At 45.0% G+C, this 71623-nt stretch overlaps 4 protein-coding genes across 5 annotated transcripts in view; 1 reads left to right on the forward strand and 3 right to left on the reverse strand.

The window, feature by feature from the left end:
- Positions 1 to 1860: 1860 nt before the first annotated feature.
- si:dkey-72l14.3 (Glyco_hydro_56 domain-containing protein) lies at positions 1861 to 7337 on the forward strand. The gene is made up of 5 exons (XM_046343424.1): positions 1861 to 2336; positions 4842 to 5448; positions 5556 to 5948; positions 6056 to 6154; positions 6259 to 7337. Exons 2-5 carry the CDS (start codon positions 4903 to 4905, stop codon positions 6757 to 6759), a joined length of 1539 nt encoding a protein of 512 aa, XP_046199380.1. The 5' UTR covers positions 1861 to 2336; positions 4842 to 4902; the 3' UTR covers positions 6760 to 7337.
- Positions 7338 to 10377: 3040 nt separating this feature from the next.
- borcs6 (BLOC-1 related complex subunit 6) lies at positions 10378 to 18222 on the reverse strand. The gene is made up of 6 exons (XM_046343426.1): positions 18097 to 18222; positions 16740 to 17389; positions 12641 to 13067; positions 12000 to 12169; positions 11516 to 11599; positions 10378 to 11393 (listed from the first exon to the last, which is right to left on the reverse strand). The coding sequence occupies exons 2-6, from the start codon at positions 17376 to 17378 to the stop codon at positions 11268 to 11270; spliced, it is 1446 nt and encodes a 481-aa protein (XP_046199382.1). The 5' UTR covers positions 17379 to 17389; positions 18097 to 18222; the 3' UTR covers positions 10378 to 11267.
- Positions 18223 to 21372: 3150 nt separating this feature from the next.
- sema3h (sema domain, immunoglobulin domain (Ig), short basic domain, secreted, (semaphorin) 3H) lies at positions 21373 to 50797 on the reverse strand. Of its 2 annotated transcripts, none has more exons than XM_046343419.1 (17): positions 50303 to 50797; positions 44839 to 44993; positions 41038 to 41100; positions 40747 to 40866; positions 39728 to 39821; positions 39428 to 39547; positions 39103 to 39248; positions 38701 to 38815; positions 30644 to 30716; positions 25539 to 25683; positions 25053 to 25272; positions 24736 to 24824; positions 24592 to 24633; positions 24110 to 24264; positions 23732 to 23793; positions 22971 to 23113; positions 21373 to 22873 (listed from the first exon to the last, which is right to left on the reverse strand). In XM_046343419.1, exons 1-17 carry the CDS (start codon positions 50436 to 50438, stop codon positions 22421 to 22423), a joined length of 2331 nt encoding a protein of 776 aa, XP_046199375.1. In that variant the 5' UTR covers positions 50439 to 50797; the 3' UTR covers positions 21373 to 22420. The 2 variants fall into 2 exon arrangements, with proteins under 2 accessions (XP_046199375.1, XP_046199374.1); XM_046343418.1 differs by having other exon boundaries at positions 24110 to 24267; positions 50303 to 50794.
- Positions 50798 to 66231: 15434 nt separating this feature from the next.
- The window catches only part of rhoab (ras homolog gene family, member Ab), a 6100-nt gene continuing 708 nt past the window's right edge, over positions 66232 to 71623 (reverse strand). Inside the window, exons 2-5 of the mRNA XM_046343440.1 lie at positions 70123 to 70280; positions 68816 to 68936; positions 68407 to 68537; positions 66232 to 67057 (exon numbers count right to left, since the gene is read on the reverse strand). Coding sequence (XP_046199396.1) covers positions 66884 to 67057; positions 68407 to 68537; positions 68816 to 68936; positions 70123 to 70278 — 582 coding nt within the window. The 5' untranslated portion in view covers positions 70279 to 70280 and the 3' untranslated portion in view covers positions 66232 to 66883. The remainder of the gene's footprint in view (positions 67058 to 68406; positions 68538 to 68815; positions 68937 to 70122; positions 70281 to 71623) is intronic.

The raw sequence follows: 71623 nt of genomic DNA on the forward strand, positions 1-71623 counted from the left end.
ATGCTGATGTTCAAGCCCCAACAGACCAATGGAATTGTGGAACAGATTGAAAGATGGAAAACTAAATACAGAGCTAGCTGCTGACTAGGGAACAATCGATACTGGTGAAGAGCATAGAGCGAGGAGGAAAGATAAGGGGAATGGAAAAAGGCAAAAAGTAAATACACTGCTCAAAACAATAAAGGGACCACTAAAATAACACATCCTTAGATCTGAATGAATGAAATATTCTTATTAAATACTTTTTTCTTTACATAGTTGAATGTGCTGACAACAAAATCCCACAAAAATGATCAATGGAAATCAAATTGATCAACCCATGGAGGTCTGGATTTGGAGTCACACTCAAAATTAAAGTGGAAAACCACACTACAGGCTGATCCAACTTTGACGTCCTTAAAACAAGTCCAAATGAGGCTCAGTAGTGTGTGTGGCCTCCACGTGCCTGTTTGACCTCCCTACAACGCCTGGGCATGCTCTTGATGAGGTGGCGGATAGTCTCCTGAGGGATCTCCTCCCAGACCTGGACTAAAGCATCTGCCAACTCCTGGACAGTCTGTGGTGCAACGTGGCGTTGGTGGATAGAGCGAGACATTATGTCCCAGATGTGCTCAATTGGATTCAGGTCTGGGGAACGGGCAGGCAGGTCCATAGCATCAATGCCTTCCTCTTGCAGGAACTGCTGACACACTCCAGCCACATGAGGTCTAGCATCGTCTTGCATTAGGAGGAACCCAGGGCCAACCGCACCACCACCATATGGTCTCATAAGGGGTCTGAGGATCTCATTTCGGTACCTAATGGCAGTCAGGCTACCTCTGGCGAGCACATGGAGGGCTGTGCGGCTCCCCAAAGAAATGCCACCCCACACCATGACTGACCCACCGCCAAACCGGTTATGCTGGAGGATGTTGCAGGCAGCAGAACGTTCTCCACGGCGTCTCCAGACTCTGTCATGTGCTCAGTGTGAACCTGCTCTCATCTGTGAAGAGCACAGGGCGCCAGTAGCGAATTTGCCAATCTTGGTGTTCTCTGGCAAATGCCAAACATCCTGCACAGTGTTGGGCTGTAGGCTCAAACCCCACGTGTGGACATCGGGCCCTCATACCACCCTCATGGAGTCTGTTTCTGACCGTTTGAGCAGATACATGCACATTTGTGGCCTGCTGGAGGTCATTTTGCAGGGCTCTGGCAGTGCTCCTCCTTGCACAAAGGCGGAGGTAGCGGTCCTGCTGCTGGGTTGTTGCCCTCCTACGGCCTCCTACACGTCTCCTGATGTACTGGCCTGTCTCCTGGTAGCGCCTCCATGCTCTGGACACTACGCTGACAGACACAGCAAACCTTCTTGCCACAGCTCGCATTGATGTTCCATCCTGGATGAGCTGCACTACCTGAGCCACTTGTGTGGGTTGTAGACTCCGTCTCATGCTACCACTAGAGTGAAAGCACCGCCAGTATTCAAAAGTGACCAAAACATCAGCCAGGAAGCATAGGAGCTGAGAAATGGTCTGTGGTCCCCACCTACAGAACCACTCCTTTATTGGGGGTGTCTTGCTAATTGCCTATAATTTCCACCTGTTGTCTATTCCATGTGCACAACAGCATGTGAAATTTATTGTCAATCAGTGTTGCTTCCTAAGAGGACAGTTTGATTTCACAGAAGTGTGATTGACTTGGAGTTACATTGTGTTGTTTAAGTGTTCCCTTTATTTTTTTGAGCAGTGTATATATATCAGTGGAGAAGGAGAGAGAGATGTGAGCTGCTCCGTCCGTGCAAATAGGAAAGCGTTGGGGCAGTCCTCCCATTGGATTATGGGATTATGGTCAGGACGGGCGGTCATTCGAGTGTTGTGGTCGGCACTGACCCTGCTTACAGCCAGATTACCCTGGTGAAGGTGAAGTTGCTTCAACCTGCCTCCTGTCACTTACTCTGGCTCTCCCTCCTTTCCCTGCTCCACACTGGCTCTTTCTCCGGCTGGATGGCTGTCTACCGCGGGTCTCCCCCCCTACAGTTCCCCACACCACCTGTCCACCCATGTCTCCCTGGTCAGACACTAACCTGACTGACTCCCTGGCTTCCTCCTGCTGCCAGAACAGTACATGCCTTGGGGTTGAAGCTTCCTGGGTCGTTAGGACACCGGTCTGTGGGGAAGCCTACCTGGATACCACATACACCAGACGCATCTTCTCCTTGACCACCTTGAAGAACCTGGGAGCGGTTGACGTCCTGTTAGTCCTGACCAGCGCTGCTCCCCCCAGTCCGGCAGAGCTTCGCTAGCTGGTTAGCATCAGGTGAATCCAGGGAGTGTCCGTCTGTCCGGACCAGCAAATCAGAGGTGAGTGACTTTCTGACCTGCAGCCTAAGACCTTTGACCTTCTGTCAGACAGTGGAGCCAGGGAGCCTAAGCCACCTCTGACGCCAGTAGCTCCATCATTACTATGGAGTGGTAATGGAGATGTAGTGGTATGGTGTCTCCAGCTGATGGTGGTGCTCTCTCTGCACTGTGCTATACAGAGCTTAGCAACACTTAAAGAATGCACGTATCATGCACTCTATAGCGTCTTTTAGCCTTTCAGACAAACTCTGGGAAGGATGAGACATTGGCTCGTTCCGTAAACGTGTATTTGTCAATGATCCCCGTCCTCTCCCACGTTGCAGTTCCACAGAAAGAGCAGGATACGTTTTTGCCGCAACAATAAGGCATCCCGAATCAATGTATATTTTGCCAAGTTTAGAGGGGGATTCCTAAGGGTCTATGTTTGGCACTGTAGTACTCCAGTCCTTTTTTTCAAGGCAGGGAGTGACTTGGATTAGGGTGACTTGAATGTGTCAAAATAACAGGTACCTTATTTTTCGACCACATAGCTGGGACAAATATACACACTGAGTGTACAAAACATTAGGATCTTCTGTCTGTGGAGTCCGAACCGTTTGGGCTACAAACTAATATGTCCCCAGCATTGAAAGACGAGATGCTACACCCCCACCAGTGTCACAGGACTCGTCTGAAGGTATCTGGTACTGTTTTTTTTTTAAATTAATAGAAGTATAGAGGTCGTTTTGGGTTAAATATGTGTCCAAAAAACAAAAACATTTCCTTAGATGACTTAGATCTCCTAGTTATAGGAAAGACACTTCAAGACCTTATCCCCCCCAAGGGCTTAGACTTTTAGAGGTTAACCTGTCTCCTCCCCTTCATCTACACTGATTGAAGTGTGTTTAACACGTGACATCAATAAGGGATCCTAGCTTTCTCCTGGTTTCACCTGGTCAGTCTATGTCATGGAAAGAGCAGGCGGTTCCTAATGTCCTGTACACTTAGTGTATATATGAAAGCCCAGCCCAATGGGTTCTTATCCACGATATTGGTTAAGTGATTTTCTAAAACCATGGTAGTTAATCCGATTTACACAGAATCCTACATGTTCACATGCTTTGTGGTGTCCCCTCCCCTTCACGCCTGATCAGTAAAACAAACAGAAGCAGATTACTGCTCACGGATTAGAGCTTCACCCCCAAAAAAGGACACATTTACAATTTTACGGTCCTATGGATTCTCTGTTTTTCACAGGGCTGTGACGATTGGGATCAATAAGGGTAGTGTAGTGTTGGTTTTTCTCGTTGTTTTTGGCATGGCTCCCTCTGCTACGTTACAGAGTAATTGCTGAGAATCCTTGCAGAGCGTCTTAGAGATCCTGATGGCCAACATGGGCGCCACTAATGAATCCAATTAACTCCTGTTAATGACCTTTTTGAGGCATTCTGTTCCTCCCGTCTAGTCTCCTCTAATGGCGATGCCACTGACGCACACACACACACACACACACACACACACACACACACACACACACACACACACACACACACACACACACACACACACACACACACACACACACACACACACACACACACACACACACACACACCTCATTCACCCAGCCAATCGCCTCTTCTTTTGTTGTTTTAGGCCTACTCTTGGAAGGACAATAAGTTTGCAAAAGAATCACACGAGTCAATGAGAATGTCTGGCGGCGACATGGGGCTGACTAGGGATTTGTATTTGTGTTTTTCTTTTTACAGATTAGCTGCTGCCTTGCTCTTCCTGGGGTCCAGCAAAATTAAGGCCGTTTATATCATTTTAAAAGCGTTACGATACATTCACAGATTTCACAACACACTGTGTGCCCTCAGGCCCCTACTCCACCACTACCACATATCTACAGCACTAAATCCATGTGTATAGTGCGTATGCTACCGTGTGTTTGTATGCATGTGTCTGTGCCTATGTTTGTGTTTCTTCACAGTCCCCGCCAGTCAATTTCTATCTATTTATTCAAATCTAAGTTTACTGCTGGCATCAGTTACTTGATGTGGAATAGAGTTCCATGTAGTCATGGCTCTATGTAGTAGTGTGTGCCTCCCAAAGTCTGTTCTGGACTTGGGGACTGTGAAGAGACCTCTGGGGGCATGTCTTGTGGGTATGCGTGGGTGTCCGAGCTGTTCGCCAGTAGTTTAAACAGACAGCTTGGTGATTTCAACATGTCAATACCTCTCACAAATACAAGTAGTGATGAAGTCTACAGTATCTCTGTGTACATCTAAGGGCTAGCCTTGCTGCCGTTGCGCAGCCTGGTAATATGATTTGTTTGTTGACTTGTGATTCATTTTTATTGTTGACATTGTTCTAATGTGATAACAGGTATGCAATGTTCTAATGTGATAACAGGTATGCAATGTTCTAATGTGATAACAGGTATGCAATGTTCTAATGTGATAATAGGTATGTAACGTTAGTGTTGGCATGTAGACAGCTGAGGGTGCCGTGTTGTGTTCCCAGGGCTATGGTTGGTTGTGAGGGCCTGGAGGCGTGGTGATACACAGAGGCAGCAGGCAGCTCCATGGCGTGGACTGAGCTGGAGCTCCGGGCCGGGCTCAGAGCTGGGTCACACAGGGCCCTACTACCACTCCTCCTCCAGGGATTGATGCTCCTTACATCCCCCTGCCTTGGTGGTCCCCCACAGCCGGCACGCACCCCTCTGTCACCAGGGCAGCCTTTTCTAGTACTATGGGGAATCCCCAACAAGGCGTGTCCTGGACGACCTGACCCAGGAGCCTTTGGGATGGAGAGAGAGGGCCGCGTGTCCATGTTTTATGAGGACACTCTGGGGAAGTACCCCTATTACACTAACCAGGACCAGCCGGTGAACGGAGGCCTTCCCCAACACACCAGACTGGATGGACACCTCCAGAAGACAGGGGAGGACCTGGCGGCAGCGCTACCATCAATAGGTTACCAGGGCCTGGGAGTACTGCGTTGGGGCCAGTGGTCCCCGCAGTGGGGAAGGAACCGTGAGAAACAGGGCATCTACCTGGAGGGCTCCAGGGCTCTGCTGAGGACCTTCTTCCCTGACTGGACCACGGAGGAGGTGGAGAAGTGGTCTCAGGTAAGATCCTCATCCATAGCAGTTTAGAGTAATAGGAGAAACAGATGTAACAAATGCTATTCAACATCACAGTTGTCTCATAATGATGATGTCATCCCGTTCCCCAGGTGGACTTTGAGGCAGCGTCCCAGTCCATCCTCATGGAGACGCTGTGGGAGGTGAGGAGGCTCCGCCCCAAGGCTCTGTGGGGCGTGACCCCATACCCCAACTGCTACAACTCCGGCCCCGCCCAGTCGCTGTCCAATTACACGGGTCGCTGTCCCGCCGCCGAGATGGCGTTGAATGACGAGCTGCTGTGGCTCTGGAAATGCTGCTCTGCTCTCTACCCCGCCCTCACACTAGAGAAGCTGCAGGGTGGGACCTCAGGGGCCAGATTGTACACGTCCAATCAGATCCGAGAGGCACTGAGAGTGGCAAGCTTGGCCGGGACCGCCTACGACCTTCCTGTGTTCCCATTGGTCAGGAGTGTCTATACATCGACCAATACTTTCCTGTCTGAGGTGAGAGATAGTGTTGGGTGGAAGTAGACGTTACCATGTTTTTGAAAGTGGTTTCTCTTAGTCTGCTGGATCTGTAACCAGTGTATAACTGAGTGATGTTCCATTAGGTGGACCTGGTCAACACCATTGGTGAGAGTGCTGCCATGGGGGCAGCAGGGGTTGTCCTCTGGGAGAAAGATCAAGGTGTCTTCTCTACAAGGACTCAGGTACAGTACACACCTCTTCAATGTACCATAGTCAGTCAGTCAGACAACTGTAACTGGGTCCGTGGTCTGTGAATGACAACCATTTCACCTCTGTCTGCCCCCAGAGAGCCTGCTCAGAGCTGGCCGCGTTTGTGCGTGAGGTCCTGGGCCTTTACGCCGTCAATGTGACCACGGCCGCCCGCCTGTGCGGCGTCTCCCTGTGCCAGGGGCGTGGCCGCTGCGTGCGCCGCAAACCCGAGAGCTCCGCCTACCTGCACTTGCCGCCCTCCAACTTCGTGATGACGCAGGGGAAGGTGGAGGGGGTGCAGGCCACAGGCCAGCTGGACCCTGGCAACCTGGAGGCCTGGAAGAGGGACTTCCAGTGCCAGTGGTATGAGTCCCTGGAGGGGGCAGTCGCCGACGAGGAGCTCCCCAAGGACAGGGCACAGGGAGTCCTTCCCCCCACGCTGAATTCCCCCTTGTCGAGTGAGCTGAACCAAGGGACCAGGCCCACCCTCGCTCTGTCAGACCACAGCGGACCATCACTCAAGGCACCTCTCCTACCTCTACTGCTGGTATTAGCCACAGCTCTACGCCTGAACACAGACTTATGTCTGAAGCTCTGACACACCTGTTGGATTATCGGGTCAGGGCTCAAGACACTGTCGTACCAGTGTATAAGAAATGTTTGTGGAACAGAAACTCTTAAGAGGTGTTTCTATTTCCAACAAAGAAATGTCGTGAACAAGAGACAACTATTCTACTTTGGAGACTGTGGATGTTGTTATTGTCTGTACAACTGAGAACGTGAAGTAGATCAAACAAACAAAATATTCTATTCATAGGATTCGTGGTTAACATTGTCATCGTTTCTCGTCAACAGTTTTTGTGTGTTCAGTTCCTAACATTGCAGTACTGGACGTTTCTTTTTACAACTCGTTTTTGTTTATTGGCACACTTTTTTTCTCCCTTTTTCTTCTTCAAGCTACTCAGCTCTACTGCTTACAGGGCCATGTTGTGACGGACATGTATTATGGTTCACACCTTGGTATCCTCAAACCATGTAAACACATTCTACATGCCACTGCAGTCATATCAATTGAAATGACTTCACCGTTCAACATTACCTTTGTATTCTTACGGGTCATGCTATTGCGTTTACAATAAAATCATACCTCTAGAAAAATGTACTCATATTTTCTATGAAATGTTGTTGATGCAGTCTAGATGTCCTGTATCAATTTAGGTGTCCTGTATCAGTCTAGATGTCCTGTATCAGTCTAGGTGTCCTGTCCTGTATCAATCTAGATGTCCTGTATCAGTCTAGGTGTCCTGTCCTGTATCAGTCTAGATGTCCTGTATCAATTTAGGTGTCCTGTCCTGTATCAATCTAGATGTCCTGTATCAATTTAGGTGTCCTGTCCTGTATCAATCTAGATGTCCTGTATCAGTCTAGGTGTCCTGTATCAGTCTAGGTGTCCTGTCCTGTATCAGTCTAGGTGTCCTGTCCTGTATCAGTCTAGGTGTCCTGTCCTGTATCAGTCTAGGTGTCCTGTCCTGTATCAGTCTAGGTGTCCTGTCCTGTATCAGTCTAGGTGTGTCCTGTCCTGTATCAGTCTAGGTGTCCTGTCCTGTATCAGTCTAGGTGTCCTGTCCTGTATCAGTCTAGGTGTCCTGTCCTGTATCAGTCTAGGTGTCCTGTCCTGTATCAGTCTAGGTGTCCTGTCCTGTATCAGTCTAGGTGTCCTGTATCAGCCTACATGTCCTGTCCTGTATCAGTCTAGGTGTCCTGTCCTGTATCAGTCTAGGTGTCCTGTCCTGTATCAGTCTAGGTGTCCTGTCCTGTATCAGTCTAGGTGTCCTGTCCTGTATCAGTCTAGGTGTCCTGTCCTGTATCAGTCTAGGTGTCCTGTCCTGTATCAGTCTAGGTGTCCTGTCCTGTATCAGCCTAGGTGTCCTGTCCTGTATCAGCCTACGTGTCCTGTCCTGTATCAGTCTAGGTGTCCTGCATCAGCCTACATGTCCAGTCCTGCGTCAGCCTACATGTCCAGTCCTGCGTCAGCCTACATGTCCAGTCCTGCGTCAGCCTACATGTCCAGTCCTGCGTCAGCCTACATGTCCAGTCCTGCGTCAGCCTACATGTCCAGTCCTGCGTCAGCCTACATGTCCAGTCCTGCGTCAGCCTACATGTCCAGTCCTGCGTCAGCCTACATGTCCAGTCCTGCGTCAGCCTACATGTCCAGTCCTGCGTCAGCCTACATGTCCAGTCCTGCGTCAGCCTACATGTCCAGTCCTGCGTCAGCCTACATGTCCAGTCCTGCGTCAGCCTACATGTCCAGTCCTGCGTCAGCCTACATGTCCAGTCCTGCGTCAGCCTACATGTCCAGTCCTGCGTCAGCCTACATGTCCAGTCCTGCGTCAGCCTAGATCTCCAGTCCTGCGTCAGCCTAGATCTCCAGTCCTGCGTCAGCCTAGATCTCCAGTCCTGCGTCAGCCTAGATCTCCAGTCCTGCGTCAGCCTAGATCTCCAGTCCTGCGTCAGCCTAGATCTCCAGTCCTGCGTCAGCCTAGATCTCCAGTCCTGCGTCAGCCTAGATCTCCAGTCCTGCGTCAGCCTAGATCTCCAGTCCTGCGTCAGCCTAGATCTCCAGTCCTGCGTCAGCCTAGATCTCCAGTCCTGCGTCAGCCTAGATGTCCTGTATCTATACACTCATGTCATCAAAACCACATCCAGGAACAAAACAGACAGCTATTCTTTGCAGCTCATGTAAATTTATTGTGTTAATCTTCTGAAAATATACAGGACGAAGGGTAGCTCAATTATTTCTTTGTTACAGAAAGATATGTACAGAGGTGCTTTTGATTGTACAGAGATGAAGAGCAGTTAAGAGAGGAGGCCATCTCTTCCTCCCCAGGCAAACATGTGCCACCCCCAAAGTCTATAGTCCCACAGCCCATCCCTCCATTCCAGTGCCTTCGGAAAGTATTCAGACCCAATTACTTTTGCCACATTTTGTTGTCTTAATCTAAAATGGATTACATAAATACTCAGCAATCTACACACAATATCCCATAATGACAAAACAGAAATACCATATTTACATAAGTATTCAGACCCTTTTCTATGAGACTCAAAATTGAGCTCAGGTGCATCCTGTTTTCATTGATCATCCTTGAGTCCACCTGTGGTTAATTCAATTGATTGGACGTGATTTGGAAAGGCACACACCTGTCTATATAAGGTCCCACAGTTGACAGTGCACGTCAGAGCAAAAACCAAGCCATGAGGTCGAAGGAATTGTCCGTAGAGCTCCGAGACAGGATTGTGTCGAGGCACAGATCTGGGGAAGGGTACCAACACATTTCTGCAGTAAAGATCCCGCAAGAACACAGTGGCCTCCATCATTCTTAAATGGAAGAATTGTGGAACCACCAAGACTCTTCCTAGAGCTGGCCACCCAGCCAAACTGAGCAATCAGGAGAGAAAGGCCTTGGTCAGGGACGTGACCAAGAAACCAATAGCCACTGACAGAGCTCTAGAGTTCCTCCATGGAGATGGGAGAACCTTCCAGAAGGACAATCATCTCTGCAGCACTCCACCAATCAGGCCTTTGTGGTAGTGGCCAGACAGAAGCCTATCCTCAGTAAAAAAAAAACACATGACAGGTCTGATGAAAACAAGATTGAACTCTTTGGGCTGAATGCCAAGCGTCACGTCTGGAGGAAACCTGGCACCATCCCTACGGTGAAGCATGGTGTTATGCTGTGGGGATGTTTTTCAGCGGCAGGGACTAAGAGACTAGTCAGGATCGAGGCAAAGATGAACGGAGCAAAGTACAGAAGTGATCCTAAATGAAAACCTGCTCCAGAGCGCTCAGAACCTCACACTCAGGGTGAAGGTTCACCTTCCAGCAGGACAACGACCCTAAGCACACAGTCAAGACAACGCATGAGTGGCCTCCGGACATTTCTCAATGTCTTTGAGTGGCCCAGGCAGAGCCCGGACTTGAACCCGTTCGAACATCTCTGTAGAGACCTGAAAATAGTGTTGCAGCAACTCTCCCCATCCAACCTGACAGAGCTTGAGAGGATCTGCAGAGAAGAATGGGAGAAACTCACCAAATACAGGTGTGCCAAGCTTGTAGCGTCATACCCAAGAAGACCCAACGCTGTAATCGCTGCCAAAGGTGCTTCAATTTGATTTTTTAAATTAGAAAGAAATTCTAAAAACCTGTTTTTGCTTTGTCATTATGGGGTATTGTGTGTATATTGATGAGGAGAAAATGATCAATTCTAGATTAAGGCTGTAACGTAAAACAAAATGTGGGAAAAGTCAAGGGGTCTGAATACTTTCCGAAGGCACTGTATATCCAGTGTGAGGGTGCTGCCTTCTCGTCTAGGTGGGGCTTCAGCAGATCTGGTGACATCTGGTAGCATTCAAGTCCTTCACGGTACAAGCCAGTAACGGCACGCTACATGTAACGGCTGTCCACAACTTCCCACCATGGCAAACACTATTTAGGCAAAATAGATATGTTCGATATCAAGAACAGGCCTACCTACTTAGTACCTACCTACCAGCCAACCTGTAAAATGACAGAAGGTACCACAGTCTCCTAAAGCGCAACATATTATCTCGGGATCGGAGAGCTCCGCAGGAAATGGCTTTCGGTTGGTAACAGGTACGTAACATGACATCTGGAGGGACTGCCACTTATACGACATATGTACCCCCACACCCTCACCTGTGTCTCGTCTCACTAGGTTAAGCAACCTGCCTATGAAGTGACTAACATCTAAACCATCTCATCTGTTCCTGAAGCTCACTCTCCATACGAGAGAGAGAGTGCCCCCGTGTGGGCAGCAGCAGTTAGTACAATCTTAACCAGGTGGGTCGGACGGCAATAAGAGAAGCATCAAGTGCTCCGTTTCCTTCAAGTTCTGTCAGGGGGAGGGGCTCCTAGCCGAGAGCGTGGGGGAGGGGTTTGAAGCATGACGTCGACATGGGGAGAGGTGAGGAGCGGATCATCCATGAAGCTAGCATGATTAGTAGGGGAGGGGGGGGGGGTCGTTAGGTTAGAAAAGGGTCTGCAGTGGAAGAGGATCTCTGGGGGAGGAGTTTCCAGGGGAAGGGCTACTTGCAGATGGCCTCAAGGGCATCCAGGGTGCGCTTGATGTCCCGGATCTGGGCGGCCAGAGTGTGGATGGGCTGCATAGAGCGGTCCAGCTCCTCACAGCGCGCCATCAGTGTGTACATTCCCTACGAACACACACACAACAAAAGTCAGGACATTATACTTATGACGAGAAGCATCTGTGACTGTCGATCAGTATTCACTGCTCATCCTTCCCTTCATGTCTGGCCATGATCTGTTCTCTCACCTTTATGCTCATGTCCACAGACTCCCCCAGGCTGTCCACAGAGTCTCTATAGGTCTGGATGTAGCCCACACTCAGCGCTGTCATCTGGACACACACAGATAAAGACATACAGTATATCAGACACTAATTCTGGGCAACATACAATTAGAGCATTACTAAAAGGACAGAAGGGAGATCAGAAGTATTTGAGTGAGTGTGTGTGTGTGTATGAATAAATGAATGACATTTTATTTGCGTGTCACAATTGCCAGCTGGCAACCCATCAATTGCGGGATTAATTGACACACAAACAAACATTACATTGATTCACGGTGATAATTCTTCAGACGTCGGAGGCAGCGCATAAAGAATGGACAATTAATCAATAAATAATAGTAGACAAGGTTATCCAAGCAATAAATAACCCTAGAGCAGTACAAATGTAATACAGAACTAAATACAGAAACGTGTGTGTGTGTGGTGTGAACAAACTGCGCTCACATACGTTCTGGATGGTTCCGTTGAGGCTGCGCATCATTAGCTCCACACTGTGGGCGACTTCCTCTGTGTGTCTCTGCAGGTCCACCAAGACAGCAGGGTCGATGGGAGGGATGTCAACCGGCCGCCGCGACGACGACCCATGACCTCTACTGCTGATGGAACCCGAGCAGTCCGCTGGACACAGACAGAGAAGACATGCACGCACACAGACCGGAGATTACCTTAACCGACAGTCTGCAAAGCAAACCAAATCATCCTCCCTCATCCAAACAGCTTTGTGAGTCCTTCTACCCTTCCTGCGGGTGCTAATCTAATCACTAGAGAGGGGAATGATTCGATTTGGAACTCAGCCTTCAACTGCAACTTCAAAACACTGACGTATCACTGAAATAACACCAGAAAAGGCATTTTGTGGATTAGCATTTCACTGATCACCATGGTCGTATTCTGGCCCACTGTTAGCAAAACGTTTTTCAACAGAAAACGGAAATGTCTTACTAAACAAGTTCAGATGGTCTCCCTGTTTCAGTCCTTTTAAAAAAAAAGCATTTTTTATTCTGTTTGGTACCTAATGAATACAACCCTGGTGACTAATTAGCCAATCCCCCATCCCGGGCCCCTCGGTTCCCCGGTGCTGGTACTCACAGTCGCAGTCACAGTCCAGGCTGGGCTTTGAGCTCATCTTGATCTTCTGCTCCAGGTTGCGGCAGATGAAGTGGGTCAGGTCCCCGTCGTGGCTGACTGTTCCCTCCAGCTCCAGGGCAGAGGAGATGGTGGCCCTGCGGCCCTCTGGCTGGCCCCCCCGACCCCCACCCCGGGCCCCTCCGATGCATGCCTGGCTGATCTCGTCCAGGCTCTTGCTGTCCTGCATGCCCCGGACAATGCGCTCCCGCTCTGGGACGTTCCGCACGCGCACCTGGGCCATGACGTGGGGCGGACAAGAGCTGTTGCCTGACGACTCGCCCCCCTCGGCTGGGACAGAGCTGGGGCTGGGAGCTGCCGCTGACGACCCCCCCCCCTCGGCTGGAACAGAGCTGGGGCTGGGAGCTGCTGCCGAGGGCTCCTCTGTAAGCTGACAGGAAGTGGCAGTCTTACACATATGACAATCCTCAAGATCCTCCGGACATATGAATATGCTACACTGCTCAATGGATTCAAAATACACTTTGCTGATAACTACTTTAAATCGGGGGAAAATGTACTTGCTACGATTGTGATATATTGTCTCATCCAGCTATCATAGGATGAATGCACTAATTGTAACTTGCCCTGGCTGGCTTCTCCGTTTTTCGGCAGGACAGACCAGCTACGTCTGGTAAGACGAGGGGTGGGGGTGTGTGTCTATTTGTCAATAACTGCTGGTGCGCGATGTCTAATATTAAACTAGTTTTGAGTTATTGCTTGCCTGAAGTAGAATACCTCATGATAAGCTGTAGACCACACTATCTATATTATTCGTAGCAGTCTATTTACCACAACAAACCGATGACGGCACTAGGACTGCACTCAACGAGCTGTAAAAGGACATAAGCAAACAAGAAAATGCTCCATTTGGCAAAGCTGACATAACTCCATCCTCCTGATTCCTGCTTACAAGCTAAAACTAAAGCAGGAAGTACCAGTGACTCGTTCAATACAGAAGTGGTCAGTTGACACAGATCCTAAGCTACAGGACCGTTTTGCTAGCACAGACTGGAATATGTTCCCGGGATTCGTCCAATGGCATAGAGTAAACCACCTCAGTCATCAGCTGCATCAATAAGTGCATTGACGACGTCATCCCCACAGTGACAGTATATTCACCAACCAGAAACCATGAATTACAGGCAACATCCACACCGAGCTAAAGGCTAGAGCTTCCGCTTTCAAGGAGCGGGACACTAATCTGGACGCTTATAAGAAATCCTGCTATGCCCTCAGACAATCTATCAAAAAGGCAAAGTGTCAATACAAGACTAAAATTGAATCCTACTACACCGGCGCTGATGCTCGTCGGATGTGGCAGGGCTCGAAGACTATTTTGGACTACAAAAGGGAAACCCACCAGCAAGCTGGATGCCCAGTGACTGCCTAAATCCACCTGGACAAAAGGAACACCTATGTGAGAATGCTGTTCATTGACTACAGCTCAGCATTCAACATCATAGTGCCCACAAAGCTAACACCTCCCTCTGCAACTGGATCCTGGATTTTGACGGGCCAGTAAGGGAAGGCAACAACACATCTGCCGCGCTGATCCTCAACACTGGGGCCCCTCAGAGATGCGTGCTTAGTCCCCTCCTGTACTCCCTGTTCCCCCCACCACCCACGATTGCATGGCCAAGCACGACTCCAACACGTTCATTAAGTTGGCTGACGACAACAGTGGTAGGCCTGATCACAGACAAGGATGAGACAGCCTATAGGGAGGTCAGAGACCTGGCAGTGTGGTGCCAGGACAACAACCTCTCTTTCAATGTGAGCAAGACAAAGGAGCTGATTGTGGACTATAGGAAAAGGACGGCCATACAGGCCCCCATTAACATCAACAAGACTGAAGTGGAGCGGGTCGGGAGTTAAGTTCCTTGGTATCCGGATCACCAACAAACTATTGTGGTCCAAACACAGTTGTGAAGCGGGCACGACAACACCTTTTCCCCCTAAGGTCCCCAGATCCTCAAAAAGTTCTACAGCTGCACTATCGAAAGCATCCTAACCGGATGCATTACTGCCTGGTACGGCAACTGCTCGGCATCCGTCCATAAGGCGCTACAGAGGGTAGTGCGTACGGCCCAGTACATCACTGGGGCCAAGCTTCCTGACATTCAGGACCTATATACTAGGCAGTGTCAGATGAAGGCCCCCCAAAAATTGTCAGACTCCAGCCACCCTAGTCATAGACTGTTCTCTCTGCTACCGCACAGCAAGTGGTACTGGAGAGCCAAATCTCCTTAACAGTTTCTACCCCCAAGCCATAAGACTGATGAACTACTGAACTAATCAAATGGCCACCCTTTTTCTTTTTACACTGCTTCTACTCGCTGTTTTTTATAAACTCAGCAAAAAAAGAAACATCCTCTCATTGTCAACTGTGTTTATTTTCAGCAAACTTAACATGTGTAAATATTTGAATGAACATCACAAGATTCAACAACCAAGACAAACTGAACAAGTTCCACAGACATGTGACTAACAGAAATGGAATAATGTGTCCCTGAACAAAGGAGGTGAGGGGTTAAAATCAAAAGAGGGCCTCTAGCCCTCACCCTCTGATCCAACAGGTCCCAGACGTACTCAATGGGATTGAGATCTGGGCTCTTCGCTGGCCATGGCAGAACACTGACATTCCTGTCTTGCAGGAAATCACGCGCAGAACAAGCAATATGGTTGGTGGCATTGTCATGCTGGAGGGTAATGTCAGGATGAGTCTGCAGGAAGGGTATCACATGAGGGAGGAGGAAGTCTTCCCTGTAACGCACAGTGTTGAGATTGCCTGCAATGACAACAAGCTCAGTCCGATGATGCTGTGACACACCACCTCAGACCATGACGGACCCTCCACCTCCAAATTGATCCCGCTCCAGAGTACAGGCCTCGGTGTAACGCTCATTCCTTCGATGATAAATGCCAATCCGACCATCACCCCTGATGAGACAAACCTGCGACTCGTCAGTAAAGAGCACTTTTTGACAGTTAAGTTTGGTCCAGCGACGGTGGGTTTGTGCCTATAGGCGTTGTTGTTGCCGGTGATGTCTGGTGAGGACCTGCCTTACAACAGGCCTACAAGCCCTCAGTCTAGCCTCTCTCAGCCTATTGCGGACAGTCTGAGCAATGGAGGGAGGGATTGTGCGTTCCTGGTGTAACTCGGGCAGCTGTTGTTGCCATCCTGTTCCTGTCCCGCAGGTGTGATGTTCGGAAGTACCGATCCTGTGCAGGTGTTGTTACACGTGGTCTGCCACTGCGAGGACGATCAACTGTGTGCCCTTTCTCCCTGTAGCGCTGTCTTAGACGTCCATACTGGACATTGCAATTAATTGCCCGGGCCACATTTGCAGTCCTCATGCCTCCTTGCAGCATGCCGAAGGCACGTTCACCCAGATGAGCAGGGACCCTGGGCATCTTTCTTTCTGTGTTTTTCAGAGTCAATAGAAAGGCCTTTAGTGTCCTAAGTTTTCATAACTGTGACCTTAATTGCCTACCGTCTGTAAGCTGTTCGTGTCTTAACGACCGTTCAACAGGTGCATGTTCATTTATCAAGCATTGGAAACTGTGCTTAAACCCTTTACAATGAAGATCTGTGAAGTTATTTGGATTTTTACAAATTATCTTTGTAAGACAGGGTCCTGAAAAAGGGATGTATTTTTTTTTGCTGAGTTTATATGGATAGTCACTCTACAAATCACCTCGACTAACCTGTACCCCCGCACATTGACTCGGTACCGGTAACCCCTGTATAAAGCCTCATTATTGTTACGTACATTTGTGTTACCTTTTGATTAATGCAATTTTTTAAAACTTTAGTTTATTTAGTAAAAATTTTATTCACTATTTCTTGAACTGCATTGTTGGTTCATGGCTTGTAAGTAAGCATTTCACGGTAAAGTTTACCCCTGTTGTATTCGGCGCATGTGACAAATACAAATGAGATGCGTGTCATTTAGCAGCTAAATGACTCAAATGTAATGAAGTACTATTCTTGAGCTGTTGGCTCTGGCACTTTAACATGAACAGTTATGTACAGTAGCAGTCAGTATGGCAAACTCACCTCAGCTGAGACTTCAGCCTGTGTGTTTCCTGCATGCTGCTCCTTGCCATCCTTTTCACACTCCTCTTCCACCTCCACCTCCTTTTCCTCTTCGGTTTCTACAGCACAGAAGCTAGAAGGCTTTGTGTGCTTTGTCTCGGACTGCTTTTTATCTGCACTGTGAGTGTCCCCCTCTGGGGCTGTGTCTTTGGATGGAGTGCCTGTGTGCTGCCAGTCTCCAGACAGAGTCTCGTTTAGGGGCATACTTGTTTGGGAGGGTCCAGTGAGGGACATGTCTTTGGGGGGCTCGTGTGGGTCTGGCTCTGTGTCTGCTGTGCATGTGGCAAGGGGGAGGGAGGGATGGGCTGGGAACATGTCGCTGTGTTGCTGTGTGTCCGAATGGGTTGTGGAGTTGTGAGAAGTGTCTATGGGGTTTTCTTGTCCATCGCATGCGCTCTCCCCATCCACACAGTTCTCAGTCTCATCAAGGGATCCCTGCCCAGGACAGGGCACCCTACCCCCAAACTTCAGGAGCTGTGCAGGGGTATTAGGGGCATGGGTGTACGGGCCATTCACATTACAGGATCCAGGGGAGCCTGGTGTATCCACCCCATTGGCTGCTTCCGGCACATCTGTGCCAATCACAGGGAAGAGGCTCATCCCTCCACCTGCTGCATAAAATACATGTCAGATGGGGTTTGCGTCCTTTTTGCTTTTAAGTGGGGTTGGGAGAAAGACTTCAGAATTTTGTGTGATATGTTTTCTATTCATGTTTTGTACCTGGTTGGATAGCACATCTCTTGCTGGTAATCTAGCCAGTTTACAAGTATATATCGATAGTTCAATTTGGTGGGTCTGTCACCAATACAACTTTGCAGCTCAATCCAACAAACACAAGAAAACAATAATGATCAAAGGTCGAGTGACTGTACAATACGCGATATAAGAATATCTTTAACCACCAACAGCGCCTGTGTTTAAATGACGTAAGTTAGCTAGCTACAGTAGCTGGCTATCAGTGTGACTAGTAACACCTAGCTAGGAGCAGGAAACAGTAAAACGATTAGCAGTTAGTACCATCTGACTAACGATGTATAAATAATAAATAACGGTCCCAACATCTAGCAAGCAAGTTGACATATTGCTGTCATTATCAGACATAAGCTTGCAATCAGTCACATGACGTTAGCTCGCAGTCTAGCTAGCTGTCGATGCTAGCAAGCTGGCCTCTGAATTTGAACTTGTTTTAAGTTCCCTTTTTATTCCGTGTCAAGAGTAACCACCTGGCATTGAGTGATAGGACTTATTTCGATTTCTTACTTTCAGAAAAGTAAAATATTTGCCCGTTTTTAGCATAACCAAATAAATGAACACTTACCACTGTTGTTCTTTCCTGGAGATGTAAGTCAAGCAGGAAGCTGGGTCGAGTCCACTCTGTAAATCCTTCCATACAACCTGTAGTAGAAAACGCAATAGTTCCGCATAATGATGGGTCAAATTATAGGCATAACTCATCACAGTAAATGTCTCACATGATGATAATATGCAGTAGTAAAATGTTTTGTTTCATATCTATAATTCAAACCAATAATAATTGTAATTACTAAAGAATTTCAGAATTAAGTTGTATTTAATTGAATTCAATCAGGCAGAGTAAATCATGCCTGTGTACTTAGGGACAGATTGAACTTTACTGGGGAGGGGTTGTGTGTTTTGCTTTGGGAGGGTTGTGTTTTTTGGGGTGGTGGCACAGAGGACACTAGGCCTTTTTCCCCTCGCTCTTATGCTCGCATTTATATTCGCTCTTATGCTTTTCCAACAGTCTTGAAAGAGTTACCCCATATGCTGAGCACTTCAAAGTCTTCAAAGTAGCCACACTTTGCCTTCATAACAGCTTTGCACACTCTTGGCACTCTCTCAACCAGCTTCACCTGGAATGATTTTCCAACCGTCTTGAAGGAGTTCCCACATATGCTGAGTACTTTTCCTTCACTCTGCGGTCAAACTCATCCCAAACCATCTCAATTTGGTTGAGGTTGGGTGATTTGTGAAGGCCAGGTCATCTGATGGAGCACTCCATCACTCTCCTTCTTGGTCAAATAGCCCTTACACAGCAAGGAGGGGTGTTTAGGGTCATTGTCCTGTTGAAAAACAAATGACAGTCCCACTAAGCACAAACCAGATGGGATGGCGTATTGATGCAGAATGCTGTGGTAGCCATGCTGGTTAAGTGTGCCTTGAATTCTAAATAAATCACAGACAGTGTCACCAGCAAAGCACCCCACACCATCACACCTACTCCTCCATGATTCACGGTAGGAACCACACATGCGGAGATTATCTCACATACTCTGCATCTCACAAAGACACGGTGGTTGGAAGCAAAAATCTCACATTTGGACTCATCAGACCAAAGATTTCCACCGGTCAAATGTCCATTGCTCGTGTTTCTTGGCCCAAGCAAGTCTCTTCTTTTTATTGGTGTCTTTCAGTAGTGGTTTCTTTGCAGCAATTCGACCATGAAGGCCTGATTCATGCAGTCTCCTCTGAACAGTTGATGTTGAGATGTGCACGTTACTTGAACTCTGTGAAGAATTTATTTGGGCTGCAATTTGGCAGTCCTCATGAGAGCAAGTTTCATCACCCCTCATCACTGTCAAACGCTCCCTAAAACACTTCAGCGAGCAGGCCTTTCTAATCGACCTGGCCCGCGTATCCTGGAAGGATATTGACCTCATTCCGTCAGTATAGGATGCCTGGTTATTCTTTAAAAGTGCTTTCCGCACCATCTTAAAGAAGCATGCCCCATTCAAAAAAATTAGAACCAGGAACAGATATAGCCCTTGGTTCACTCCAGACCTGACTGCCCTTGACCAACACAAAAACATCCCGTGGCATACTGTATTAGCGTTGAATAGCCCCCGGGTTATGCAACTTTTCAGGGAAGTTAGGAACCAATATACACAGGCAGTTAGGAAAGCAAAGGCTAGCTTTTTCAAACAGAAAGTTGCATCCTGTAGGACAAACTCCAAAAAGTTCTGGGACACTGTAAAGTCCATGGATAATAAGAGCACCTCCTCCCAGCTGCCCACTGCACTGAGGCTAGGAAACACTGTCACCACTGATAAATCCACTATAATTGAGAATTTCAATAAGCATTTTTCCATGGCTGGCCATGCTTTCTACCTGGCTTTCCCTACACCGGGCAACAGCCCTGCACCCCCAACAGCAACTAGTCCAAGCTTCCCCCATTTCTCCTTCACCCAAATCCAGATAGCTGATGTTCTGAAAGAGTTGCAAAATCTGGACCCTTACAAATCAGCTGGGCTAGACAATCTGGACCCTTTCTTTCTAAAAATTATCTACAGCAATTGTTGCAACCCCAATTACTAGCCTGTTCAACCTCTTTTTCAACCTCAATTCTCGGGAACACTCTTTTCTCTGTGTAAATCAATGATGTCTCTCCCGCAGCAAGAGCGACATCATTACTAATTCTATGAGGGAGAGGGTGTTCAATTTATTTTGAAGTGCAAGGGGAGGGTCATGTGAAAATATTTGCAACTTTGGAGGGGGTGGGGGGTGGGTGGGAGCATTATTTATTTTGAGTTGAACCAGCCCTCAGTAAATGTTGATCTGTGAGCTTTGCTTCAGTGGCTGTACCTGTACCCGAGTTATCCATGTACTTACCTCTCTTCCCCACAGATGGAGACAGAGACCATTGCCCTTCACTTCTGATGCCACAGAGCTTTTTGCCACAGGGCCAAGAGTGTCAGCTGTGCTGTGAGAGCCCCACCCATGCCCTTCTCTGCTACAATCTTGTGATGTTCAAGATGGGAGAAACATAGCAGATACGCATAGACTATCCCTGGGGATATCTGTCTGCACAGCTATCACTTTAAGCTACAAGCGCTAACTCGTAGGGCCCAAGGACTCTGAAGTAATTCTTCTCGCAAAAAGTATTTGTTTTCTATGGTGTCACAATACTTGTGTTCAAATACTGAGCCAACATTGTAAATTGTACGTTAATTTGTTTATTTGTTTAGAGGACACCAGTACCGAGGCAAACACACAACAATATACATACCATATGTTTAAACGCTATCTCACTACCATTTAGATGAAGTCCTAGTTGGACTTGAGGAGACCTGAAGGCCCTGAAGCATGTTATGTTCTGTGCTACTCCGGAGAGAGCAGCTTACAGAAGGCAAACGTTCAGTCAAATCTGAACCGTGGTGATTGAGATCTCACCTTCACATAACCACCTCTCCCTCCATCCCAACGGCACTATGCACTGAGCATGTTTGTATGTGCGGTTTCCTTTTTTTCAGTTCAGACCCGACAGGATATCCTGTTTGTCAGAACCACTTGGCTATTTCAATGTTTCTATTTACTCATTTAATGTTTACGTTTTTTTTATATGTCGAATGAATTCTTTTAAAATGGGAAGATATTGGATGTGGAAATGTGGGTTGTTTGACGATGGATTACATCTTCCAGATCTATCATGTTTCCACACGCTGTGTTAGTGTGGGTGTGCGTATCCATGTGTGCGTCTTATTGATGATGGACAAGCTTCCTATGCCACAAAAAAAGGGAAAGTAAGACAACATACTGGCAAAATGGTGTATCTACACTGTGTGTCTCCTTCACTTGGGAGAGATCAATTGAAAACATTTTATTTCCATTCGCAAAGAAATATTGGCACAGAGACGTAAATATAGGCTACAGAGTGAAATACAAAAGCGCATATAATGAATGAGGGAAAGATCTGAACAAGGTCTTTGAGGAAAGCATAAACATTACATGTTTCATTTCAAAATACTTTCTTTATGGATTCCATCATACTTTATGGTAGGGAATAAAAAACACACACACACACACACACACACTAACGAGGACCTTGCTCAGTATTGGTTCCGTCTTTTATGTGGTAAAAGAAGTCTGGCCACATTTAAAAGGCCTCTCTGCATTTATGCAGCTGCTCCAGAGCTCGAAACGAACGTTTATTTTTCTACAGCATTAAAAGTGCTTTAGCTTTGCTGCATTTAATTTTGGCAGATTTGCTGGTTTGACTCGGAGTTTCCCCTTTTCATTTCTTTGTGCGCTAATGTCAAACACACCCGGCATCAATGAGGCCAGTTGTGAGGAGTCAAGCTTGAGTTGAAAGCCTAATGAACACCACAGAGCTTTTACTAAATACAACTGACCTCATACAACTACTGAAACTAACCGTTTGATTCAAAACAGAAATAAATATGACACACAAAGTTAAATAAGGAAAATTTAGCAATTGTTTTTCTTCTTTTTTTTTACATCAAAGACAAATCACACATTGTTTACCTCGAAGACACTTATGTCTCTCTCACATGCTTGTGTCCTTTTGACTCCCTCTCTGTCTTTCATTAGGACAGATCCTAGCTTCACCTTCAGGGCCTTTTTTCCCTGTCTTATGAGACACCACATTCTTCCAGGTCCTCTTCACGCCTTAATATATTCTCTACCAGTCTCTTGGACATGCTGTACATCCTTCATCCAACACGCTACGCAACCACATTCACACTTCTGAGTCCGGCCCACGCCGAGCCTCCTATGTCCCCATTCTACATGAATATGAGTTTTTGTAAATGTGTATGTGTGTGTTTGTGACAGTGAGACAGTGTTTGAGAGCGTAAAGTCAGGAGAAATTGTACGCAGTGGAGCATCTAAGAGCTTCGCGGAGACCTCTGCTTGGGTTTGCTCCTGCTCTTCCTCCCGCCTCCTCTTCCTCCACCTCCTCCACCTCCATGTTTGTGCCTCTCGCCCCTGGGGCCATCCCCTGTCTTGTGGTCACTGTCCTTGGTCTGTTCCTTGCCGCGGTTGCGTCGTCGCCGGAAGCCCAGCCTCTGACAGTGCTGCTCCAGGCTGCTGGGGTGGATGAGGGCCATGACGTCCTGGTACCAGGGTTGGGAGGCGTCTGGGCTGGAGTTGGGGTTGCGGTTGCTGGTGGACCAGGAGAGGGCACGGGAGGGGCTCCACACACTCAGATGCACAGTGACGGCGGTCCAGTGGAAGCCGTGCTCCTCCAGTTGACAGTGGTACACACCAGAGTGACCCGTCTCGGCCCGACTGATCAGAACACCTCTCTCTGTCACCACCAGCTGCTCTCCCGACTGCAACTGCAACACAGAGAGGAGTGTGAGTGTTTAGGCCTGTGTGTCTATGTGTGCATATGTGTGTGTGCACGCGTGTAATTGTCTGTGTGTCAGTATGTACCTGATTCAGCTCAGGGCTGTTCTCTCCTGCCTGTTTGTACCAGGTCACGGCCGCATGTCTGGATTTGGGCAGGCACTCCAGGTATGTGCTGTTACCCTCTGCAACCATCATCATCCTCTGTTCTGCTTCCACCTGCAGACCGGCTGAATAGAGAGAGAAAAATGTCACAATGTCTGCTCTACACTGAGTATACAAAACATGCTCTTTCCATGACATAGACTGACCAGGTGAAAGCTAGGATCCCTTATTGATGTCACTTGTTATATCCACTTCAGTCAGTGTAGATGAAGGGGAGGAGACAGGTGAAAGAATGATTTTTAAGCCTTGCGACAATTGAGACATGACTTGTTTGCGTGTGCCATTCAGAGGGTGAATGGGATTAGACAAAATAAGTGCCTTTGAACGGGGTATGGAAGTAGGTGCCAGGCGCACCGGTTTGTGTCAAGAACTGCAAAGCTGGTGGGTTTTTCACGCTCAACAGTTTCCCGTGTGTATCAAGAATGGTCCACCACCCAAAGGACATCCAGCCAACTTGACACAACTGTGGGAGGCATTGAAGTCAACATGGGCCAGCATCCCTGTGGAACGCTTTCGACACCTTGCAGCCCATGTCCCAACGAATTAAGGCTATTCTGAGGGCAAAATGAGGGGGGCAACTCAATATTAGGAAGGTGTTCCTAATGTTTGGTGTACTCATTGTACATAGAAACCTAAGCTAGTGTGTGTCTGTGAGAGTGCGGCTCTTGACAGTTCCTCCTCACCTCCTTGTATGACACACTGGGTCAGGGGATCCTCCTCATCACCAACCTGACGAGCGTTCCTCCTTCAGAGGGAGAAAAGAAGAAGACATCATGTTAGATAAGAGTATGTACTAAATGTGAGTATTCATGTTCACATGCCTATGTGGCTATGAGTAGGGCAGGCTTATAGCTACATGTGTCGGATGAGCGAGTGCTGGGTACATGAACGGAAGCTGGCATGTCATAGACTTAAAAATAAAACAACTTTGGTTTTCACTCCATTTAAACTTCATGTTTAGTTTATAACGTCATGTTTACTAATATAACTGTGGGAAGTGCTAGGTAAACAATGTGGGTGTTGGCTCATAAATGGGTTAAGTGTGAGCTGAGCGGGCCCACCTGCGTGCGATGGGCATGAAGGGGCTGCAGGCGTGTCCATCCCAGGTGCAGTAGGGATCTCTGGCCAGGCAGCACTCAGCGCAGGCCTGGCCGTACAACTCACACTGGAACAGAGCCAACTGGGCCACACCCTCTGCAGAACCCACAAACAGCCACTGCTGTGGCCCCACACGCACGCACGCACAAAGAAAACAGAGAAGAAAGACATTCAGATCATTCCAACGTGGCTCAGAGAGCAGCAGCCACAACCATCAGTTGTTTCAGGAATTCATGCCTTCGCTGATTCACACTTTCAACGTTCATATAAGAGTGAGACTGACTGCTACAGAGCATGTTGACTGGTGTGTATGTAGATTCCCTATCTCAGTGTGAGCCAGGCCTCATCCCCGGGCGTTACCATAGCAACTGGTGATGAAGCTCTCCTTTTAGATATAAGGTGGAGAGATGACTGTGTGTGTGTGTGGGGGGGGGGGCATTATTACCTTTTTCTTGGACAGTGTCATGGTCGTCACAGGTGACTTGTGCTGTGGGGGGAGAGGGGAAAATATGTTAGAGTAAAACCGAGGACAGAAGACACAACAGATACGTCCAAAAAAGGATTAAAAGGTAAGGATACAGCATTGTACCTGGAAGACCTGCAGCTGCTCCAGGGTGACCTCCTGGGGAACACCGTGTTCTTTAGGGAGGTGGATAGACTTCAGCACCTGGCCAGAGTCTGCAACACAGAGGACACTCCTGCTTGTAATGTACTCAAACACACACACGTGCACACACACACACACACACACACACACACACACACACACACACACACACACACACACACACACACACACACACACACACACACACACACACACACACACACACACACACACACACACACACACACACACACACATACACACACACACTCACAAAACCTCTTCCCGCACGCACACACCTGTGCCGATGAACAGGACGTCATACTGTCCGTCCACTGCCTCTACTCGTTCCACCAGCAGCCGGCTGAACTTGTAGTGCACTCCCACCCTGACCAACAAGGGGCGCCCTCCCAGCGGAAGCACCGCCTCCTGCAGCAGAGGGTGGGTACGGCTGAAGAAGATGACGTCATCGGGGTACTCCCGGGTAGAGCTGTAGCTACCGTATGTGCTGCTGGGACACTGGAGGGAGAGAGAGAGAGTTGTATTGGCATCAAGCATTCAAAGCCATGGATGGAGTCGGACATAATATGGTTAGAGTTGGGTTTAAGTTCAGGTTGAGAAGAAACTGGTTGGCCCATTGTACTAGAGTTGTTGTACCAGAGAGTTGTTGTTTCCTTTTAATTGGCAGAGAGCCTCGTCCTCAGCACATTTCGTATTACATGATGAATCAGAATATGGTGTATAATGATGGACGGGGAATGACAACTCATTAGAAGGGAACTTACTGTGCCAGGTCTTGGGTAGGGGATCTTTCCTGTGTACTCGGCCCACTTGTACTGTGGTCCCTCCTTGTGGTAGAAGTTTCCTTTGTATGCCCGGACCACGTCCTGCATGCGGTACACACACACCGCTGAGCCATTCAGAATGTCACTGTGGGGAAGAGAAGGTTATTGCCTGTCAATCAACTGTAAAACACAACGACACTCACACAGCCAGTCTATTATGTGTCTGCTATCATCTGTTACTACAGACAGTACTGTCTGTTGTCTGTATGTCACACAGTAAATTATCTAGTGTTAAATCAACACTGAGAGTGTTACGTTTAACACTGGTCCAGTGTCTATTAGGGTCCACACTTTTCAGTGTCAAATTAACACAGTACTTATTGTAAAGCCTTATTTGCATATTTCCCAGTGTGCCTTTCAAGTAAATTGTAGAGTTACCACCCATGACTGTATTTGTTAGTGACAGAGACATGGTTGTTGCATTCATCCATTTTCCATCCTGTGGCCTTCACCATCTGAGATCCTAAGTGAATCTGTTTTATTATTCAATACAATACGTATTTCAAAAGGTCTTATTTTGAGGGCTAGGTTTTACCCTAATACAGTACAGTGGCCTACAACTCCTGGTTTACAGGCCACCTCAGGCCTACAAGTCACATTATGCTGGCTTGCAAAGTGATGTGTAATTCCTATTGGAATCAAGTCAGAGTTGGTATATCCAACAATTAGTATTTTTATTAATCAGCAACGTGCATTCAGAATGCCTGCCAGGGTGTGAAGACTAAGATATGAAACTACCTAAATCATCAAAACTGGAAAAAACATTTCACTAATGGATGCAATAAGTCCAAGTAACAGATTGGACTATCTTATGAAAAATGTATGTTATTTATATTGAATGCCGTAATATGAATTAATCAATCAATGTACATGCAAAAACATAGATATTGAAACAAAACAATTACAAAAAATGAACCAGCTATGGAGCATGCTGCAAAATATGATAATTTTGTGCGTGGTTTTGGTTTAACACTGGTTATTAACACCAACACTGGGCTTCTTTTACACTAATTAGTGTTAATTTAACACTTCCATAGGTGATTTAAAACCTGAATCAACACTAGAAATGTTATACTGAAAAATCAACAGTAGGTAACACCGGCCAATTTGCTGGGCGTCAGTATACTGACGGGGTGTGTGTGTCAAAGCTTGCGTGTCTCAAACCTGATTCCGGATCAGATCAGTCTTCACTGAAGCCAATGATAATCATCAGGATAGGATGCTCCCATTCCACCATCAATCATACTACCATCCGCAGTGAAATATAGTGTCACAGATTCCATGATTGTATATTTCTAAATGCATATTTTACAAGTGAAACCCCACCCGGATACGGTCAACCCCAGAGCCCTCTCCACCACATGGCCCTTAGCCCACATGCTACCAGAGCCTGGTTTACTGGGCTATTCCCAGAACCTCCACACTAATCACCAAACCCAGAGAGAATGTGCCATTGCAGACAATGCACTTTCTCTGACTCTTTGTCTATCTCTCTTTCTCTCACACACACACACACACTTTAGCCAATCAGACAATTTTGTAAATTACGGATCTCTATGTTAAGACACATCATTCACCCAAGTTTCATCAAAATCGGGAAAAAGGGGTGTCTAAGATAGCAACATAGCCTGAAAGGCCACTTGGCAAGGAAGAAACCACTGCTCCAAAACCGCCATAAAAAAGCCAGACTACAGTTTGCAGCTGCACATGGGGACAAAGATCGTACTTTTTGGAGAAATGTCCTCTGGTCTGATGAAACAAAAATAGAATTGTTTGGCCATAATGACCATCGTTATGTTTTAGGAAAAAGGGGAAGGCTTGCAAGCCGAAGAACACCATCCCAACGGTGAAGCACGGGGGTGGAAGCATCATGTTGTGGGGGTGCTTTGCTGCAGAAGGGACTGGTGCACTTCGCAAAATAGATGGCATCATGAGGAGGAAAAGTATGTGGATATATTGAATCAACATCTCAAGACATCAGTCAGGAAGTTAAATCTTGGTTGCAAATGGGTCATCCAAATGGACAATGACCCCAAGCATACTTCCAAAGTTGTGGCAAAATGGCGTAAGGACAACAAAGTCAAGGTATTGGAGTGGCCATCACAAAGCCCTGACTTCAATCCTATAGAACATTTGTGGGCAGAACTGAAGAGGCGTGTGCAAGCAAGGAGGCCTACAAACCTGACTCAGTTACACCAGCTCTGTCAGGAGGAATGGAACAAAATTCACCCAACTTATTGTGGAAAGCTACCCGAAACTTTTGACCCAAGTTAAACAATTGAAAGCCAATGCTACCAAATACTAATTGAGTGTATGTAATCTTCTGACCCACTGAGAACGTGATGAAAGAAATAAAAGCTGAAATAAATCATTCTCTCTACTATTATTCTGACATTTCACATTCTTAAAATAAAGTGGTGATCCTAACTGACCTAAGTAAGACAGGGTTTTTTACTCTGATTAAATGTTAGGAATTGTGAAAAACTGAGTTTAAATGTATTTGGCTAAGGTGTATGTAAACTTCCGACTTCAACTGTAAGTATTCACACCCCTGAGTCAATACATGTTAGAATCAGCTTCAAACTGTCAAGTTGGTTGTTGATCATTGGCAACCATTTTCAAGTCTTGCCATATATTTTCAAGACGATTTAAGTCAAAACTCTAACTATGCCACTGAGAAACATTCTATGTTGTCTTGGTAAGCAACTCCAGTGTATATTTGGCCTTGTGTTTTAGGTTATTGTCCTGCTGAAAGGTGAATTTGTCTCCCAGTGTCTTAAAAAACACCCTGAACCAGATTTTCTTTCCAAAATATTGCCTGTGCTTAGCTCTATTCCATTTCTTTTTATCCCTAAAAACTCCCTTGTCCTTGCCGATGACAAGCATACCCATAACATTATGCAGACACCACAATTCTTGAAAATATGAAGTGTTACTCAGTGATGTGTTGTGTTGGATTTGCCCCAAACATAAGAGTTTGCATTTAAGGCATAAAGTTAATTTCTTTACCATATATTTTGCAGTTTTACTTTAGTGCCTTATAGCAAACAGGTTGCATGTTTTGGAATATTTTTATTCTGTATGGGGGCTTCCTTCTTTTCCCTCTACCATTTAGGTTAGTTTTGTAGTGTAACTGCAATGCTGCTGATCCATCCTCAGTTTTCTCCTATCACAGCCATTAACCCCTGTAACTGTTTTAAAGTCACCATTGGCCTGGCTTCCTTGAGTGATTTCCTTCCTCTCAACTAAGGAAGGACTCCTGTATCTTTGTAGTGACTGGGTGTATTGATACATCATCCAAAGTGGAATTAATAACTTTACAATGCTTAAAGGGATATTCAATTGGAGTAGAACACTTGAAGACAGCTTGTCTGTCGAAGCGTTGGTCATTAGGTTATTAAATGATTGCACCTGTGCTCCTAGAGTGTGCGGCTCTCCTTTTCTTTTTCAAACACTATTATTTCGCACAGAGTCCATGCAACTTATTATGTGACCCGTTAAGCACATTTTTACTCCTGAACTTATTTAGGCTTGCCATAACAAAGGGGTTGAATATTTATAATAATAATATAATAATATATGCCATTTAGCAGACGCTTTTATCCAAAGCGACTTACAGTCATGTGTGCATATATTGACTCAAGACATTTCAGCTTCTCATTTTTTATGAATTTGTACAAATTTCGAACACCATAATTTCACTTTGACATTATGGTGTATTGTCTGTAAACCATTGACACAAAATCTCATTTTAAATTAAGGCTGGAAAAAAGTTAAGCGATGTGAATACTTTCTGAAGGCACTGTAGTATCATAACCCAGTAATTAATATTTTCATAACCCAGTAATTTGTATTTTCTTAAGTCTAACAACCTTGCCATATGCAGGCATGCCAGATAAGATAGTTAGAGACGCTAGTTCTAACTTGATTGATAGCCTGAAATGGCTTGGTAGCTAGCTAAACGTCAATTTCATAACATTTCTGGGTGGCTAGTATTACATGGAAACAACAAAACATTTGAGTTTTATTTCTTCATCAAGAGCAAATCAATAGGCTACATAGATTGATCAAATTCATTTACAATCCTACGTTCAGGTGAGTCCTGCCCATCACCGGCAGCGAAAACCGAATTATGTAACGTGTCACTCTCTCTCCTCCTCCACTGTACTGTCTACACGCACTAGAGTATCTAACGTCCCGATTAGCATATCTTTGCTTCGCTGTTCACCTTGGAAGGAACCAGGGTACTCTTCGCCTGGTCGGGTCAGTGTGCCCCCTCTGCAAAATACGGCTGTCAGATCTTGATATATAAATAGTGATGATTAAACGTGGGCTTAAAAATGAAGTTTAGTCATTCATTTAACATCTGAATTTATAAACAAGACACGTGGCCTTGTGCCCCCTATGGGCATGACGGCCTCTGCAGACACACATGCACGCCTGCACGCACACTTTCTCCCTCTCTCCTTTCTTTTCTTTTAATTTTTTTTTTAACCTTTATTTTATTAGGCAAGTCAGTTAAGAACAAATTCTTATTTTCAATGACAGCCTAGGAACAGTGGGTTAGCTGCCTGTTCAGGGGCAGAACGACAGATTTGTACTTTGTCAGCTCGGGGATTCGAACTTGCAACCTTTCAGTTACTAGTCCAACACTCTAACCACTAGGCTACCCTGCCGCCCCACAGCATGTATTACACAAGCCATTAGTCACTTGCCAGGCAGCCAAACCGAACACAAACTACTGTCACAATAAAACATTGTGCAACTCAACAGAAATATGCCGCCCCATACAAAAGTAACGATTTGTGCGTCATTGTCACGGTCTCATAACTGTTTTACATCAGTGAATCCCTCAGTGGCAGCTCTGGGATGCACAAACAATGTTAAATATCTGGTAACACTTTACCTTGGGCACCCCTCATGTATGCATTCCTAAATGCCTTATAACAGCTCCATAAGAATGACATTACATCAGCCCTGGGAAACAAATGACTACTCCAATGACCGTGGGGTTGTTGTGAACTGTGTGCCTGAAGCTGGCTTACCTAGATGTGGTGAAGAGGCCGTAGATCAGAGGATTCTTCTTGTCCTTTCCATCATGGAGGATAAAGATGTCCTCTGGAAGGAGAAGAGATGGGACACATGACTTAGGTACTAGACTTTTGTCAAACTGATTATAGGGTTGATTTGCGGTATAAAAAAATAAAAAAAAGTGACATAACAGAGTTTGAGTTTGTGGTAGGGTTGTGTGAGTTTTCTCTCTCTATCCGTGTGTGCGTGCGCATGCGCCTGTGTGTGTGTGTGTGTGTGTGTGTGTGTGTGTGTGTGTGCGCGCAGTGGTGTACTTATGAGCAAATATTTACTACATAAGTCGTTTTTTGGGGTATCTGTACTTTACTTATTTTTTTGACAACTTTTTCATTTCATTCCACTACATTCCTAAAGGAAAATATTTACTTTATACTTCCATACATTTTCCCTGACCTCCAAAAAGTCAATAGAAAAAGGAGATTGTTCTGTCTGGTTTGATTGTTATAAGGTATTTCATGCATAGCATTTCCTTAAGTATGACAATTGAATACTTTCTCCACCACTGTACCCAATACTGAGATGCTTGTTCCAGTTTAGATGGTTTAGGTACTTTTGTTTGTTAAATCTTTCATCAAGTAGTCATTCTGAGTGGCGGTTGTGGGTGATAAAATAGTCCAATTGTTGGATACATTCCTGGATTCCGATTGGACTTACTAATCACTATGCAAACCAGTGTGTCGTGACTTGCATGTCTGATGTGGTCCATGTGCCCGGATTCAGACCACAATGTCGAGGACAACTAGGCCATAACTGAAGGCCTTAGGAAATGTATAATATGTGGTCATAAAGGATTTACTTTTAATTGAAACACATTCACTTAGATAGTCACTTGGTGAATGCTTTGGAACAGAAGTTACTGAATGCAACATGCCTGTTTCCGCCACTAACAAACACAGCCAGGGGTGGTATCGCTCACATTCACTCTAAAGGCATGCTTGAAATATGCAACTACGGCTCGACACCCGACAGTGTTAAAACCCCACCACCAGTGTTTAGGGTCTAAGCCGGGTGTTTTTACTAAACTAACATATCAAATTATTCTATGACAGTCATACCAATGATCATTTAACTATTTGATTTTGGAATTTAAGGACCCCTTCAGGTATCAAAACAATATATTAAAACATTTATTTGAGTAAACATTGAATTTGGTCTTACTGCTTTTAGCGCATAGAAATGCAATGAATAACAGATCAAAACACAGAAAAACCAATGGTCAAAAATGAAATCAAAAGGAAGTTGGACTTAAAATGGCTGTCCTATATCTGAGAGATAAGAAAGACCCAGGAAATGATTTGATTTTTGATCCATATTTAACAAAACCTTTTGAGCACTCAACTACTTCCCTATAAGGTGGTCATTCATTCATTAAACTGGTACCGGGCAAACTGGTACCGGGCTTCCTTCAGACCAGTCTTGTGAGGCTTGTGGGAGTCTTAGAGCGAAACCAAAATGTATTTGTTCGCGAGAGTCTCACCTTTCCATAGAGGGGTCATATAAGTGTGATAACTGTTGCGATGCTACAGATGTGCTCGTGAGAAGACCAATTTTCGGGATGTCTCATCGTGGTCTGACTAACGCCGACCGCTGTAGCTCGGCCACCTTCCACCGTAGATGCGGAAGGCTGCCGTTGGCGGATGTGGTGGATTGAGATGCAACCCATGCAGAAAAAAAACGGATCTCTCTAGTTTAAACAGATGGATTTTGATGGGGATTTGTGTATTATGCTAATTCAATTTACGCGGGGGAGCGGACATCGACTTTGGGGTTGATGTGTTCAAAAACATGTTCACACTGTGACGTGTTTTTATTGAAATTCTAAATGCAGAAAAGTGTTTAGTTATGGGCTCCCGAGTGGCGCAGCGGTTTAAGGCACTTCATCTCGGTGCAAGAGGTGTCAATACAGTCCCTGGTTTGAATCCAGGCTGTATCACATCTGGCCGTGATTGGGAGACCCATAGGGCAGCACACAATTGAAGCACACGTCGTTGTAAATAGGAATTTGTTCTTGACTGACTTGCCTAGTTAAATGAAATAAAAATGACATGTGTTCAGATCCTAAAAACGTGGTTTTACAATGTAAGCGCCAAAGTTCCGGAGCATGTCTTTGAGGTATCTTAACTTTTACTCAAATATGATGATTACTTATGATTACTTCTTCCATCACTGAGTGTGTGTGTGTGTGTGTGTGTGTGTGTGTGTGTGTGTGTGTGTGTGTGTGTGTGTGCGTGCGTGCGTGCGTGCGTGCGTGCGTGCGTGCGGGCCAGCATTCATGCGCGTGAGAGTGAATATGTGTGTGTGTTCAAGTATGTTCCCATGTGCGCGTGTGTGTGTGTTCCTAATGCCGTTTGGTGTGATGGTACGGCTGAGTGGACCAGTCTAATGAATCCCAGGCAGTAATATCCCATCTCAGTGTGAGAGCTGGAGACAAGTTGATCCTCCATGACCAATCCTCATGTAGCAGCCCTCCCCTGTCACGCAGCCAGGCCACTCTGCCTGTCTGTCCCCTAAGGCCCCCACACTGTCCTCTATCCCTTCCCCACGACACAGATCAACTACTGACCAAATACATGACGCGTGTACATGTATTACTGCCTGGGATTCATTAGACTGGTCAAACTCAGCCGTACCATCACACCAAACGGCATTAGGAACACACACACACGCGCACATGGGAACATACTTGAACACACACACATATTCACTCTCACGCGCATGAATGCTGGCCCGCACGCACGCACACACACTCAGTGATGGAAGAAGTAAAACAAACAAGACATGGATATGTACACGCACACTTTACACGCGGTACACAAACACATGCATAGACACGCACGCAAGGAACGCACGCGCTCATTAATGGACAAACGCAAAGCACGTACACACACACACAGTATGTATGGTGGGCTTGTATTTGAGGTGTGGTACACAGTAAAGAGTATTATTACTCTCTCACATTCCTCTTGTTCCTGCTGCTTCATGTGGCCTCGATGGGATCAGACTGGTGGAAATCTAATCTCATCTCTCTCTCTCACAAACGCACGCACACACGCACGCACGCACACACGCACGCACACACGCACACACACACAAGAGAATGCCAAGAGTGTGGAAAGCTGTCACCAAGGCAAAGGATGGCTACTTTGAAAAATCTCAAATATAAAATACATTTTTGGTTACTACATGATTCCATATGTGTTATTTCATAGTTTTGATGTCTTCACTATTATTCTACAATGTAGAAAATAGTAAAATAAAGAAAAACCCTTGAATGAATAGGTGTGTCCAAACTCGACTGGCACTGTACATCACTGCACACACACAACGTTGCACACATACACACACACTGCAGCACGCACACAAATGCTGCAGCATAGCCCAGGGCACAACACACAGCAGAGGACTCTGGGTACACCATGCTGCAGAGGCACTGCTCTCTCTCTCTCTCTCTCTCTCTCTCTCTCTCTCTCTCTCTCTCTCTCTCTCTCTCAAACCCAGCCTAGAATGCATTAACTTTCTCCTACATTCTACTTCTCCCTTTGTTCGTTATCCAACACATCTTCACCCTAATTTCTTTCTCTTTCTCTCTCTCTCTGTCTGAACGATCATCTTCCGTTTATCTCTCAAATCCACCTTTTGAAGTCTCTCTTCCAATACATTTCTTTGTCTTTCACTTTGTCCTCCCAACCCTCTCGTTCTTTCTCTCTCTCTTTGTCTGTGTCTCATTTTCTCTCCCGAGGGCTCTACTTGTGTCAGTTCCTCTAAACAAAGAGATCTGTTCCCCCGGGTTGGGAGATATCCTTGTCTTGCCCACACCCCTCCAGCTCTAGCCCCTATCTTTCCCAGCCTTATCCCAGAAAATACCCTTCTCCTCAACTCTCCACCCCTCCTATTCCCTCATCCGAGCTAGGCCATCTAGGGACTAGGATGTGGGCGCACACACACAGCGACACACACACATATACACACACACCAACATCCTCTAAATCATTCAAATCTATAAACCCTAAACTCCTCAAGACTTTGTTGTCCTCTGCTTCGGGACCTGAGTGGTCTAACCTAAACTTTGTGGTCAAACAGTTAGTGTCTCCCGGTCCAAACTGATGGTATGACTGTCCTGAATAACAACACAGTAACACGCCAGAGAATTCCATCTCTCCTGGCTTTATACGTCTGTTTATGGGATTCTGGCCATAAACAGACGCCCTTCAAATGTTTCCAACTGATGAACACATTCAAAAGACATTTTAGATATCTATATGTAGGCCTATTAAAACATCATTTTTTATATTTTTTATATACTCCGATACTCTGAGAGCTTCCCTAACACGCAGTGGTGGGAGAAGTATCCAATTATCATGCTTGAGTAAAAGTAAAGAGAAGTCAACAGAAAATGACTCAAGTAAAAGTGAAAGTCACGCAGTAAAATACTACTTGAGTATTTCTTTTGAAATATACTTAAGTATCAAAAGTAAATGTAAATACTCAAATATACTTCAGTATCAAAAGTCAAAGTAAACGTATAAATCATTTCACATTCCTTATCTTAAGCAAACCAGACGGCACATTATTTTTTTTTTTTACGGATAGCTAGGGGCACACTCCCAACACTCAGCATTTGTGTTTAGTGAGTCCACCAGATAGTAGGGATGTAGGGAGGTATGACCAGAGATGTTCTCTTGATAAGTGGGTGAACTGGACCATTTTCCTGTCCTGCGAAGCATTCAAAATGTAACGAGTACTTTTGGGTGTCTCGAAACTTTATGGAGTTAAAAGTACATTATTTTCTTTAGGATTGTTGTGGAGTAAAAGTTGTCAAAAATATAAATAGTAATGTACAGATACCCCCAAAAAGTACTTAAGTGGAACTATATTTACTTAAGTACCTTACACCACTGCTAACCATGTCTCTCATAGGCTTTCAATCAAAGACTACAGTTGGTAACACTTTATTCTGACTATAGGAGGATTAGAAACGAATGTATTCAATAAGTACTGATGGTTGAGTGCTCCAGACTGTAAACAATCCCTTTCACCTGTACAAACACTGATGACCTGCCAGGATAGTGGCTCTTGTTAAAGTTGACACCCAAATATTCTTGTAGAAGTTCCGGCATCGATAACAGCCTGGCTCCTTCAACATGAGGGGCCCCGGACCCGAACAAGGCGCTCATGCGATTCGTAGTGTTTCTGGCCGACGGAGCGTGCCGTAAACACAACACCGGCGGCATTCTTGGGCTGATGGGATCTTTTCAGTTGCAACGTGTCCCGGGGCAGGTTGTTGTGTGGGGTTGTTTATGTTCATCTTCTTACTCACTGTCCTGGGTGAGACTGGTTGGACAGGGAGTTGTCTGTGTGTGATGTGTGTATGTTTGTGTGTGTGTGTATGTTTGTGTTTGTGTGTGTATGTGTTATGATGTGTGTGGTTCACTTTGCCTCAGTATAACCCCAGAGAGAGGGGGGGAGGGGTGTTGTTTATTTTACTGGCTGGTTGTGTTTACAGAAACAGATGTGATAAGGGAACGGTCCTGTCTCTCGGTCTCGCTTCTAGCGAGGCCAACTACTGATCACATCACTGACTGATACTCTATGGCCCATAAAACTAGCGATGACAGAGTGCATGCACAAGCATAGACACACATGTACACAGACACACACAGACTTGAAAAACCGGAGACCACAGAAAGGGTAGATGCTAGACCCTTAAATGCTCTCTAATAGAGACTTCATGGTAGTTGCCAGGGCGACTAGTGCTGAAGTACTACAAAGGCAGCGCAGGGTAAAAAGGACAGGGCTGCTGGTCACCGTGGTAACAGAGTGGAATACCACAAGCCAGGGTGGAGTGGAGTTATGCTGGCTGCATGATCAAAACACTAAGCTTTCTGTAGGCCAAACATAGACTCTTCACTTCTATATACAGTGCCCTCAGAATGCATTGATACCGCATTACGTTGTGTTACAGCCTGAATTCAAAAACGGATTAAATCCATTTTTTTCTTACCCATCTACATACAATACCCCATAATGATAAAGTGAAAAGATGTTTTTATCCATTTTAGCACATTTATTGAAAATGAAATACAGAAATACAAAAGTATTCACACCCCTGGGTCAATACTTTGTAGAACCACCTTTTGAGGCGATTGCAGCTGTGAGTCTTTTTGGGGAAGTATCCTAAGAACTTTGCACACCTGGATTGTACAATGTTTTCCCATTATTCTTTTTAAAATGATTCAAGCTCTGTCAAGTTGATTGTTGATCATTGCTAGACAGCCATTTTCAATTTTTGCTATAGATTTCCATGCCGATTTAAGTCAAAACGGTAACAAGGCAACTTGGAGCATTCAATGTCATCTCTGTAAGCAACTCCAGTATAGATTTGGCCTTGTTTAGGTTATTGTCCTGCTGAAAGGTGAATTTGTCTTCTAGTGTCTGTTGGAAAGCAGACTGAACCAGATTTTACTCTCCGATTGTGCCTGTGCTTATAACTTATATTCCGATGACAAGCATACCCATAACATGATGCAGCCACCACCATGATTGAAATTATGAAGAGTGGTACTGAGTGATGTTTTGGATTTGACCCAAACCAAATACTTATTTATTCAGGACAAAAAAGTGAAAAATGTCCTTCCCAGATTTTTTGCAGTATTACGTAATATCCTTTTACTGCATTAGGCTAAATCAGGGTCACACAGAGTGTTTATTGGTAGTCTTAAACAAATCTATTTTGGTTATGGGTTTAAAAATAGAAGACACCTTCACCATGTCAGATATCGAGTTGTAATGTATTAAGTTAGAATTTGAATCCCAATATTTACACTTTATATACATCACATAACAAAACCGTTTGACATAGAAGCACTGGATTTTCAGCAGCTTGTTTATTAATTATGAAATTATGAAAAATATTAATAGCATTCAACCCATGAGGCAACTAGGTCATTTGACTGCAGGAAAGGGTTATGTGCCTTGTTGCAAACAGGTAGCATGTTTTGTTATATTTATATTCTGCACATGCTTCCTTCTTTTCACTCTGTCATTTAGGTTAGTATTGTGAAGTAACTACAATGTTGTTGATCCATCCTCAGTTTTCTCATATCACAACCATTAAAGTCAGTAACTGGTTTAAAATCACCATTGGCCTCATGGTGAAATCCCTGAGCGGTTTCCTTCCTCTTCGGCAACTGAGTTAGGAAGGTGTCGAAGGACGCCTGTCTCTTTGTGCAGGCTGAGTGTATTGATACACCATCCAAAGCCCAATGAATAACTTCACCATGCTCAAAGGAATATATTATAATATATGTATATTATAATATATAGGAATATATCAAAGGAATATATTCAGCGTCTGCTTTTTATTTGTACACATCCACCTATCAGTGGTGTCCTTCTTTGCGAGGCATTGTAAAACCTGGTCTTTGTGGTTGTATCTGTGCTTGAAATTCACTACTCGATTGAGGGACCTTACAGATAATTGTGTGTGTGGGGTACAAAGATGGGGTAGAGCTCACAAAATCATTTTAACCACTATTATTGAACACGGAATGAGTCCATGCGACTTATTATGCGACTTGTTAAGCACATTTTCACTCCTGAACTTATTTAGGCTTGCCACAACAAAGCGTTTGAATACTTATTGACTGAAGACATTTCAGCTTACCATTTTCAATTCATTAAAAAAAATATATATATATATACGAACAAAATTCCACTTTGATATTATGGGGTATTATGTGTAGATCAGTGACACAACATGTGAATTGAATAAATGTTTTAACCCGGCTGTAACGCACCAAAATGTGGACAAAGTAAAGTGGTGTGAATACAATCTGAAGGCACCGTAGTTGCTTTAAAGCCAATACAGTCTATACAATATCCACTCCCTCCTCCACTGCTGTCTTTCTGTTTCACTTGGTGAATTGGTGGTCATGGTCGGTGAGCTTATGGTCATATGTGTGTGTGGTCACTGGTCAGTAAGAGCGAGGTCAAGTTGATAGTTCATACTCACGTAGTTGGTCAAAGTGAGTCTGTATCCCGTCGGATCCAGGGATAGAGCACACGATACGTGCCTTCTGGAAGGTGCTCCACTTGTTCACCAGACTCCGCTGGCCCCCGATGTCATTCTGTACACACCCAGATTAGAATAGATGTCACTATCGACCGAGACAGCAACCGTGATAGTAAGATGGTAAACAAACACACATATACAGGCACATCGATAAACACACACACACACACACACACACACACACACACACACACACACACACACACACACACACACACACACACACACACACACACACACACACACACACACACACACACACACACACACACACACACACACACACACACACACACACACGTACATCGGTACCAGTACACACAGGCACGTAGAGATCCTTACCTTGCAGACACGCGCCACTCTGGAGTACAGCACCTTCCCAGCAGCCCCCTCTGCCTCCTGAGCGCGCTCAGTGAAGAACACGTACACCTTATCATCCTCTGGGTTATCAGTCTCCGCCATCCAGGCCACCTTAACAAACTGGGCATCTGACAGAGAGCGAGAGAGAAGAGAGATTTTACCATTTAGACGGAGAGAAGTACAGAGAGAGAGGGTGTGAAAGATATGTTCACAAATTAGAGCGAATGAGGGGAAATGTTTCGATGTGAAAGAGAGAACAAAGATAAATGATTGAGTTTTTATTGTTTCATTTATTACACGTCCTTACTCTGCAGCCAGGAGGAATCGTACTGCTCGGTGCGGATCACATGACGACTGCCCAGGCTGCGGAAGAAGGCCGAGTCTCGACTCATGAAGTCAGATGAGATCCCAGCATACAGCTCCCCATCTGGACACGGGATACAGAAAAACACATCATCCAACACACTGTATAGGCGTACCCATGGAAAAACCACCAACACGTCATTATCCACGTACACCTATAAAGACATCAAACAGGTCTTCGTACTGATGTGAACTCACTCACACACAAGACATTTGCTCACAGACGTACTGTGTGTGATCTTACCAATAATGGCGGAGGCAGTTCTCTGGTGGGGATCATATGGACACTTTCCCTTCCCGCATTCAGTCTGTCCAAATGATAGAGTTTGTCGCTCCGACTGCCAAAGAAACAGAATTGAATAGACACAATTTAAACACTCTACACACATACACACACATGCACTCACTCACGCATGGACGCACGCACGGGCCACATGAGCAGGGGAAGACTGACCATCTGGCATTATAGGCAAATGCCAGATGGTCTTGTCAATGTTTAGCCAGTGGCCATGTCTGTCTTGTTTTTTTGTTTTTTTTTTAAACGTAAAATTATCATTATCTGGCTAATAATGGGGGCGTCAAGAAAACAATGAAATGGTCCGGTGTGTTTGAAATGCCAGGGGACGATCTTTGGTCCCAGTCCGCCCCTGCACATAACTCATGCACAGTACAACTCTAAAACTCTCCCAGACTTGTCTATTAAGGAGGCCGTAATCTCTGTAAATATTTGGCTGAAAAATTTGTCAAATGCAATGTGAGGGAGGCAGTGCCGCTGGCCTCTCAAAGCATCGCTGCCCCTCGTGTCCTTGCTCAGGAGTCTAAGCCCCTTTCATGGGTTTCGCACCTTCTCCCAGAAACACAGACACCAGCACACATGGGGACCTGAAGACAGTGTGTGAGAAAGTGAAAGAAGAAAGAGAGAGAGGGAGAGCACGGGAGTTTAGCTAAGAATCGTTGAGACGTGGGGCAAACACACGGAGGCATAGGACAGGCAGGCATCAGGGTATAGGGGCACACAGTACAGTACACATAGTAGGTGTAGCAACAGATAGCGCAGCTATAGGGGCTGACAGCTAGGCCTTTAGTCAGACTGAACACACAGGTATAGGATGTATTGCTATAGGACAGATGTAGAAGGACAGAGAGAGAAAGCTTGAGATAGGCATCCATTTTCCTCAATATATTCCTGGGGGAACCCCGGGTGTGCGCATGTTGGTTGAGGAAGGAGTGAGTGAGTGTATATGTGTGTGTGTGTGGCTTTACCTTGAGGAAGACGGTGGTAGGGATGAAGGCACAGCGAGGGTTGAAGGCTCCCGTTCCACACACATACAGGTGGGTCTGGTTGTAGGGCTGCAGCACTCGCAGGAAATTAGCGCACTCCAACTGTAGAGGGGGATTGGAGTTAGGAGTGTGTGTGTGTGTGTGTGTGTGTGTGTGTGTGTGTGTGTGTGTGTGTGTGTGTGTGTGTGTGTGTGTGTGTGTGTGTGTGTGTGTGTGTGTGTGTGTGTGTGTGTGTGTGTGTGTGTGTGTGTGTGTATACCGGTAACCCCTCACCTCCCGGTCCTTTCCAGCCATCAAACACTCTTGGACCCGGTCTGGACTTGCTGGCCAGTGGAGCTGAAAAAATAATGATGATCTGGTATCACCATGATGATCTGGTATCATGCCACCATGATGATCTGGTATCTTGCCACCATGATGATCTGGTATCATGCCACCATGATGATCTGGTATCACCATGATGATCTGGTATCACCATGATGATCTGGTATCACCATGATGATCTGGTATCATGCCACCATGATGATCTGGTATCTTGCCACCATGATGATCTGGTATCATGCCACCATGATGATCTGGTATCTTGCCACCATGATGAGGTGATATCATGCCACCATAGATGACTAACCTCCACAGCATGTCCACTGAGTTAGTCATTTAGGGGCCGTAGCAGAGATCACGTGATAAAAGATAAAGATGTTTTTTCTTTCTTTCTTCATTTCAGCTTTCCATTTTTTAAAGCTCTGGTTACCGATAAGCATACACCCACTGAGAAACGGACTGTTAGAACGGCTAATTCCCCGTGGATTGATGAGGGATTGAGAAATTGTATGGTTGAGAGGGGCGAGGCAAAAGGAATGGCAAATCAATCTGGCTGTCCAGTCGATTGGCAAACGTACTGTAAAAAGAGAAATCATGAGACTAAACAAAAAAGAAGAAGAAGAAGAAATTGTACTACGAAAACAAAAGGTACATTTTTATAAACGATGATTGTACAAAATGTGGAGTATCTTCAATGAAATGTTGGCCAAAAGGGAAACGTAGCTTCATCCTTCATTGAATCAGATGGCTCATTCATCACAAAACCCTTTGATATTGCCAACAACTTTTGATGACTTTTTAAATGGCAAGATTAGCAAACTTATGCATGACATGCCAACAACAAACTCTGAGCCTTCATACTCATGCTTCACTGACCAAATAATGAGAGACAAGCATTGTAATTTGGAGTTCTGTAAGGTGAGTGTGGAAGAGGTGAAAAAAGTATTGCTGTCTATCTATAATGACAAACCCCCTGGTTCTGACAACTTCAATGGAAAATGACAGAGGATGCTAGTGGAATATATTGCCACTTATATTCGCCAGCTCTTCATTGTAAAGCCTTTCAGGTACATCAATATCATGAACGGCAATCTATCCTGGCTCAAAGTAGAGGGGAGATTGACTACTGGTCTTCGTGAGAGGTATTGACATATTAAAAGTACCAAACTGTCTGTACAATCAGTTAACACACAGCTCAGACACCCATACACACATGCTACCAGGGGTCCAGAACAGAGGCTAGGGAATGCACAGTACTATACAGCTCCATGACTACAGGGAACTCTCTCCCACCTCAGGTAACTCAAACTAGCAATACAGGTATTTTATTTATTTTTATTAAACCTTTATTTAACTTGGCAAGTCAGTTAACTCTTACCCTTTTTTTCAATTTTCGCCTAAAATGACATACCCAAATCTAACTGCCTGTAGCTCAGGCCCTGAAGCAAGGATATGCATTTTCTTGGTACCATCTGAAAGGAAACATCTTGAAATTTGTGGAAATGAGAAAGGAATGTAGGAGAATATAAAAATTTAGATCTGGTAAAAGATAATACAAAGAAAAAAATGACGTTTTTTTGTGTATTTTTTTGTACCATCATCTTTGAAATGCAAGAGAAAGGCCATCATGTATTATTCCAGCCCAGGTGCAATTTAGAGGTTGGCCACTAGATGGCAGAAGTGTATGTGCACAGTTTTAGACTGAGCCAATGAACCATTGCATTTATGTTCAAAATGTTGTATCAAGGCTGCCCAAATGTGCCTAATTAGTTTATTAATAAGTTTTCATGTTCAAAACTGTGCACTCTCCTCAAACAAAGGCATGGTATTCTTTCACTGTAATAGCTACTGTAAATTGGACAGTGCAGTTAGATTAACAAGAATTTAAGCTTTCTGCCAATATCAGATATGTCTATGTCCTGGGAAATGTTCTTGTTACTTACAACCTCGTGCTAATCGTATTAGCCTACATTAGCTCAACCGTCCCGCAGGGGGGACCCACCAATCCTGAAGAAGATTTAAGAACCAATTCTTATTTACAATGGTGGCCTAGGAACAGTGGGTTAACTGTCTTGTTCAGGGGCAGAACGACAAATGTTTACCATGTCAGCTCGGGGGATTCGATCTAGCAACCTTTCGGTTACTGGCCCATCGCTCTAACCACTAGGCTACCTGCCACCCCCATACATGTGTATGATGCACAAAGTTTGTATATGACGATATGCTTTACTTCCGTCTGTACCCCAGGAATTGTAGCTGCTGCCTTGGCAACACCTAACGGGGATGCTAATCGAATACTAAATGCTATCACTGAATACCAGAGGGGGGAGTAGACTGGGCGACCACCAGCATTCACACTGGGAATATATAAATCCACCATCTGTGACGAATACTATGTCTTGGAGTGGAGTTTTGTATAACTAGTTCTATGCCCTCTCACATGGACAAAAATGTGGAAATGCATAGACCCTACACTAATCCCTGTGCAACATGCAACTCAATTAGCAAGGGACTGAAAAGGAACCAGCTTCTTTTTTAAGTAAAGAAAGAGAGGGAGGATATGGAAAAGGAGATGAATTAGGATGATGCTGGTAGTGGGTATGGGTAAATAGAGAGTTGGAGATTGGTCACATTTGCACACAGAGACACACGCACGCACGCACGCACGCACGCACGCACGCACGCACGCACGCACGCACGCACGCACGCACGCACGCACGCACGCACGCACGCACGCACGCACGCACGCACGCACACACACACACACACACACACACACACACACACACACACACACACACACACACACACACACACACACACACACACACACACACACACACACACACACACACACGCACGCACGCACGCACAGCTCTTCCGTCCTTGTGTGTGATGTGGGCTGGCGGTGAGGGACTCATGCAATAGGAATGCCTCAGGGGTTGGTTGATCAGAGGATGGTGTTATTAGTGGGAGCATGGCGCTCCAGTCAATCTCCTGCCAGGCAGAAGTGGGAACAGGGGTGACCTTAGAATGAAACCCTCACTTATACAATACGGGGCTATTCCCGTCTGGGAAAGAGAGTCTGAGAGAGAGAGTCCCTGTGTAAATGTGTGTCTACGTGTATTGGAATGAAAGTTTGTGCGGGAGGAAATGGAAAGGGAGAGGTACGAGAGGCTGTGATTGGTAGTGGGCATGGGTACATACAGGAGAGAGGTGGAGAAGTGTGATGATCGCTGTGTATTTCAGAGAGGGATTGAGAGACACAGGGGGCTTGATGGAAAGAGGAAGGGATGCTAGACAGCTGGAGGTGGCTTACTCCTCCGTATTCTGGTTACCATCAATTTGAGTGTCGTTATCCCTCTAAGTTACTTTCTCCATGCACACTGGACAACCAACAGTGACTGACAGTCATCCAGCCACTAACATCTATTCTCTCACAAGATTCTCTGGGATACGGTGAAAACCAGCTAGGAGTTAACGTTTTTCCTCACTGAGGAGTGTAGCTGGATCAATACATGTGTAAGTGTGTGTAAGTAATTGTGTTGGATCTATTACCCTTTTTTCACACAATCATGCAGACCAGAACCAGACTGTGGTTTGGATAATTGCTTTTCAAATCGTCTTTTTTTCCCAACAAAGTTCTAACAATTACGGTGGTTGTGTCACTGGACAGCTCAGTACAGCTTGGTTTGGTTTGGCTCGGTTCGGCTCAGTAGTGTGAGAAGCCTATAGAGAGCCAGGCAGTCTGACCTTGCTGGGGTTCTGTGTGATGTCGTCCAGGCTGGTGGACAGCAGGTTGTCCTTCATGGCCACGTAGAGCCGACGGCCATCTTCATCTGGCAGCAGAGAGTGCATGTCCCCCGCCGCCAGGGGCAGGGATAGGAGACGGCCATTCTGGACCAGCTCTGAGAGAGAGAGACAAAGAGATAAAGACAGAGAGAGAGAGAGAGAGAGAGAGAGAGAGAGAGAGAGAGAGAGAGAGAGAGAGAGAGAGAGAGAGAGAGAGAGAGAGATGCAGAGAGATGAATACAACAACAGCACGGTACTGAGGCTGTCCTAATATGAACACCGTACAGCAGAGAGATGAGGCCGCAGTCACAGTATGATACAGACACCAATAACACAGCAACAAATACGTCTAGAACCCAATGACAAATGAAACGTGAGGGTATGAGCAAACGATTTGTATAGACAGCTCAATGAAATACAGATCGGATGACCGAGAGATCAAAAACACAGTCACACACCAGCTATAATAACGCATATGGTCCTCCAAAGACCAGCTAATGAGTGGTACTAGGCTGCATCCATTCATCTTATGAGTTGTAGTATTCTGTGGCTCGGACTCCACTCCACAAACCCACATAATATGACTCAGCACAAACCCTTTCCCACAGCGTCTAACACACATCCATCTATTCACTTCTCCAGCGTGCTTACCGGCGATCGACATAAGTCAGAAGTCCGTCAGACAAACAAACGAACACATCTCCAGACAGATTAAACGATAGTGGCTGATACAACCGTGAGACTATGAAAGCTATGATAGAGGCTGTACGTCGGTTAGACCCGCTAGCCGGAGAGCTAAGAGTAGCGATTGGCAGAGGATGACCATCACCACTGTCAGTCTACTCTCCCTGTGAAACCACACTTCTCCCACACAAACTACACTAACGTACAGAGATCACATAGGAAGGAATTTGGAGGATGGAATTGGTTTACATTCCTCTAACTGCACATATGATCTTTTCCCTTTCACACTTAGAAAGAAATGGTTCCATTAAGGGTTCTTCAGCTGTCCCCATAGGAGAACCCTTTTTGGTTCCAGGTAGAACCCTTTTGGGTTTCATGTAGAACCCTGTGTTGAAAGGGTTCTACATGGAACCCAAAAGGGTTCTACCTGGAACTAAAACTATTCTACCTGGAAGCAAAAAGGGTTCTTTAAAGGGTTCTGGGGACAACCGAAGAATCCTTTTAGGTTCTAGACAGCAAAGCTTGCCTCTAAAGCTGAGCTTGCATGTGTTTGATAGAAGATAGAAGCAGGTGGGTTTGGAGAAGATTGAGGAGTAGTGACAGAGTGTGTCTGGTGGAAAATCTGGAACAGTGAGAGGAGACTGATGCCACTGTGATGAGACTGACAGACTGAGACATGAGACATGGCACGCGTGGAAGGAACTACACTGCGATGAGAAAGAGGATGAATCGATGCGGAGAAGGTCATGAGAGGGAAAAAAGTATGGGAGCAGACTGAGGGAAACTACAAAAATAAACTGCCATTTGGAGTTAATTGAATCACTTTCATTTGCTGACGAAAGAGGTAGCAAATATTTATTTTAAGAAACCGGGAGGACTGTAAGATCAAACTGGCATACACATTCTATTGGTTGTTGGCAAACTTGTTGAGTGACACGTTTCAAATATCACAATCAAAGTCCACGCTAAGAGTGTACCCATCTCATCTCTCTCACACCCAAATATATTATTTGTACTGTATATACTGTACATTTCTACACACACACTGGACTGTAGAGCCAATGGCCAGAACACCTGTCAGGATTACGTCATTCTGAGTCAATGATGATGGTCTCTTATTCAGGGTGACAGAAAACACATTCCTGCCTCTCCTGCCTCTCCCAAGCTAAAATACCCTTTTAGACACGAACATGTAGTCTCCACGCACACACACACACATACATACACAAACACGCACGCACGCACGCACGCACGCACGCACGCACGCACGCACGCACGCACGCACACACACACACACACACACACACACACACACACACACACACACACACACACACACACACACACACACACACACACACACACACACACACACATTCCTGCCACTCTCCCAACACACCAGCTGCACCCACCAACCCCAACGGGCCCATCCTTCCTCTGGGGTAGTTGCCTTGACAACAGTGACCATGTCGACCCAGTGGGGGTTCCAGGCCTGTTCTCACCAGCAGCCCCTCAGAGGGATTAGTACTGTCAGTGTTTCACCTGTCAGACTGGCTTCCACAGCTAACACCAAAAACACAACACGTCTGCTGTAGAAAGTCCATTAGCTCCATGCAGTAACGTGCTAACGGCTCAACTGTAAATGTAGACCAATGTGTAGGAACAAACTTAGTGAGAAGTAGATTTGTAAAGGTACATTGTTCAGTTCAGAAGGCTTAGATTGGAATCCTGGAAATCTTGTTGAAATCCAAGATCACAAACAGAAGGGTCTTTGTTTCTAAATGTGTCTTAACTCATCAGAACAGCCATGTATTTTCAGTCCGGGTAGACTCAACGTGTTTGTGAAAACTGCAGAGTGCCTCCGTCCTCAGACAAGCTGAAGGTGACAGCGAGGTCCTTAAGGTCCTGACCCTTGACCTCCAGCCAGTTGAGGCTTCACCCCGTCACTCTTAATCAAAGAAAAACCTTGACATATCTCCACCGCCCACTCGCCCCACCCTCTCCTCCCTGTGTCCTCATGCCCCGACCTTAACACTTCCTATGGTGTCTTTTGAGGGCGAGTCTCTGTCTGCCCACCACCCTCTCTTCTTCCAGTCCTGTGTGGATGTGGACGCCGTGAATTAGGATGGCATCAGGAGGAGAGGTATATTTTTAGCCACCAAACAAACCCGAGCCAGCGAACATTAGATTACCTCAGTCATGGGAGCAAACTGATGTGCGTCTATGTGATATGGGTGAATGTGTGGCGTGTGATTCAGCTATGAACATTCCTGCATCAGGAGACACAGACACACACACACACAAACACGACAAGGGCACACACAGACTAAAATGAACATAGACGCAGGCAGGAATGTGCACGCATGCACGCGCACACACACACACGCACGCACGCACGCACGCACGCACGCACGCACGCACACACACACACACACACACACACACACACACACACACACACACACACACACACACACACACACACACACACACACACACACACACACACACCATGGTGGGAGTCCATTTTAAAACAGATGGTTATTTTCCTCAAACTGGTGCTAAGCATCCTGTCTATCATGATTCAATAGAGTAGTTAATCTCCCTCATTACCATTTTGTTATTATCAAGAGGATTGCTAGTGTGTGTGTGTGTGTGTGTGTGTGTGTGTGTGTGTGTGTGTGTGTGTGTGTGTGTGTGTGTGTGTGTGTGTGTGTGTGTGTGTGTGTGTGTGTGTGTGTGTGTGTGTGTGTGTGTGTGTGTGTGTGTGTGCGCATGCATGTGTCTGTCTTTGTGTCTGAGTCAGTCTACCTGTTTCTCTACACGGGCCCCATAGCTGAGTTGTCTGGCTCACGGTTCCCAGTGGGAAGACTTTGTGCGGTGTGCCACTAGAGAAATTAGGAAACTGGGGCCCGTTTCCTGTGGAAATGGGGTTATCACTTCACCAATTACAGTGCAATTAGAGAGGCAGGACTGGAGATGCCTGGGAAACAGACAAACACACACTCCCTGACATCTGGATTCTTTCACCACTCAACCAGGCACACGTGGATACCCTGCCCTTTGACCTTTCTGAATAAATACGTATTCATCATAATCAGATGTTTGGCAAAGGTAGCTCTCTGTCTGAGCATTACAGCACAGCTTTAGTTCAAGGCTGCAAAACCACCGTCTACCGTTGTCAAGGGTGTTGCCAGGAAGAAGGGGTACCAATTCTCGGGGCACCACCCTCACCCTCGGGTGAAAGGGGAAAGTGTCATCATCTTGAGACGATGGACTATTTTTCCAATTTATGTCACAAATGTCTTGCGTTTATCATTCAACACGATCATGACCTTCCCAACATGGCCGCCTCCCCAATCACTGTACAGGGTAATGATGCATCCTCACGGGTCACGAGAGGAGCGGGTGAACTGTTAAAGGCAGCCGGGGCAAGGTGAGCGTCATCAGACGGCAACTCTATAACCCGGCTTATATGGGGTTCCCAATCATTCTACATGGCTTAACAGCTGGCGTTGCTTCATTAGGCTTTGATATGTGCCGCTATACATTTCACATCATTCGCAGCAGTAAAATGTCCTTTTTGTGTGTGGGAGGCAAGAACCCAATCCCCAGCTGTCATTTATCATTTGGGAAATAAGGGCTGGAGTCGACAAGCGACTGGAATAATTGAGCCGTTAGGATTTGGGGGGTAGCAGGCAGTTTAGTCCAGTGCTGGCTGGCCCGACGCAGAGTTTGATTGAATAACTGGTATCATTTAGTCATTAAGGCAAGCTGGGTTGGAGAGAGAGAGAGAGAGAGAGAGAGAGGGACCAGGCGGCCAAGCTGATTGGGTAATCAGTCATGGTGGGGTTAAGACCAGCTCCCTCACACGTGGACCTCCAGGATCTGATCTGGAATCAGGATCTAGTGGTGAATCTGACCCGTGAAGAGCAGAGGTTAAAGGGCAATAAAGGCATTCAGACGTATAGCGAGGTCCAAAAGAGTTTCCAGTCCTTTTTTATGATTCTGGACTTTCTTTCTTCCGTACCTCTGATATTAAACTCCGCGTTGTGACGCTCATGTTCAAAAGCAGCCAGATGTTACACTGAAATGTCCCGCAAAGCAGAAGTGATGCAGGAAATGAAACGTCTGTCTGTGTTCAGACACCTTCGCTCTGACCGAACGAACTAAATCCAACTAGCTTCTCCCTGTGCACAAGTTCCCTTTATACTTTCTAGGACACGTACGTTTCAGCCTTGAATCGAATTGTTATATGTAACTCACATACGACTGATTAGACTATCACTCCCAACTGGGGATTTGGGATTGCTGCATTCTCAGACATGAGCAGATGGAGCAGCTCAAATATATCTCAATACTTACATTAGCACAGACTAAAGATCTTAACATACCTCTCTATTAGAAGACAGATAAATACACTGTCATAATCATTCCTTACATTTAAAAAAAAAAGCCTGCCCCTTCGATGACACACATCATCTTCGCACAATAATTGCACTCCGTCAATCATACGCAAACATCATCACACAAACATCCCATTCTCTCCTGCACTGTAGCTGATCCCTCACTGTGTAAGAAAGTGTCCTGGAACGAGGAAAGCAGTGAGAGGGACAGACGTTGAACTAGATAATACAATTAATAGATAACACAATGTGTGGGCAGACAGGAGAAATGCGAGCCACACTAACAAGAGACAGCAGGGCGTGTGGGGGAGAGAGAGAGAGGGGTTCTGTCTTACCTGAGTGAGTGAACTGCAGGCGCGGCAGGGAGGCTCTCCATGCCCCTGTCAGACTGCGCCCCAGGTGGGCTAGAAGGAACAAGGTCGCGAACCTCCACATGGTCTCACACACGCGCACACTCAAAGTCCCGAGCATATAGCACACACACTTCACGAGTAAGGCACCAGCAGGACACACACTCACTTGTGTCTGTGTGTGGGCTCTGAAAAGCAAAAAGATTTAGTCCAACGAAACACACTACTCCCACTTGGCTTCAGCTCGACAGCTACAAAGATGTGTCTCCTCTCTTCTCTTCATGTGACTTGTCTCCTGTATCTCTCGCTCTCACTCTGTCTCTTCTCACTCTCGTCTCTTGGGTTTCTCCCCTCGTTGAGTGTTGATTTCTCTCTCACTGTACTCTAATCTCGCTCTCTTTCTCTCTCGCTCCCTCTCCCTCTTTCAGTCCTCCTCTGTATAGGCAAGGAGGAGGAGGGGGAAGAGATCCCAAATCATTGCACCAGCCACACACACACACTCCTTCTCTTTTTTTCACTGCTCCAGGACAACCTACTTTAATAACTGGTAATAAGACAACTGCTGTGCGGGGCCTTTCATCTTATTTCCCGTCTCTCTCCCTCTCTCGCTCTCTCTCTCTCTGTCTTTTTCTCTCCATCTCACTCTCTCTCTCTCTCTCCCTCTCTCTGTCTCTCTCTCTCTCTCTCTCTCTCCATCTTTCTCTCTCTCCCCCACCAAATACACACACAACTCTATTGCTCTTCATCTCCCCATACTAAAATGCTCAGCTTTTGAATAATTTATAGACTACAGTCGAACCCTTTCACAGTCTCTATAATGCTGACCTAATGTATCGCCTGCTAACAATAACATGAACGATTTAAAACACTGTGACAGTCATGTCAGACAATATATTAGGTATTTAGTGCCTTTGGAAAGTACCCCTTGACTTTTTCCACATTATGTTACGTTACAGCCCTCTCAATCTACACACAATACCCCATAATGACAAAGCAATTTATGAAAGTGAATCACATTTACATAAGTATTCAGACTCTTTACTCAGTACTTTGTTGAAGCACCTTTGGCAGAGATTACAGCCTCGAGTCTTATTGGGTATGAAGCTACAAACTTGGCACACCTGTATTTGGGGAGTTTCTCCATTCTTCTCTGCAGATCCTCTCAAGTTCTGTCAGGTTGGATGGGGAGCGTTGCTGCACAGCTATCTTCAGGTCTCTCCAGAAATGTTCGATCGGGTTCAAGTCTGGGTTCTGGCTGGGCCACTCAAGGAAATTCAGAGACTTGTCCCAAAGCCACTCCTGAGTTGTCTTGGCTGTGTGCTTAGGGTAGTTGTCCTGTTGGAAGGTGAACCTTTGCCCCAGTCTGAGGTCCTGAGTGCTCTGGAGCAAGTTTTCATCAAGGATCTCTCTGTACTTTGCTCAGTTCATCTTTGCCTCGATCCTGACTAATCTCCCAGTCCCTGCCGCTGAAAAACATACCCACATCATGATGCTGCCACCACCATGCTTCACCGTAGGGATGGTATTGAACAGGTGATGAGCGGTGCCCGGTTTCCTCCAGATGTGACACTTGGCATTCAGGCCAAATAGTTCAATCTTGGTTTCATCAGACCAGAGAATGTTGTTTCTCATGGTCTGAGAGTATTTAGGTGCCTTTTAGCAAATTTCAAGCGGGCTGTCATGTGCCTTTTATTGGGAGTGGCTTCCGTCTGGTCACTCTACCATGAAGGCCTGATTGGTGGAGTGCTGCAGAGATGGTTGTCCTCCCATCTCAACAGAGGAACTCTGGAGCTCTGTCAGAGTGACCATCTGATTTTTGGTCACCTTCCTGACCAAGACCCTTCTCCCCCGATTGCTCAGTTTGTCTGGGCGGCCAGCTCTAGGAAGAGTCTTGGTGGTTCCAAACTTCTTCCATTTACGATTGATGGAGCCCACTGTGTTCTTGGGGACCTACAATGCTGCAGAAATGTTTTGGCACCCTTCCCCAGATCTGTGCCTCGACACAATCCTGTCTCGGAGCTCTACGGACAATTCCTTCCACCTCATGACATGATCTTTGCTCTAACATGCACTGTCAACTGTGGGACCTTATATCGACAGGTGTGCACCTTTCCAAATCAAGTCCAATCAATTGAATTTACCACAGGTGGAAACCAATCAAGTTGTAGAAACATCTCAATACACACCCGAGCCAACCCGGGTGTGTATTGACAGTAAATCAACTTTGGATTTTATTATTGTATCAGATCAAGAGAACGTCTGTCAGTCAGGAGTCTTAAATATTGGTTTATGTGATCATATGGTAACCTACTGTACCCGAAAGAAATCCAAAATGCTATTAGAGCCAGGTAATAAATACATGGTAGGTACGGTCTATGAAACAATACTCAAAAGGACATTTTGTAGAAGTACTTGAAATTTTGGATTGGCCTCATGTACTAAACTGTGATGATATTTTGGATTGGCCTCATGTACTAAACTGTGATGATATTTTGGATTGGCCTCATGTACTAAACTGTGATGATATTTTGGATTGGCCTCATGTACTAAACTGTGATGATATTTTGGATTGGCCTCATGTACTAAACTGTGATGATATTTTGGATTGGCCTCATGTACTAAACTGTGATGATATTTTGGATTGGCCTCATGTACTAAACTGTGATGATATTTTGGATTGGCCTCATGTACTAAACTGTGATGATATTTTGGATTGGCCTCATGTACTAAACTGTGATGATATTTTGGATTGGCCTCATGTACTAAACTGTGATGATATTTTGGATTGGACCTCATGTACTAAACTGTGATGATATTTTGGATTGGCCTCATGTACTAAACTGTGATGATATTTTGGATTGGCCTCATGTACTAAACTGTGATGATATTTTGGATTGGCCTCATGTACTAAACTGTGATGATATTTTGGATTGGCCTCATGTACTAAACTGTGATGATATTTTGGATTGGCCTCATGTACTAAACTGTGATGATATTTTGGATTGGCCTCATGTACTAAACTTGGATTGGATTCTCATGTACTAAACTGTGATGATATTTTGGATTGGCCTCATGTACTAAACTGTGATGATATTTTGGATTGGCCTCATGTACTAAACTGTGATGATATTTTGGATTGGCCTCATGTACTAAACTGTGATGATATTTTGGATTGGCCTCATGTACTAAACTGTGATGATATTTTGGATTGGCCTCATGTACTAAACTGTGATGATATTTTGGATTGGCCTCATGTACTAAACTGTGATGATATTTTGGATTGGCCTCATGTACTAAACTGTGATGATATTTTGGATTGGCCTCATGTACTAAACTGTGATGATATTTTGGATTGGCCTCATGTACTAAACTGTGATGATGTTGATCAAGATATGTTTCTGTCTGCACTCGACTCTCTGGCTCCGATGAAACAAAGTTGTATCAAACAGCGGTCAGGGAAATGGATCACTTCCGAGATCTTAGACCTCGTAAGGGAAAGGGAATAGCTGGTCAGACTGGAAGCGCTGGGATAGAAATAGCCAACCTCGACAATGAATTGTCTACGCAACGAGGATGTAAAACTTTTAGAAGATCAAAAGCTCTGCGGAACCGGACCAACCAAAAACACGTCTTGACAGAAGTAAGAGCTGGGGGAGAGGGGCAGCAACTTGACCTGGCCAGATTCAGAAGGACAAATCTACAGCAAGATTATGACGGTTATATTAACTGTAGAAACCAGGCCAGATACAAAATGGATAAGGTCAAATCCAAACACTATATAGGTGCCGTTAATGACAGCTTACATCGGCCTTGTGAACTGTGGAAAATGTTAAAGGACATTGGCTCAAAAACTCCCCCATAAGGTAAAATCCTGTAGTATTGGCCTGGATATTGAGTATGTTTTATGTTATGAACAGGCAATGGTTGCAAATTATTTAACTTTTTTTTTTTACCACTATAGCCTCATCTTTGGTTAATAAGAAGTAACCCACATGCTCTGGACACTATGGCCAGTCTTTCATTAACAACGTTTACCACAGCAAAGGTCTCACAAATGATTTGTTTGAGCTGTGCATGGTACCAGAGGACAACGTTTCCCGTCTACAATGCTTAAGGAGCACAAACAAAGAAACTGGGCTGGATAACCTTCCTGCGAGATTCATAAAGGACATCCCAATAAATGACAAACATGAAGAACCCCCGGGAGAGAATCTCAACCAATGTAACTCATGCGTGAGTCCCTCCAGAAAACGAGGAGCAGCGACGGGACCTGGCGCAGCAAGAGGCGAAAACTCAATGGGGACATGGACCGACCGAGGATGGAGAAGCTTGTGTGTCACTGCTGAAATGATAACGCGTATTGTAAACCTTTCTCTTAGTAGTGGTGCATTTCCCAAGGATCTCAAAACAGCCCGGATGGTTCCACTCAACAGTACGAGCAGTAAAACAAACGTAGGAAACTACAGGCCTGTGTCGATCCTCAGCACCTTATCCAAAGTTGTCGTGAGATTCCTTTAAAAAAAAAAATCAACTTGAGGCATACTTTCTCGAGCAAACACTTCTTCATGAACTACAATCTGGCTTTAGAACAGCTCATTCCACTGATACTTCCTTATCCACCATTTTGACCACATTAAGCAGGAAAGTGAGGAGGGGAACTGTACAGGTATGGTCATGTTAGACTTGCAGAAAGCTGTTGCCACTGTGGACCATGGTATTCTCCTGATGAAACGGAAATGGGTGGGTCTAAATGATATAGCAGTGAATTGGTTTAGGTCTCCTCTGACCAACAGAACACAAGTACAGTTGAAGTGGGAAGTTTACATACACAGAAAGCTGTTGCCAGTGGACCATGGCTGATGAAACGGAAATGGGTGGTCTAAATGATATAGCAGTGAATTGGTTTAGGTCTCCTCTGACCAACAGAACACAAGTACAGTTGAAGTGGGAAGTTTACATACACTTAGGTTGGAGTGATTAAAACTTGTTTTTCAACCACTTCACAAATCTCTTGTTAACAAACTACAGTTTTGGCAAGTCGGTTAGGACATCTACGTTGTGCATGACACAAGTCATTTTTCCAACAACTGTTTACAGACCGATTATTTCACCTATAACTCACTGTATCACAATTCCAGTGGGTCAGAAGTTTACATACACTAAGTTGACTGTGCCTTTAAACAGCTTGGAAAATGCCAGAAGATTATGACATGGCTTCTGATAGGCTAACTGACTTAATTTGAGTCAAATGGAGGTGTACCTGTGGATGTATTTCAAGGCCTACCTTCAACCTCAGTGCCTCTTTGCTTGACATCATGGGAATATCAACAGAAAGACCTCAGAAATATAATGGTAGACCTCCACAAGTCTGGGTCATCCTTGGGAGCAATTTCCAAACACCTGAAGGTACCACGTTCATCTGTACAAACAATAGTACGCAAGTATAAACACCATGGGACTATGCAGCCGTCATACCGCTCAGGAAGGAGACACGTTCTGTCTCCTAGAGATGAACGTGCTTTGGTGCGAAAAGTCAAATCAATCCCAGAACAACAGCAAAGGACCTTGTGATGATGTAGGAGGAAACAGGTACAAAATGATCAATATCCACAGTAAAACAAGTTCTATATCGACATAACCTGAAAGGCCGCTCAGCAAGGAAGAAGCCACTGTTCCAAAACCGCCATGAAAAAGCCAGACTATGGGGAGAAAGATCGTACTTTTTGGAACAATGTTCTCTGGTCTGATGAAACAAAAATAGAACTGTTTGGCCCTAATAACCATCGTTATGTTTGGAGGGAAAAGGGGGGAGGCTTGCAAGCCGAAGAACACCATCCCAACCGTGAAGCACGGGCGTGGCAGCATCATGTTGTGGGGGTGCTTTGCTGCAGGCAGGTCTGGTGAACTTCACAAAACAGGTGGCATCATGAGGGAGGAAAAGTATGTGGATATATTGAAGCAACATCTCAAGACATCAGTCAGGAAGTTAAAGCTTGGTCGCAAATGGGTCCTCCAAATGGACAATGACACCAAGCATACTTACAAAGTTGTGGCAAAATGGCTTAAGGACAACAAAGTCAAGGTATTGGAGTGACCATCACAAAGCCCTGACCTCAATCCCATAGAAAATTTGTGAACAGAACTGAAGAGGCGTGTGCAAGCAAGGAGGCCTACAAACCTGAATCAGTTACACCAGCTCTGTCAGGAGGAATAGAACAAAATCCATCCAACTTATTATCAGAAGCTTGTGGATGGCTACCCGAAACATTTGACCCAGTTTAAACAATTTAAAGGCAATGCTACCAAATACTAATTGAGTGTATGTAAACTACTGACCCACTGGGAATGTGATGAAAGAAATAAAAGCTGAAATAAATCATTCTCTCTACTATTATTCTGACATTTCACATTCTTAAAATAAAGTGGTGATCCTAAATGACCTAAGACAGGAATTTTTACTTGGATTAAATGTCAGGAATTGTGAAAAACTGAGTTTAAATGTATTTGGCTAAGGTGTATGTAAACTTCCGACATCAACTGTATGTAATGTTGGTGATGTTCTGTCAGAGGCCAAAGAAATATCCTGTGGAGTCCCGCAGGGATCCATTTTAGGGCCTCTCTTATTTATTATATACGTTAATGATATGCCAGATACAGTAAAGTGCAAACTCTTGCTTTATGCTGATGATTCATCCATACTGGTATCAGGGAAGGATACAGTTTACATATAGACCCTGAGTAAGGAATTGCATTTTGTTAGAGATTGGTTGTCTGACAACAAATTGTCACTACAGTTGGGAAAATCTGAATCGATTTTGTTTGGAACAAAACGTAGACTGCTTAAGGCTGACAAGATAATGGTAATCTGTGCAGGCAAGGAGATTGATTCTAAAACAAGTGTATCTTACCTTTGTGTGTCCCTAGATCAATCCCTTTATGGAGACCTGATTGCTGCTAAAATTCTTTCTAAAATGGCAAATACATTTTAATGTTTGAATCGTAACACTAGATATTTTAACATTAATGTTAAGAAACTGCTTGTCTCAACCTTGATTCAGTGTCATTTTGATTATGCCTGCTCTGCTTGGTATAGTTGGCTATCAAAAAAGCTGAAAAAAGAGGATGCCGGTCCTGCAAAATAATGTTATCAGGTATATGCTGAATATCATAGGGGTACAGGAGTTCCAGGAGATGGGCTTGCTGCCTTTGGAGTCCAGAGTGGACCAACTTAAACTTAATAATACGTTTAACATCTTAAATAATCATGCCCCAGGTTACATGAAAAACCACATTGACATGGTCTATAACCAACACAGTCACAATACCAGACCTGGTGTTATGTCTTGTAAAATCTCAAGAGTAAACAGTACTGCGAGGAACATGTTTTTCCCATACGGGTATTTGTCTGTGGAATAGCCTTCCCTTGGAGATCAAGCAAAGAAAAAAGTAAAAATAGCTTTAAAAAAGCAGGCACAGGTTTTCATTTGGACAAAGTTGTCTGAGTAAGAGAAACCCCTCCACTGCCCCTTGTACACCCTATTGCTTGGTTTTTTATTGTGATGTGAAATGGACAGAGTGTTTTAATGTGAAATGAATATGGATGATTTTTAAGGTTAGGGAGAAGTGCAGCGAATAGTGCCACTTTTCAGGATGACAATATAAATGAATGTATTTATGGTTGTTTGTCATTTTGTCTGGCCTTTTAAATCATTATGTGTGTCATTGCTTTTACCATCGAGGACCACTTTGGAAACAAGCGTTTTAATTAATACTTTCAAGTGATGTCCTCTGGGTCCACATTATACATTTGTTGCATATGTCTGTTACCCAAAATGAATTCAATTCAATTCAATGGAAACAGGATACAATTTCGAGTCTCACAGCAAAAGATCTGAATACTTATGAAAATGGGGTAATTCTGATTTTTATTCGTAATAAATTTGCTAAACTTTCTAAAAACCTGTTTTCACTTTGTCATTATGGGGTGTTGAGTGTAGATTGATGAGGTTTTTATTTGTTTTATTTCATCCATTCTAGAATAAGGCTGTACCGTAAAAAATGATGTGGGAAAAGTGAAGGGGCCCGAATGCTTTCCGAATGCACTGTAGGTCTACCACAGCCAATAGCTAATCTAAATAACTGTTGGTGTCTTGAAGACACAAGGACAAATACTCACTTATATGTGTATTAAAGTAGTCCAACGTGTATAATTAATGGACATGTTTGTAGGGGTTGATGCATTTCTTTTGTTAGGGCAAATCAAGTTAGCATTTTCTAAGTGGAAATGATAAACTTCAGGTTTAAATGTTGTTTTTTTTTTAAATACACTACAAGTTTGCCTTTCCTGCTGTAAAGGGAAATTCTCAGAAGCAAAAGAATGATCAAATTATGATCCTACAGCTGCATAGCGGTACAGTGAGCTACAAAAGTATTGGGACAGTGACACATTTTCTTGTTGTTTTGGCTCCGTACTCCAGCACGTTGGATTTGAAATAATACATGACTATGAGGTCAAAGTGCAAATTGTCAGCATTAATTTGAGGGTTGTTCATACTGGGTGAACCGTTTAGAAACTACAACACCTTTTGTACATAGTCCCCCCATTTTAGAGGACCAAAAGTATTAAAGTAGTCCAAAGTGTAGTATTTGGTCCCATATTCCTAGCACACAACTATTGCATCAAGTGTGTGACTCTTTTAAACTTGTTGGATGCATTTGCTGTTTTGGTTGTGTTTCAGATTATTTAGTAAAAATCTATTGTGTTATTTTGGACACAAATAAGAATAGAATGTTTCTACTACATTAATGTGGATGCTACCATGATTACGGATACTTCTGGATGAATCGTGAAAAATTATGAGTGAAAAAGTTACAGACGCACAAATATCGTATCCACTTGTTATTGTAACGGTGAGAGGGTTACATGTTTTGGGGGTATGGTATTTATGCGTCTGTAACTGTGCTGCCCTCTCATGACTACTATGGGTACAGCCTTGAGAATGAACACAGCCTCCATTTTCCCTTGAACTGTTTTTGATTTATTACAAAGAAAATGTTTCAAAGTTAAATCAAGAAAACTGAAATGGCATGATTTTTTGGGGTTAAGTTGGCTTCGTCATCTAGCAAGGGTGGTTGACCTGCTAGCATATCTATTTAAGATATTAGTAGTATTGTTCATATGAATTCCTTTATTAATGAGTTTTTTTGCCCTGCTTAAATACTATTCGGTCATGATTTTCAATGATGTAACAGTAGGGCATGATGTGGAATGGATAGAACAATCTAAATACTATGTTCAAGGTTTGCTGATGATGTCACAAAACATAATGCCATAGTTGTCATGGGGAAAGAACCTAAAGAATTAGAATGCAAGGGCTTTGATAGTGGGGAACAGACAGAGACAGACAGTTGAGTGGCGGATTTTGGTGAGTAGACAAAGTTATATTTATCAAAATGATCTGTGTGACCATAGACTGTAGAAGGTTCGTAATTGCAACTTTCTGACTCCAAAGTATAAATGCAATTGTAAAATGTAAAAAGACACTGGGTACGCCATGGGTAAAAAAAAGAAGAGGTTAAAATGGGTGTTTTTCTGAATAGGCCCATGGTTCTAGTAAATAATGGAAATTGGTAGAAGCGATCAGTGTGGGTGTGGCCATGAGGGTCAAGTTTTAGGATTAGAGGTGGCGGTAACCATGGAAATGGAATGAATAGAAAGGTCACCCCCATTCAAGTCAATGGCCATTTCTCCTCTCTCCTCCATCCTCTCTTGCCTCCTTTTGAAAAAGGTCAAAGGCAATCTAGGGAGAGGCGACGGGGAGAGGGAACGTGGATGGAAATGCCCTTGTATGAAATGAGACTGTCCTCCACTCGCACATCATCAGGCAAATTAGGTTTACTGGGGTGGATCCCAAAATAAATGTGTAAAGTGATGAAAACAAATAGAGTTAGTTGTGCAAGACATTTCATAGTATTCTTTTACGTAGCAAGAAGCACATTGTTTTTAAACATGTGCATGCATTTCTCCTCTGACAAAACAAAAGCTGAATCAAAGAGGGTGTGGCAGATTTCAAAACTCTTCCGCGAAGGACTCAGGTAGGATAGCCTACACATGACTATCTCGATGAATGGTGGCTATCAAGAAGGGAAGGACACTCTCGACTATCTCGATGAATGGTGGCTATCAAGAAGGGAAGGACACTCTCGACTATCTCGATGAATGGTGGCTATCAAGAAGGGAAGGACACTCTCGACTATCTCGATGAATGGTGGCTATCAAGAAGGGAAGGACACTCTCGACTATCTCGATGAATGGTGGCTATCAAGAAGGGAAGGACACTCTCCCGTTCGCCTATTAACAGGATTGACATTTCCTCTGAGATTTAAAACACTATTTTCTATGAACAGAAAGTGGATTTCTATGTTTTACAGAATTAAGAATGGCGGATAAAGTGAACGATCTTCACCCCGTGGGTCAAAATGAATTGAAGAACGGACCAGTAAGAACAAAGACCATCACTGCAAAGCTGAGGTGCAAGTGTAACAGCTTGCTGCACAAAGAATTGGAGAGGTGTGAGTAGAGCGCGAGCGAGGTAGAGCGCTTGAGAGACGAACTCTGTCAAATGGAGGAGGAACGAGAAGGAAAAGTGGAGAGAGTGCAGGAGGCCAGGAGAAGCCTAACTGAAAGGTGCAAGAGAAGGATCCAGAGAGAGGTGGAGAGAAGAGAGGAGTTAGAGAGAGAGAGAGAGAGAGAGAGAGAGAGAGAGAGAGAGAGAGAGAGATGGCAAAGAAAAGGAGACCCAGAGAAAAATGGCAAGGAAGATGGAGATAGTTCTAAGGGAGAAGTTTGGAGAAAGAGAAACGCTTCAGGGGAGACAGAGAGCAAGAAGGATGCAGAGATGGAGGAATTCAAAAGAAGACCGGAACGTGAAAGGCTACGACTATCAGCTCAGAATGACTACGATGAACAAAGCCTCTCGGAAGAAACAGCAGCCGTTTGAGAGAATGAGAACGGTAGCAGGTGAGGCAGATATTATGATAGGGTTGTCATTAGCAGCAGCTGTAGTACAGTAGTAGTAGATGGTCGTTTTAGCATTGCGATAGTTAATAAAGCGTGTAAAACATATTTACAGAAACAGAGTGGGGTCATGAGAAGCCCTGAATCAGAGTTGCCGGTAGAGGATGGTGAGACAGGCCAGGAGGACATGGAGAAACAGGCAGAGAAGGGAAGCCGTCAGATGCGATACGGCAGGCTTATTTCTTTGAATTGTGATGCTGTTATTATAGCTTGAGAATAGTAGCTGAGTTAACAGCTCAACTGTAGAGTCCAAGAGTGTCCTTGTGTAATTACTCAGTGTTTGCATTCAAAGGACAAAGAAAGGAGAGAGAGAGAGCTGGAGAAGGAAAGGGAGAGAAAGAAAAAGCTGGCTCAAAGAAGGAACGATGGGCAGAAGAGCTGAGGCTTTGGAGAAAGAGGCGGAGGAGGAGGAGGAGGAGAGAGAGGTAAGGAAGAGCAGAGGCATCATGAGGTGGAAAACCAGTGGGATGAGAGACTGAGGGAGACCGTTGTAATGACCGAGGGAGAGACCCACTTGGCCGTGAAACAGCAGGATAGATTGAGGGAGTTCAACAGACTCAGAGAGATGGAGAGTCTTACCAACCTGGACAAAAACAGGTTTGTATGTATTGTCTGTATATGTTTGGATTGTCTGTGTGTATGCTTGATGATGATGTGTAATAAAGTCATCGTCTTATCTGGCAGAAGATGGCAGAGGATAGAACGGTTGGAGAGGAAAGGCGACAGAGGAGGGAGAAAACCTGGGAAGGGATGTATCTGGAGAAGGTGCAGAATGAGAACAAGAAGTGGGAGCTGGCTGTGGCTGTTCCCATGTCCAGATTCATTGTCTGCAAGGGAAGGTCTCAGGCCGACCTCACATCTGACTCTTGGCTCCAGACCCAGAATGACCCAGCTCTAGAGTCCAACCAAAATCCCGAGCCCAGCCAAGCTCCAGAGGCCACGATGGCTGCTGCTGAGGCCCAATGTTAAGTACTGGACATTGAGTTTGATGAGAGAGAAAGTGTAGATGTAGATGTGGTTTACAGGGGACGGATCATTCCCCTTGAAGAGCTCCGAGAGGCTAAGCAGCGGCTCCTCAAGGAGGCAGGGGACACTGAATTCCAGGCCGAGGCCAAACCCTACGAAACTCAATGCACTACATTGACCAGCTGAAGAGGAACTCAAAGTCCTCCTAGTGATAGAGGAGGAAGAGAGAGTCTAGTGGCAGCGAGAGCTCCAGCCTCAGTGGTGAGACTAAGAAGATGGAGGCACGTGCCAATGAGGAGGAGGGGAAGGACCTCAGAGAGGAAAGAAGGAAGTGAATAGCCCAATAAGAGGAAGGGCAAAGAAGGAAGGTGATTCGCTGGGTGAACTAAAAGGTTAAAGACCGCAACCAGAAGAGGATTGAACAAACCTATTACAACGAGGAGCAGAATGGGGTACTAGGGCATGACATCACCCACACAGAGCAGGAGCAAATTAACCGGGCAAAGCTGCTGAAGGCTGAACAGAAGAAGCAGACGCTGGAGGACCGCTGGACAGGGAGGAGAGGGAACAGAAGAGGCAGACGCTGGAGGACCGCTGGACAGGGTGGGAGGAGAGGGAACAGAAGAGGCAGACGCTGGAGGACCGCTGGACAGGGTGGGAGGAGAGGGAACAGAAGAGGCAGATGCTGGAGGACCGCTGGACAGGGTGGGAGAAGGAGAGAGCTTAGAAGAAAGAGGCCAGGAAGCTCGAAAAGAGGGAGAATGAAGGTTCCAATTCTAGAGACAACATCAGCACATTGAAAATGGCCAGGGTCGGCCTCCCGGGTGGTGCAGTTGTTAATGGTGCTGTACTGCAGCGCCAGCTGTGCCATCAGAGACTTTAGGTTCACGCCCAGGCTCTGTCGTAACCGGGCGTGACCGGGAGGTCCGTGGGGCGATGCACAATTGGCCTAGCATCGTCCGGGTTAGGGAGGGCTTGGCCGGTAGGGATGTGGCGGGCCGGGCGCAGTGCGCGCTAACAAAGATTGCAGGTGCACTGTGTTTCCTCCGACACATTGGTGTTGCTGGCTTCCGGGTTGGATGCGCGCTGTGTTAAGAAGCAGTGCGGCTCGGTTGGGTTGTGTATCGGAGGAACGCATGACTTTCAACCGCATGACTTTCAACCTTCGTCTCTCCCAAGCCCGTACGGGAGTTGTAGCGATGAGACAAGATAGTAGCTACTAAAACAATTTGATACCACAAAATTGGGGAGAAAAGGGGGTAAAATAAAAAATAAAATCTATATATAAAAATGGCCAGAAAATGAAAGGACATTGGGGACGAGTAAAATGAGGGGAGGTGGTTTTTTGTTTTTTTGAGATGAAGGTCAAAGTTTTCTGTACATGTATGACTCAACAATTGATATTTTGCCTTAATTGGGCTAACTCAGTTAACTCAGTTGTCCTTTTCTGACCTGTTGTCCTTGTGCTTGGAGGCTCTTATGGAATTCAACTCCAGACCACCTCCCCCACCACATGACCTTTCGTTTATTTCCTCGTTTGTTTCTCCTCTACTATCTTCTTCTTACTACTTAGTAGTAGTAGTACTTCTAACTATGGTTTCTAAGAAGTATTGCTCATTTGTGGCTAATGAAAGTCAATATAGCTAAGTGTATTGTTTCTTTGTCTCTTTGAGAAGCCAATTAACCAGACCTAATTAATATTGTCTCTCCACGTCACATTTTACGGTAGAATAGCATACAATCAATCGCCAAATTGACCTCATGGTAGGGCAGAAGGAATTATGCATTTTAAATGCCAGGCTTTTGGTTGTCGACGATGTATGTCCCTTTTCATAATCATAGGGCATTGACGCCACCATGTGGCTTAGACTACCCAGTGGCCAACCCCATTTGAGCCAAAGTGCAACTACATTAATTTACCGAATGGCGTCGCTGTAAGAATGCAAGTGGAAAATAAGAAAAGCGTTGCAGACCGTCATGTCCCAAAACCACCCCCTATTCATGCACTCGTAGATAAAGAAATGGGTGACTGTGAACTAATTGTCTTGGGACTGGGCAGTGGGCACAGGATTTGCATTATCTTGGCTTCGTGGTTGCACGAGATTGGTGACAATAAGGGATCACTGTATTTTACTCATGTCCCTCACCTGTGGATTTCAAAATCATTTACAACAATAATAAGACATAACATGCTAATCGATCATAAACCATTCAAATGTACCTACTGATGGCAAATGTAATTTTGTCTTGTGCTGAACTTAATTTTGAAGCATTTGACATTTTAGTCGTTTCGCGGACGCTGTTATCCAGAGCGATTTACAGTAGTTATGCTTGTTACCTATCTTGTTACCTATCTTGTTACCTGCGCTGGTGGACAAAGGACAATTCAGTGTCGAACAAGAATGTCGCACATCAAGGCCACGTCGTTATCTTTTTTTCTTTACAGACCTTTGGAATGGGTTATGGGTGAAACGTGTTATCAGACTTGTAGGCAGCATGCGTTATAGGGCTCGGTCTACTACATTCTAGGAATGTGAAATGGAATTTGCAGAGGGATGATAGCGCTAGGTCAACAGAACAACGCTCGAGTCAATTGTGTGTGAGAGATATACTGTCTAGAATGCACACTGATGTGATGGGTTATCTGATCTAGTGTTGCAATTTCTAATCTAGTTTTACTGTTGTTGTAGGGTGTAGCATATGTCAAGGCCAGAAAGAGCAACCTACTAGGTAAAAACAAGCCTAGGACATCCGGATCCTTTTTTTTTCACTGAGTCATTTGTGGGTTGACAGACTGGAGGTGACTTCGATACACTGTGGGTACGGACCATCGTCTTGGCTTTCCAGAAGCAACAAAGTGTCAAAAAATAGTTCAGAACAAAAAACCTGACCATGGGTATGGTGTTTTTCATCTGGGCGAGTCCAAAACATTTTGGCGCCGATGAATCACTGCAAGAAGGCAATCCGTGTCGTTTCGGAAATATATGAAACACTGGGCAGGTCGAGCAGCCACTCACAGCAGATAGGCCTACTCGTCGTTTAACCCGCCTCCAAACTACCCCTCCCCTTCATTGGGCGGCCCAGAGAAGGATGAGCTCATATTGGTTAAAAATAGTTTCACTCGTTGAGGCTAAAAATAGCCCGGTATATAAAGCCCCAGTTTGACTCTACAGTGCGCTACTACCAAGCTGGCCTCGGTCGGTGGAAGCTGAGATGAGAGAACAGACCGAGAATGACTAGGCGGCAACGGAGGCCTTTTCAGCTCGAGCCTCATGGCCACGGCTCCTCTCAAGCCTTGCACAAGAAAGAGCGAAGCTGTGCAATACATCAGCCTTTCTCGAGATGGGTGTTTGGGTGTAACCGGCTGAGGGTGGGGGCTCGGTGACGGGTTTCCTTCCTTTTTAGCAGCCGTGTCAGATTTTGCTGCCTCAAATGGTTATCCGTTGTTTTTTCAGTTGCAGTCTTGACAGCAGACCAATATTGAAGCTCCGCAAACAGAATCACTCGTCTCAAACCTGGCACGAAATATTTTGTGCCAGCTATGAAGTTGTAATATATTAGCCAATTGTCACAATGTAAGGGGCTAGAAGCTTGACCTTACAAACAGCATAATTGATTAATTTTCGACAAGAATGTAATTGTATATAAAAAATATCTTTCTAGGCTAGGTAGTTTTCCCTGACCACTGTGCTTCTGCATTGCTTGCTCTTATGGGTATCTGTTAAGCGTTTTGTAACAACCACTGATCTAAAAAGGGCTTGATCAAATAAATTAAAGTTGTTGTCAGGTGGTTCTGAACCTTTAACATCTCAGAAAAACATCCTCACTAGTGCAGTCATTCAATTCCCACACCACAAAAAAAAGAAGGAAATGTGTTAAAGAATGTAATTTATTACACAATGTAACTAAGGCTAGTTTAAAAATACAGTTTCCAGTTATGTACGTGTGTACATATGAATATACCCATGCCTTATATTTACAGATTTGCATACATCATGTTTTCCTGTTTATTTGTTTCAACACTTACTTTACGGTTTCACATCCAAAAACTAAGAATGATTTGTACATAACAGAGACTACAATTTAAAGCAGTTATCAGCCCTGTTTGTGTTCCAAACAAACTGAAAGCAGCCAACACAGAGTCCAGGCAGGCAGAGCACTTAACTGGCAGTCCCGAGGCCAGCCCTTCTCCCGACAGGCCCAACAACAGCATTTGGAAGGTGAAAGATTTCAAGGTAAAGCATTTTAAAACAAAAAGCAGTCCCGGGTTCTCCCCTCACCTCCAATTTAAATACTGATAAATGTTTTCCATTACTTTTTAAAAATGAGTAAAAATAAAATAAAAACTAGAAGAAAAAAAAACCTACGTTCAGGGATCATCTCCCAAAGCAAGGAGAAAAGCTCCAGCGGCCGGCGAGTGTGAGGGGGTGGAGGAGGGGGTCAGGGATTTGGTGGGATGTAAACGGGTGCTTCTCCAACCACACACTTGCCAGAGCCCCTGGTACATGGTCCTGTCATGCACTCTACAGCAGGAGACATTTATTGCTCTTCTTGCCCCTCCGGGCCTGTAGCGCCGCCCTGGTGGCCATCTCAAACACCTCCCGCACCCCATCCTTCGACTTGGCTGAGCACTCCATGTAGCCGAACGCTCCAATCCTGTTGGCCATGTCGCGGCCCTCCTCTGGCTTCACTGGCTCCTACAGAGAGTTAAGAGACACTGTCAGGACAACCAATACACTGACCATATAATGGGGAAAGAGTGATACAGTTGAATGGCATATGCCAGGGATGGAAAAGGCCGTCATTGTCAATAAGAATCTGTTCTAACTGACTTGCCTAGTTCCATAAAAAGGTCAAATAAAAAAGTATATAAAATAAACTGGCAGCCAGTGGGCCCTTTTTAAGGCATTCGTATCAATTTAAGGCCCTTGTATCAATTGTCTGATTCTCTGTAATAATGGTATGGGAATAACAATGCATTTTATTTTGAAAGTGGTTTCTTGCATCAAACATTTTCAGTCACCTTGTCTGAAGGACAAGTGGATAAACAGGTTAATGTCAAGCCCTGCATAGTCTTTTCAAAAGTCTCATGGAATGTCGACCTACATTGAACACCACACATCGGCTGCTACTGTAGACTGAATGACTGAACAGCTATTTCCATGTTTAAATGTTATGGGTTGTATTTTCTTATATTGTTTTTTTGCTGGAAGTTGCACTTCATTTTTTACAATGTTTAAGTTTGCGCTCAGAAGAAGAATTTGAGAGAACATTGACAGGTGCCCAAATGGATTTCTTTAGTCTCACTCAGATATCATATTAAAACTACAAACAATTATTTCCACAATGTGGCAAAATGTGTAGAATTGTAGGAAATTGGCTCAAAAAAACACACTTTTCCACCTTCACCTTATTGCAAAACAAGCAGAATAAATTATATTTGTTATAAAATTGCTACGTCGTCTTCACCCTATGGCAAAGTTTCGAGTAACAGCAAACCTGCTTTAAAACGGCAACGTTGTTCTCTACAGCCAATGACAAAATGTGTAGAATTGCATGAAATTAACTCTAAAACTTCAACAATGTATCCCACTGTCAAGAGAGGGGAGGGGGGGGGGACAGGCACTAATATGTTTTGCTCACAATGTGGGAGGGATGGATGTGGGTACGCAGACCCCCCGAGCAACTGCGGTCTTTCAAGATGAGTTCAGATTTTGTGGCCCCCACCCCTATCAAAGTTGCCCGTCCCTGGTCTAGACCTAGGGCAAGTTCCCCAAAAGCTTTGTGGCCAATGTGGAACTTTATTTCTCAACCCAGTTCGTTTATCGTCTGAAGAGTTGGTGTAGAGATGGGAAACATTGGTGTTCTTTCTACGTCTAAGTGGTCCTTCTGTAGCTCAGTTGGTAGAGCATGGCGCTTGTAACGCCAGGGTAGTGGGTTCGATCCCCGGGACCACCCATACGTAGAATGTATGCACACATGACTGTAAGTCGCTTTGGATAAAAGCGTCTGCTAAATGGCATATATTATTATTATTATTACGTGCCTGTTTCATCTTGGCCAACTCGCGACGTGTGTGTTCATCATTGCGCAGGTCCTTCTTGTTGCCTACGAGGATGATGGGAACGTTGGGACAGAAGTGTTTGACCTCGGGGGTCCATTTCTCTGGAATGTTCTCTGTAAAAGAGCAAAAAGGTTGGGAGGAGGGGGGGGGGTCAGACAGGCACACCGCCAATGCCCCAGTGCGCTAGGCCAGCTGTAGGTAGTGTACAGTACAGAAGGTTGGAGAGAAGAGCTATTGCTGTCTTATGCTTGTGTGTGAGTGAGAACTTCACTAGCCAGAATGGGCTGAACAAACCACCTCTATTCCAGCAATGGCAATGGACATAAAAGGAAACTGTGTGCTGATGATGGTAAGACAGAGGGCAAGTCTGAGTGTGTGCGTGTGACCTCACCCAAACTGTCTGGGCTGTCAATGGAGAAGCACATGAGGATGACGTCAGTGTCGGGGTAGGAGAGGGGGCGAAGCCTGTCGTAGTCCTCTTGGCCAGCTGTATCCCACAGAGCCAGCTCCACCTAGTACAGAGTAGACAACCACCACTGGTAATCCACATAGGGCTAGACGTGCAACAACAACAAACATCACTATACCGTTGAGGATTGTGATACTTTATGGACTTGCTATACAATATACATATGGACCTACAATATGTATCAAACCGGGACCTTATTTTGAAACCGGGGCCGTACTACCCACAATCCAATATATCTATTATTCATCTTAGAAGACTGCCCATTTCAAAACTATTTCCTATTTAGTTCCTACTGGACAAGGTGTTCATGTGGATGGATGGCAGCTGTTAGTGTTCATGTGGATGGATGGCAGCTGCTAGTGTTCATGTGGATGGATGGCAGCTGCTAGTGTTCATGTGGATGGATGGCAGCTGCTAGTGTTCATGTGGATGGATGGCAGCTGTTCTATTGACTTGGTTTATCAGCAAAAACCGGCCAACATAAATAAACCATAGATGTGTCATCTATATAAAGAGAGTCAAATGTAAATTCAAGTTAATGAGATCTGCCTACTGCAGACTTTCGTGGACATACAGGACATTGTTTGGAAAAACTGGATATTGGTTTTAGAGTTAGGTCAACTTCAATGACTAATGAACAAGAGGACAATGTCAGAAAAACAACACTTTGAAAATGGATAACTGGACATTTCATGAAGGCATTCATCACTGACACACTAAAGGGAAAAATAGAATTCACTACCAAGGGTAAGCGGGGAAAGCAAATTAGAGCAAGACACTTCTACGAGTATGACACATGAAGTGGAATTAATTTAGTCAATAAAAACTAGGCTAGATTTCTGGTCAAAGCATATTGAGGACAGGACACATGGGTTTATAACCCCCTCGGACCTCTAATAAAGTGCCATAAGATCTTACATTACAGCTGTAGATTACATATGCATTACATTATTCAGGAGCATATGCTGCACCTAATATGTTTTTATTACTTGGTCAACAGAATAAACATGTGCCATGCCATTATACCCATCTGCCTCCTCCTAAATTCTGCTCAATCCTAACCAGCCGATACCACGACAGCCAAGACCAGCAATGCCACTGTTGAAACACGCCAACACTGAAGCAACCCCTGAAAACCTGCTAGCAATTAGGCCTATGTATTCCACCTAACCTGGTTTACACATTCAACTGAGAAATAGACAGCGTGTGGTAGCGTCTGTATGCATTACCTGCTTGCTGTCCACCTCAATGTCAGCCACATAGTTCTCAAAGACAGTGGGTACGTAGACCTCGGGGAACTGGTCTTTGCTGAAGACTATCAACAGACAGGTCTTCCCACAGGCACCATCACCCACGATCACCAGCTTCTTACGAATCGCTGCCATGCCTGAGAAGTGAGAAGACGCATGAAGAAACACAAGAAAGATAACAGCCTCATATTGAACAGGTTTTCACAACGTCTGTGGCCTCAGGATCAGTGCGAACGATTGACTGGACTCTTCAACACTATTGTGGGGAAAGCAAAGCTTTACAGCCAAACTTGTATTCTTGAATGACCCCCCCAGAGGAAAAACACAGGGTTCAGCACCAGCAGAGGTTAAGGGATAGTTTACACTTATATTTAACCCGCTGGTTGTCTGTCAGTGTCCTACAATTCCCTGCCTGGGCAGAGATCAACAACCAATGTTAACCAACCAGGCTGTTGATTCAGAACAAACTGCAGGTGTGGTGTATACCCTACACGTAAACTGGTAATCCCCACTAATAACCGTTGAGTGAGTTTCCTCATGTAAATATGTGTGCAAGGAGGGGAGAGAGAATGATGCCGTCTATTTAGTTATTGGATTGATGCTCGGGTGAAACTAATTGTTGAATGTTAGGATCACAAGTCAGGACCCCGAATGAATGGTGCACTCAAGGTTTAAAACATGTCACTCAGTCTTAAGATACATGGGACGTGTGGCCGACATGTATACACCACACAGAACGTAGTGCAACTGCCCCTGCAACTCAATGCTGCAAGGCAACTACAGTGTTACATTGGAAATTAATGTACTTCTGGTGTACCAAAACGCAATTACACTGTCGAGGCGTTAGCTTCTACCACGGCATGGTGTCCAAAGGGTTGGTAGTTAAATGACGGCTTGACAGAAATGGTAGCAGAATGTTGAACTTTTATTTCACCCGTATCCAGATACTGCTGCATAGCTACCATTTTGCGCAATAACACCGTTGGTGTGATCGAGGGGTAAGTATTTTGTCACGCAGTATCGTAGCGATCAGTGATGTCCCCATTAACCGCATGAGCAGTGCAATGAAGTTCCTCACATGCAAGACAGAATCAGAAACCGTAATGCAGATTTGAGTTTATTGGCTGACCAGACATCAACTCCGACTATTTAGGATGGACAATAATTGTAAGTAGCTAACATTAGCTACTATAGCTAAGTACATTTGCCTATAGGGTGGGTCATTAAAATGTTCAGTAAGATGGCGTCAAGACATCAACAGATCGTCACATTCCAAACAAACTCACTTCGCTAGCTCTCCACCCGCTAAACAGTCTCTGGTCACTGAAGTGAAAATGGTTAAAAAAAATATACAAAAAGATGTCGTTTAGAGACCAACGCTAATACTTGCAATGTATGGGCCAAGCTGAGCCACCCAATCAGATCTAAACAAATAGGGGTTGATAGCGAACACAGTCAGATAACTAGCTAAGAAGAGTAG

The sequence above is a fragment of the Oncorhynchus gorbuscha genome, linkage group LG03 (genome assembly GCF_021184085.1).
Source record: "Oncorhynchus gorbuscha isolate QuinsamMale2020 ecotype Even-year linkage group LG03, OgorEven_v1.0, whole genome shotgun sequence".
Classification (NCBI taxonomy): domain Eukaryota; kingdom Metazoa; phylum Chordata; class Actinopteri; order Salmoniformes; family Salmonidae; genus Oncorhynchus; species Oncorhynchus gorbuscha.

Coding starts and splice junctions, on each gene's coding strand:
- si:dkey-72l14.3 (XM_046343424.1), top strand. CDS start 4,903: ATGGCGTGGACTGAGCTGGAGCTCCGGGCCGGGCTCAGAGCTGGGTCA. Junction 5,449..5,555: donor AGGTGGAGAAGTGGTCTCAG/GTAAGATCCTCA, acceptor CCCGTTCCCCAG/GTGGACTTTGAGGCAGCGTC. Junction 5,949..6,055: donor CCAATACTTTCCTGTCTGAG/GTGAGAGATAGT, acceptor ATGTTCCATTAG/GTGGACCTGGTCAACACCAT.
- borcs6 (XM_046343426.1), bottom strand. CDS start 17,378: ATGAGCCTCTTCCCTGTGATTGGCACAGATGTGCCGGAAGCAGCCAAT. Junction 12,170..12,640: donor CCTGGACTGTGACTGCGACT/GTGAGTACCAGC, acceptor GTCTGTGTCCAG/CGGACTGCTCGGGTTCCATC. Junction 11,394..11,515: donor CTGTGGACATGAGCATAAAG/GTGAGAGAACAG, acceptor GTGTGTTCGTAG/GGAATGTACACACTGATGGC.
- sema3h (XM_046343418.1), bottom strand. CDS start 50,438: ATGCTCGGGACTTTGAGTGTGCGCGTGTGTGAGACCATGTGGAGGTTC. Junction 40,867..41,037: donor TGGCTGGAAAGGACCGGGAG/GTGAGGGGTTAC, acceptor CCCCCTCTACAG/TTGGAGTGCGCTAATTTCCT. Junction 23,794..24,109: donor TTCATGCCCATCGCACGCAG/GTGGGCCCGCTC, acceptor CTCCCTCTGAAG/GAGGAACGCTCGTCAGGTTG.